The sequence below is a fragment of the Panthera uncia genome, chromosome D1 (genome assembly GCF_023721935.1).
Source record: "Panthera uncia isolate 11264 chromosome D1, Puncia_PCG_1.0, whole genome shotgun sequence".
Classification (NCBI taxonomy): Eukaryota; Metazoa; Chordata; class Mammalia; order Carnivora; family Felidae; genus Panthera; species Panthera uncia.
Genome location: NC_064808.1, coordinates 106,570,957 through 106,643,045, shown reverse-complemented (window position 1 = coordinate 106,643,045; position 72,089 = coordinate 106,570,957). Strand labels below are relative to the sequence as shown.

General features: G+C 40.1%; 2 protein-coding genes and 1 non-coding gene across 3 annotated transcripts; 2 read left to right on the top strand and 1 right to left on the bottom strand.

Moving 5' to 3' along the window:
* Positions 1-20,494: 20,494 nt before the first annotated feature.
* LOC125915529 (guanylate cyclase soluble subunit alpha-2-like) lies at positions 20,495-53,968 on the bottom strand. The gene is made up of 2 exons (XM_049621459.1): positions 53,825-53,968; positions 20,495-21,313 (listed from the first exon to the last, which is right to left on the bottom strand). The coding sequence occupies exon 2, from the start codon at positions 21,225-21,227 to the stop codon at positions 20,757-20,759; it is 471 nt and encodes a 156-aa protein (XP_049477416.1). The 5' UTR covers positions 21,228-21,313; positions 53,825-53,968; the 3' UTR covers positions 20,495-20,756.
* LOC125917810 (small Cajal body-specific RNA 7) lies at positions 29,289-29,405 on the top strand. Its single transcript, XR_007456302.1, has one exon. It is a non-coding gene; the product is annotated as a small Cajal body-specific RNA 7 (non-coding RNA).
* On the top strand, positions 44,016-44,795 carry LOC125915524 (RNA-binding protein Musashi homolog 2-like). Its single transcript, XM_049621444.1, is given in 1 exon segment — positions 44,016-44,795. A coding segment is annotated over 1 exon segment (780 nt).
* Positions 53,969-72,089: the final 18,121 nt, after the last annotated feature.

The window sequence follows — 72,089 nt, the reverse complement described above, 5'->3', positions numbered from 1 at the left end:
ACACAAGTTAATGGTTACTGTCTGATTGTTTTCTTCATGTTCACATGTGTAAGATCTTGTTTTCCTCATGTTCACCACGTGGATAATATCTTGTGAGCTCAAAAAATACAGAGATGAATCCCTTGTTCAGGGCTCTCATGTCCTCCTGGACATTAGCCTCTCTCATATTCAATTCTGCATCCACTCTCTTGCTGGACAAGGAAGAACTCCAGACTCAGTCTGTGACAAACAACATCACAGATTAGTCTGTCTTGACAAGAAATACAGTTCTAGATGTCTCCTACAAAGGGACAGAGTTTGGAGATCAATTCTGTTTATGTGCTGGTCTCTGGCACTCAAATCAGATTTGGACTCCTCTGAGACTCCATGAAAAACATAGACACTGTCTTAAAGGAAAAGAACAAACCAAGACAATCATGTGATTCAAACATAAATACTTCGATTCTTTTCAGAAAAACACAATGTGGTGAACTCTACTCATTCTCTCACAAAACAGGGGAACACTATTAAACATGAGCAAGGGCTCTAGTTCATATATTTTTTTAAGTACGACAGAATAAAATCAACCTAATAAGAAATCAGAGTCTTTAATCACCAATATATTAGAAAATGAAAACTGTGATTTTCTAATAACTAAAAAGCCTCAAGAAAACTTACTAAAGACCCATATCCTAAAGAATTATTTACTATTTCAGGATTTCCTAGAGGTTCAATTTTTATACTAAAAGGCATAAATAAATACTTTCTTATACAGTGCTCCTGTAAGCTGAAAATGTTGTAAAGGTAGCTTTTCCTATGTTTTACTATTCATAATAGAAAATAGCTCATACGGGGGCACCTGGGTGGCTCAGTCAGTTAAGTGTCCGACTTTGGCTCAGGTCATGATCTCACAGTTCGTGGGTTCAAGCCCCGCATTGGGCTCTATGCTGACAGCTCAGAGCCTGGATCCTGCTTCAGATTCTGTGTCTCCCTCTCTCTCTGTTCCTCCCCCACTCATGCTCTGTCTCTCTCTCCCCTTTGAAAACAAATAAAAACATTAAAAAAAAAAGAAAATAGCTCATACAAATCAAATTTTCATTGCATTTTGAGGAGTAGAAACTGGCTGCTAAACTTGGAGCCCAAATATAGGGGGTATTTCAAAGATACTTTAGTGAGTTGAAATTTGAAGGACACCGTAGACTACATTATAAAAGAGAAGGATTGTTGGCATGCGTGGATGGATTAGTCAGTTAAGCATCTGACTCTTGATTTCGTCTTGGGTTATGATCTCAAGGTCCCTGAGTTTGAGCCCTTCATCAGGGTCTGTGCCGACAGCAGAGGCTGCTTGGGATTTTCTCCCTTTGCCCCCCACCCCCAACTTGCATACTTTCTCTCTCTCTCTCTCTCCCTCAAAATAAATAAACTTAAAAAAAATTTTTAAAAATAAAAGAAAAAGAATTGATAACTAGAATTATAGCTTTTACAAAAATGTCTATTTCACAAATTCATCAGTTGTTCAGGAGTGCAAATAAAATGGTATCAAAGCTTATCTTCATAAGAGCACAGAATGTCTGTAAGATATATACTACTCTGGCTAAGTGAAATAAGTCAGACTGAGAAAGATACTGTACGATTCCACTCATATGTGGAATCTAAAGAAACAAAACAACTAAATCAACAAACATAAAGCAGAAACAGATATGTAAACCCTGAGAACAAACTGCCTGTTCCCAGAGGGGAGGGGAGTAGGCAACACAGGTGGAGGGCATGGGTTAAAGCAGTGTTCCAGTCAGATGGTAGCTGCACCTGTGGTGAGCTGGTGGCATGTTCCAACTCATCATGTCATCATGCTGTGCATTGAAACTAACATAGTATCATGTGTCAACCGTATTCAAAATAATTAGAGAAAAAAAAAAAAACTTAGCAGAGTGCCACCCGTCAAATGGTAAGTGCAACAAATGTCAGCTGGTGTTACTGACAGACAAAAAGAAAAATATAGGTACTACTCTTATTCCATAAAATAGCATTTTAAAAACAATGTGGTATTATTTACCTCTGAAGATTTTTGGGTTCCCTCTCTGAATCTTTGATAAAATATCTCTAAGAGGTTATCATTTAATATATTTTTGAATTCCCAAGTATTATGTAGCTGATTATCTCAAATGGCACCTCACTCCACTGTAAATGTATCTAATGATTGAAAGGTTCCTCTTAATCCTAAACCAAATCTACTCCCTTATAATCTACAGCTCTATCCCGGCTTTGCCTTCTGAAATAAAGTGGCATAAATAGTATCTTCTATTTGATAACTATTCAAATACTTGAAGGCAGTTTCCACATCTTTCTTATGAATATTTTCATGCAAGGGACTTAATATCTTTCAATAGTCCAGGTACTATTTTGAGTGCTTTGCATGAATGAATGAATATATATTCATTCTGTAAGTGACAGAGACAGTGTAAACTTGGAAAGTTCTGCTGTAGAGATGACATTCTTCATCACACACAATACTGCCTCTCAACACCCCTTCTGTGCTTGCTCAAGGAGGATGCCCAACAAGACACATATAGAGCTAATTGTTTCAATCAGTATCAGAATCATTATGTATTATCCTAAAATCCACTTGAAAAAATAAAGAAGATATAGTTTAAAGAATGGCTTACAAGTTGCCTCCATAGTCAAGAAGTCAGTCATGATCAGTGTTCTGGAACTCAATTATAACAACTCTCAGAATCCTTGAAGGATAAAGATGTAATGTGAATAAAGAAGAAAAGAAAATCTAGTATACTGTGTTTTCATGCCTCTGAAATCTTCAGGAAGGCAGGACCACTTAAGCTGCCTTCCCACCACGCAGGTAACATAGTTAATGGCAGGCTCTGTGGCCCTCTTTTGATGACTACAGGGTGAAGCTTGCCAAGACAACTGATGTGTGTTCTCTTAGGAGACACATCCTGTGGTAGTCATAACAACACTGACATGTCAATAGTGTTTGTCTAACGATCTTGGAGTATTCAATTGACTTCCAGATTCAGTTGCTGCTCAGAGGAAAAAAAAGGATGTGTAAAGGTACATACTGGCCTTGTGGTTCAACTGCAATTTCTGGGTTCCCACACAAGCACATAAAAATATATATATACCCAGAGATACACCTGTGATTTCAACCAATGTTATTTATAAAAAAGGATGAAGTTAAGTAGAAGAGTAGGAGATATTGAAATACGCAAATAGTGTTGACTGATAAAGAGTAGACTTTTATTTGTGCAGAACAGAAGTTCCTGGGCAGAAGTTTCTCTGTAACTATTTTTTACAGAAGAATAAATGAAAGATCACAGAAGACAATTACATGAGAACTAACAGGGATAGAGTTAGTAGATGTGCTAAAGTATGTTAGACTGTTACTGAGTAACCAAAAAATGACACACAAAAGAGTAACTGCACTAATGACTATCTGAAAAAAAAACTATAAAGACTAAATTGGTCTTGTTACTCTTTTATCAGAGAAACAATTTTAAAATCAAATTATCTAAAACTATATAAAAAAGAGATCTATAGGAAAAAGTAAAAATAAGTATATCAAAATTTTATCAGTATTATTTCAAAGTACTAACAATAAAAATAGATTTTTTTCATGATCTGCATTTTGTACAAAGTATAAATTATTTCATAATAAAAAACTTAATAAAAAGATTCCAGCAACAGACTGAAATAATGTGATCAAAAATCTTCAGTAGCCAAAAAAATATGTAGTTTTATTCATTAAAAAAAGAGAGAGAGAAACAAAGAAAGAAAGAAAGACAGAAAGTAAGAAATTAAACTGGATGCCCTACTCTTTTTTTTAAATATATGAATTTCAAATTGGTTTCCGTACAACACCCAGTGCTCATCCCAAAAGGTGCCCTCCTCAATACCCATCACCCACCCTCCCCTCCCTCCCACCCCCCATCAGCCCTCAGTTATTGCCCCACTATTTATAGCAGCATTATCAACAATAGTAAAACTATGGAGAACCCAACTGTCCATCAACTGATGAATGGATAAAGAAGATATGGTATATGTATACCTATGTAAGTATATGTGCATGTGTGTGCGCGTGTGTGTGTGTAACTGAATATTACTCATCCATAAAAGAGAATAAATATTGCCATTTCCAACAACATGGATGAAGCCAGAGTATTATGGTAGTGAAATAAGTCAGTCAGAGAAAAAACAAATCCTATATGATTTCACTCATATGTGGAATTTAAGAAACAACAAAAAATGAGCATTCAGGAAAAAAAAGAGAGACAAACCAAGAAACATACTCTTAACTATAGAGAACAAAGTGATGTTTAGCATAGGGGAGGTGGGTGGGGGAAGGGTAAAATAGGTGATGAGGATAAAGGAGAGCCCTTGTCATGATAAGCACCAGGTGATGCATGGAAATGTTAAATCACTATATTGTATATTTAAAGCTAATATTATACTGTTTGTTAACTGGAATTTAAATTAAAACTTAAAAAAAATAGAGAGTATATAGTACAGTGGAATATAGTTTTGTTTCCTTTTCCTAACTCCTTTAAAAAACATATAGTTGTAATTATTATATGTAATTATTATCTTATACATAATAGTCACAATTATTACATATAACTAGGTTTATAACACATACTACACCACAAAAGGTAGTGGGAGAGAAGGAATGGAACTATCTAAGAACAGAACTGTCTACCAACACCAGGGCAGTATTAATTTGAAAGAGCTTGTAACAAGCTAAATTATGCATTGTAATCTCTAGAGCATCCACTAATAAAATAATTTTAAAATATATTTGTAAAATCAATAAGGAATTTAAGTATCATGATAAAATATTCATTTAATACAAAATAATTCTTTCTGAAATAGGAACATAGGAACAAAGAAACATGAGACACATCGAAAACAAAACAGTACATGTAATTCCAAACAAGTCAACAATTACATTAAATGTGAATATACTACAATCCAGTCAAAAGACAGAGATTATGAGGGTGTATTAAAAAAGTGAAAGTCAACTTTATTTGAAATAAACACCCTTCAAGTTCAAAGACAAACACAGGTTGAAAGTGAAAAGATTTTACATATATATATATATACCATGTAAACAATATCTAGTCATCAAACATTCAAAGAAAAAAATAGTAACAATCCTACACAAAGTCTTTCAGAAAATGAATAAAAACAAACACTTCCCAACTCATTCTCTGAGGCCAAAGACATTGCAAAAAAAAATTTTTTTTAAAGAAATGAAAAATTCTACAGACCAATCTCTCTCATCTACTAAGATGCAAAAATCCTTAACAAAACATCAGCAAACCAAATTTAGCAACATATAAAAACGTTTATAACATATACATGACCAAGTGGGATTTATCTCAAGATTTTGAGTTCAACATCTGGAAATCATTAGTATCTCATATTAAGAGAAAGGCAAAACCACATGATCATCTCAATAGATAAGGAAAATAGACTAGACACAACCTAACACCTATTCATGATAAAAAGTCTCAACAAACTAGGAATAGAAAGCAATTTTCTCTGTCTTATTAAGAACATAAATAACCTACAGTTAACATCACACATATGGCAAAAGACTGAATGCTTTACTTTTTAATTTCAGAAAAAGGCAAGGATATCCACTATCACCACTTCTATTCAACACTGTACTGAAGATTCTAGCCAGGGCAAAGGTTAGGAGAGAGAGAGAGAAGGAGGGAGGGGGAGATATAGGGAGGGAGATAGACAAAGAAAGACAAATTAAAAAGCAAGAAGGACAACTATCTTAACTCTCAGACTACATGACCTCCTATGTAAAAAATCCTAAAGCACCCCCCATTGCATTTTTTCTATTGTGTAATAGTAAACTATTCGAATATGAGTTTAGTAAGACCATAGGACTCACGATCAATATACAAAAATAATTTGTATTTATATATAAAAATACCATTTAAAAACATTGTCTTTGTCATATCAAGAAACAAGCAACAAAAAAGCAAAAAAGTGCAAGACGTGTCCACAGAAAATTATAAAACCTTTGTTGACAAAGGTTAAAAAAGATCTATATTAACTGAGAGAGATAACTTCATGGAATGGAAGACTCAGTATTTTAAGACAGCTCTTCTTTCTAAATAAACCTACAAATTTGGTGAAATCCCTATAAAAATACTAGAAGCTATTTTAGAAATTGACAAGGGTATCCTAAACTTTATGTGGAAATACAAAGGACCAAGAATAGCCAACACAACTTTGAAAAAGAGCAAACTTGGAAGACTTAAAATACCCAATTGCAAAACTTATTTTGATCCAGTAATCAAGACACTGTGTTATCACTATACAGTTAGGTATTTTTAAAAAATGAAAAAGAACAGAAAGGCAAGAAAAAATGTACAATCAATTGATTTTTGACAAAGTTGCAAAGGCAATTCAATGGTGAAAAGATAGTTTTCTCAAAAACTGAGCTAAGACAACTGGAAATCTACGTGCAAAAAAATAAAAAATAAAAACAAAAACTTGGGCCCCATGGCATACACAAAATATACCTCAAAATGAATCACAAATCTAAATGTAAGAGTTAAAACCATAAAACATCTAGAAGAAAACAAAGGAGGAAATCTGTGGCCTTGAGTTATATAAAGATTTGTGAGATATCATACCAAAAGCAAGCTTCCTAAAAGAAAATAATGATACCATCACAGTATCTTTGTGTTTCAAAATACAGTAATTTTTGAAGTCTTTATCCAGAATGTATGTTTAAAAAAAAATTCAGTAGGAAGACAAACAACAGATATAGGCAAAACATCTGATTAGACATTTAACCAAAGAAATTATACCAATGGCTAATAAGCACAAGAGAAGATGCTTAACATCATCAATCATTGGGGAAATGTGAACTAAAACCCAAGATACTACTTTACATCCACCAGGATAGTCATGATCAAAAAGAATGCCAATACCTGGTGTTGGTGAGAACGTGAAGAAGCGTGAAGCCTCATATGTTGCTCAAATGTGAAACAGCATAGCCTCTTTGTTCAACAGCATGGCAATTCTCTAAAAAGTTAAATGTATACTTAGTATATGACACAGTAATTCCTCTGCTAGGAATCTATCAAGGACAACTGGAAATATATCCAACACAATCACTTATACACAGATGTTCATTGCAACATTATTCACAACAGTCAAAATCTGAAAACAATCCAGTGTCTATCAGCTGGTAAATGTGTAAAAACAAAACAAAACAAAACAGAAAAACCACAGTATATATATGCAATGGAACATTGTACTAAAAGTGAACAAATTACTCATACACACAAGAACATGGATGAACCTCAAAACCATTATGCTAGACCAAAAAAGACTACATATTTGTATGATTACATTTTTAAGAAAGATCTAGAAAAGACAAATCTATACAGACGTAAGTAGGCCAGTGGTTGCCTGGGGTCAGGAGTAGGAGCAAGGATTGACCACAAATGGGCACAGGAAACTTTGGTTGGGGGGTGGGCAGTAAAGTATTCTAAAACTACTGCTGTGATAGTTTCACACTGAATACTTGTGAAAAATGTTAATATGAATTAAATGCATCATTAAAACTGAGGAGGTAAGCAATGAATTCCAAACATCTCTTCAGCTTTTAATTTAACTGAGACTGAAAGCTACCAGCTAAAACAAAAGGACCAATTAAAGAAAGATTCTGAACAATTTGTAACTCAAAGGGCCAGTCCCGCCTCCCCTCCAAGAATGTGTCACTCTAGCAGTCAATGGTATCTGATCTATGGTAGGAGACACCTCCTTTGTTAGTTCAGGTGCACTCTTTCCTGCTAACAAAAATAAAAATGTGGTAATGTTACAGAACCAGACTGGAACACTGGTGGAAAAACCAAGCGGCACTCAGAGATCTTCGTGGATTGGAAATTTATTTAACACCGGTGGGCTCAGAGGAGACTGTTTTCCCAAAGATATGAGCCCTGAATGCAAGGGGGGAGGGTAATTTATATTTGTCAGCTTCCATATCTGTGGGGGTTTTCGTGCACGCAGCAAACACAGGAAGAACACGGAGGAGGGGTCTCTAAGCTAGAGACCAGAGTTTGTTTTATGCCCATTGGCCATCTTTGGCGTACTCTAGTCACTTCTCCAACATTCCCCCCTTTGATGCCTTAAAAAAAACTTTTAGTAGGCATCACCTTTCAGTTTTACAGGTTGGTACTCTCAGAAGGTTAAGATATGTGCTGTAGTTTGGTGAGCAACAGTGTTTTCATTAAAATGTACCACGGCATTCAGTATACAGGGGCTGATGGATACAAGTAAAATTATGGAGAAGAGGGGCCCCTCTAGGGAAGGAAGCCAGGATGTCAAATCTGTGAGATCCCATCCTTTCCATTGATTGATATTTTCCTGTTGTCTATGTTGACTTCTTTCTTTGACTTCCTTAACCTTAGTTGTAATTATTCCTGATTGGTTTATGAAATAGACCTCTCCCAGAAAGATGAAAGTTCCTCCTTCTTCTGAAGTGAGGAGATTGAGGGATCCCCTATTTTGGAGGGTCACTGCCACCAGAGAGTTTATTTGGCTTTGTAAGGTTACCAGAGAATCTTCTACCTGTTCCATGTCTTCATTTATCTCTCTCTCTCTTTTTTTTTTTTTAACATTTATTTATTATTGAGAGACAGAGAGACAAAGAGCATGAGCAGGGGAGGGGTAGAGAGAGGGGGAGACACAGAATCCGAAGTAGGCTTCAGGCTCTGAGCTGTCAGCACAGAGCCCGATGCGAGGCTCGAACTCACAAACTGGGAGATCATGACCTGAGCCGAAGTCAGTCACTTAACCAACTGAGCCACCCAGGCACCCCTCAGAATAATATATCTGAGTCCAGTTGGCCTGTAAGCATTGGTAGGCCAAATTAGAACAAAGATAGAACATCCCAGGGGTTGAGCATAGGGTTGTATTCCTCTTTAAGGTTATATTTCTTCCACATAGAGAGGTACCATTCATACCTTCAGGGACTGTACCAATTAGATTGTCAGCATTTGAGAGATGGACCCCAGTGGCCAGGGGTCCAATTAAGACAGAGGTATTGGTTTTGAGATTTTCAGGAACTTCTCAGGTCAAAGGGATAGGAGTGGCTAAGTAAGCCCTCCAGCTGTGGGGCGAGCACATCCAGCAGGTTTGGGTGTGATTATCTATTTTATGGAAGACTTGTAGAGTAGTGTTGGCCCACTGTAGTAGTGTTGGTAAGCATATCTGATTGAGGGCTGAAAGGTTCAAACCCTGGTAGACTGCCGGGGAAGTGGTCACCTTTATGGCTTGTATTACCCTATGCTGGGTATCCTTTATAGCCTTCTGAAGGGCCCTGTCTTGTACCCCTTCTCCGTCTGAGATCCCCCATTGAGGAAGGTAAGTGTAGCAAGCTCACTTCCCTCTCTGGAGACCCTTGTTATGACATGGGTTCCTGACATTTTGGGTTATTTCTATGGTCCAATACTTAGTCCTTGGGGCACCAGGTGACTGACAGAGAGTGTGTGTTTTTCCCTTGTAGCAATCTTTGTGGAGGGAGGTGAAGGCACTGAATACCCCTGACTCGCTAATTGTCATATAACAATCCTGGGGGCAAAGTGGATAAGTGGTAATTGTGAGGGTGAGAGAGGTTATCATAATATGCAGGCAATACTTAATAATCCTCCCATCCAGAGGAGGTATGTGAGACCCACCAAGCATGTTTTGTCCCATGTCCAGCTTGTTGGTGCCGTCTCTATCAGCCCAACAGTAAGAAGATCAGGGCTATGACACCAGTGAGGGGCAAGGGCTGGCAGAGCTGCATCCAAACCCCTGGGCTAGGTTCGCATGTTGATTCCTCAGGCTTCTGCTGTGTGCAGGCCAGATAGCTTCTGAGGTGTGGTTAGAGCAGGGGTGTAGGTCTCAGGGGCCTGTTTCCCTTTTGAGGGTCAGTTTAAGTGGGTTGACTGGAGCTGGATCACTTCACCAAGTTGTTGGTTCTTCTGAGCTGACCTTCTTAACTCTGGAGTGATGGACCCATGGGTTGATACCTGAAACTTTAAGGGTTGTAGGAGTTGTTAGAATAACAGTATGAGGCCCAGTCCACTGTGGTTTAAGAGGTTCCCTCTTCCAATCTTTGACCGACACAGAGTCTCCTGGCTGAAAGGGGTGAAAGGGAGTCCCTAAGGAAATTGGGCCCTCTCTATGGTGTATCTCTGTAACTTGTTTAGGACTGCCCCCAAAGTCTGGAGATGTTCTCTTATTCCCTTGTCTCCAATCTGGTGTAGGTTTCCTGGGAGTTTTCCTAAAAATGAGGGGAGGGGTCACCCATATAATAACTCAAAAGGGGAGAATCCTAGTGCCTAGGCATGCATCGGGCATGCAGGAGGGCCAGTGGTAGTAAATCTGGCCATGGGAAATTAGTCTCTTGGTGGAACTTAGTCAGGGTTTCCTTGAGGGTGCGATTCATCCACTCTATTTTCCCTGAGCTCTGGGGTCAGTAAGCAGTGTGCAGTTTTCAGGTAATGTTGAAGGACTTTGTCAGGGTTTGTATGTCTGCCACAAATGCAGGTCAATTATCATTGTGTATGGTTAAGGGTAGACCAAAATGAGGCACAATCTCCCATAGAAGAGATCTGGCCACCTTGCAACTTTGTTCCACTCTGCTAGGGAATGCTTTGACCCATCCTAAATATGTGCAGATTATTACAAAAAAGTACCTAGGGGCACCTGGGTGGCGCAGTCGGTTAAGCGTCCGACTTCAGCCAGGTCACGATCTCGCGGTCCGTGAGTTCGAGCCCCGCGTCAGGCTCTGGGCTGATGGCTCAGAGCCTGGAGCCTGTTTCCGATTCTGTGTCTCCCTCTCTCTCTGACCCTCCCCCGTTCATGCTCTGTCTCTCTCTGTCCCAAAAATAAATAAAAAACGTTGAAAAAAAAATTAAAAAAAAAAAAGTATCTAAACCCTTTATTTGGTTGTAGGTTGGTAAAGTCGACCTCTAAGTCTTCAAAAGGGGTGGCTCCCATCCTTTGTGTGTGAGGGAGGGGCTGTAGGGCAGACTAAGCATTGTTTTTGGCACAGGTTACACATTGTTCACTGACAGGTTGCCATAATGCCAGCAGCTGGCTGATATAGTAGTACTTTTTGAGGAGGGCCTCTAGCTCAGTTTTCCCTAGGTGTGTGAGTTGGTGATATTCCTTCACTAGGTGTTTTCCCATAGATGACAGGACAAAGATGTGTCCATTTGGCATGACCCCAGAATTTGGCTGAGGAGAGTATATGGGTTTGGAACCACTGAGTGTAAGGAAACAGTCACTTTGTTAATGGCCCTCAAATCCTGTACTGGTCAGTATCCTCCTCCTCACTTCTTGACTGGCAAGAGCGGGGTATTCCAAGCTGATTGGCACTCAGTTAGAATACCTGCTTCTCTGAGCTTGGTTAGGTGCTCTTGTATACCCATTCTAGCCTGAAGTGGAAGGGGGTACTGCCTTTGTCTCTGAGGTTGGGCTCCAGGGATCAGGTCAACAATGATGGGGGCCCAACTCCAAGCTAGTCCAGATGGGTTATCTTCAGCCCATACAGAGGGGAATGTAAGCCTGAATTCTGAGGGGCCACAGGGTAGGGCCTGGGCACAGAATAGTCTCTATTCTTCTTCCCTTGGCAGGCTAATCACCAAGACCAGGGTTTCCTTCTGCCTTGGGTTTAATTGGAGGCTAGTGTGTTCAGTGGGTTCAAAAGTTATCTGGGCCCCAAGTTTGGAGAGCAGATTCTGGCCCAGGAGAGGAATCGGGCAGTCAGATAAGTAGAGGAAATCATGCCGGACCTTGTGATCCCCAAGTTCACATTGACGAGCTTGACAGAAGGGCTGTTGCATTGCCCATGTCCAAGTAGCCCCAAGTATGGTTGCTGTCTTTTGGCTGTAGGGCACCACTGGGGAACTAACAATGGAGTATTCAGCCCCAGTGTCAACCATGAAAATTATTGTTTGGCCCCCTACCTTCATTTTGTCTGTGGGCTCATGCGGGCCAAGAGAGAAAGAGCCCAGTCACCCTCAGTCCGATTCTATCCAGGCCAGACCAACAAAGTTCTCGCCTCGAGGATCCTCCCGATATTGGCTGGGTTTTGAGGTCCCTTCGAATTCAGACATTCATTCTTCCAGTGTCCTTTCTCTTTGCAGTATGCATATTGCTAAGGGGGCTCTGGGCTTCCCCCCTTTTAGTGGTTGGGGTCTTCCCATCTTTGCCATCTGTTTCTTTTAGTGCTGCTGTGAGAAGGGTGGCCTTATTTTTTACTCTTCTCTCCACTTCTCTTTTGGCTGCAAATTCTGTGTTCATGAAAACTATTGGCAACCTCTATCAGCTGAGTGATATTCATCCTGGCAAAGCACTCCAACTTCTGGAGTTTTCTTCTGATATCTGGGGTAGCCTGTACCACAAAAGAGGTATTTACCATTTATTGACTTTCTGGTGCCTCAGGGTCAAACGGGGTGTATACAAGGTATGCTTCACATAATCTTTCATAGTAGTCTCCAGGAGACTCCCCAGGGTGCTAGGTGACTGATGATATTTTAGTCATGTTCATGGGCTTTTTGGCTCCAGCTCAGATTCCCTGAAAGAGGGTTTCCTGGTATCATCAGATGTGGGCTTGTCCTTCTTCTGTGGTGAAATCCCATGTTAGGCATTCTTCAGGTGCAGCAGCTTGAGCCCAGACAGCAGGGTCATTAATCCCCAGAGGTGCGTGATCTTCTAGGTACTGTTCGTGTTTCTCTCATTCTTCTTCTTTCTTCTGTATTAAACAGAGTATGGAGTAACTGTTGACAATCTTCCCAAGTTGGTTGGTGGGTCTGGAAGAGGGACTCCATCAAGTTGACTATTGCTTGTGGCTTTTCAGAGTATGGTGGAGCGTTATGTTTTCAATTGAGGAGGTCAGTTGTACAGAAAGGTTGATAATACATCATGGAACGACTGGGCTGGACTGTTCCATCCTCATTATGTCTTTCAGGCTCTCTCATCTCCCTTACAGGCATTTGGAGAGCGTTAGATCTGGGTCTGGGGCGCAGTCTGGCTGCTGGCCCTGGTGGGGGAGGGTTCTCTGGGTCTGAGAGGGGTGGGGAGATGGGCGGTGGCAACTGCTGCAGCAGTGGCTGTGGTGGCAGCAGAGAGACAGATGGGGGAGGAGTTTCAATCTCAGGGGCAGTGGGGAGGGAGCTTGAACAGTCATAAGGAGGCAGAAAGACAATATCTTCCTCCATGTCTCCTTTAAATATTAGAGGAGCAGTGCATCATTTCTTTGGCTTCCTGTGTGAGCCTCCAGATGAAGGGCAAAAACCTTTGCCTGGCTCTGTTTGCTAAGGATGAATCACACCCAAGGCAGGGGATTTTGGGCAATTTCAAGCCAGGAGTTGATGTATGGAAATTTATCAGGGTGGCCTGGGTTCTCAGTGACTATTAGCCAAACCCACTGCAGTATTTGAGCATCTAATGCCCCTTTTGGGGGCCATCCTACATTGAATATGGGCCATTCTAGTTCACAAAAGGTCCTTAACTTCCTGGGTGTCATTTTCACCCCATAATCACCTGAAAATCCCTTTTTAAAATATTTGAGCATGACATCTAAAATCATAGGTTTACTCTGTTTTGATCCCATTATTAATTTCTTTCTCATGTTCAGTGTCACAAGGACAGACAAAGGGAGGGTATCCCCTTGGATGAGAGGACCAATCAGATACTCCACTGGTCGCGTTTCTGAGGGAAACTTGAGGTGAGGTTTGGCTGTTGTGGACTCAGCTTTGTGACTTGCAATCAGAGTCTGATCCGATACTGCCCTAGACCTTATATGCTCACCATGACACAGGAGAGCCCATTCAGACTCTGTAGACTTTTGGGGACCTTAAGAATGCCTGCCTGTGAAGCCACTAACTCGAACTCGACTGGCAAGGCTGGCTGAGCTGTACATTCACATGCAGACACACACCAGAGTCTATTACATTCCCTCCTGCAAAATTTTCTACCTGTGAGACTATTAAGGCTTCTGGGGATTGATTAGGTCCCCCTTCCACCCTTTTGGGTAGGCCTGACTATTTTGAGGTCCCGGCCTTACCGGTTCTGACATCGGGTCCAGGTCCTCACCTTCCAGGTCTCTTTGAGTCTGGTGGGAACAATGGAGCAGGGCTGGCCTGAGGTGAATGAGTAGGAGACTGCCGAAATTCAGGCAGGACGGGTCTTCTCCCTTGTGATCCCTTGCTCCGTCACTGCCTCGCCATTCTTCCAAACCAGTGGCAACAATGGGCCAGTGTGGTTGGGTTTCCCAGTCAGGGAACCAAATATGTTACGGAACCAGGCTGGAACACTGGCAGAAAAACCAGGCAGCACTCAAAAATCTTGGTCAGTCGGAGATTTATTTAACACTGGTGGGCTCAGAGGAGACTGTTTTTCCAAAGATCTGAGCCCCAAATGCAAGTGGGGAGGATAATTTATAGCTGTCAGCTTCCATATCTGTGGGGATTTTTGCGCATGCAGCAAACAAAGGAAGAAGAACACAGAGGAGGGGTCTCTAAGCTAGAGACCAGAGTTTGTTTGAGCCCCATTGGCCATCTTGGGCATACTTTATTCACCTATCCAACAGTAAAATGGGCACTTGAGGTATGGAGGTCACTATAGCGAATATATACTTCACCATGTAACAAATACCTTGTCCTCTTTACAGAATACAGTAACTATACAGTAGCATGGCACTATGCAGGCATTTTAACATTACAGGCATTTAAAGATTGAAAGAACCAGAATGAGCCTCAGCAATACCAGTGTCAGAATCCAAATTTGTCCAACCTACTTTAAAAGGCAGTTTATGGGCAGGAAGCAGTTCCAGAGAAAAGACAAACAAACAAACAAACAAACAAAAAACCCACAAAAATTGAAGATCTCATTTATAACTACAAGAGCAAAGCAAACTCCAGATAGTTGTGACTCAAAGACATAGTTACATCTATGTTGTATAATGCTAATAGAGAAAGACCTAATGTCATTTCTTCCATCATTAAAATTATCGTCCAATATTTGAAATTCTCTAACAGAATGTGTCAGTCTGAAGAGAGAAAAAAAAACCTCACATTTTCCCACACTAACCTGAAATGAAGTCAAGTGATGTATTCTTGGTAGGTGAAATTTGTCTTTCAACAATGTCATTACAGCATGGTAAGATTAATAAATATATTTTCAACTTTTCAATCATTGTGTCAGAAGAAAATGGGCACATGTCTAGGAAAGATAAAGAAGGCTGGAAGCTGATCTGATCACAGAAAATCAGAGGTTAATTCTGTATTCTTTTAAAATTATTTCCCAGAATTTGTTTTGTGACTTCTAATTAATAAGACAAATGTGAGGATATTTCTAGGGATTGAAAAAGAAATGCGTTACTGTTCATGCTTTTCCTCAGTTCCAACTCTGGGAACACAAGTGAAAATGCCATTTCTCTGTTGTAGGGATGATGTATTTCAAAACCTGGACTCCTTCCACAATATTATTAAAGTTCGTTGAAGCGTTGCTATTAGGAAAAAAAATGTCAAAAGAACTCATGTTATTTATTGTTTCTCAAATCCACTGTTATTTCAGGTTGTGCCTAAGCTAACCAATTGGTTTTATCTTGGAAGCCACTGGCACAGTAGAGCACTATAACGTGTGTACATAAAAGGTATTAGTAGACCCAGGTAGTAAAAACTTGATTCCAAACTCTAGTGACTCTGAAAAGGAGACTCGGGATTTTAAAACAAGAACAGTTTATAAAGAAAAAAGCAGATCCCCAAGTCATATTTTAGGGAGATGTCATACCAGCAGGTTTCATATTTCTTTAAAATTATTAAACCTACTGATGTCCAGTACCTTCTTTTCTAAGGCCATAAGTGAGGAGGAGAACAGATAGGAAGGAGGTTACAAGTGTGAAGAGCAAAAATAATAATCATGGCTTACACTGAAGCTGAAGACAGAAAAATTTTACATGGATTGTCATTTAATCCAAACAAAAAAGTGTTTGAGGTAGGCAGCCTAAGCTGTCAGAGAATTGCTTTAAGTCGGTCCTGATAAGAGGATGACTCTTCATGGTTGAAAAGTCAGATTCCCCTCTGCTTCTCTTTGAAATTGCCTGAATTCATTGAATCAAAGGGATGATAGCAACTTTCATGACCCATGGACTTCCTATAAATTTACACATGTTAAAGATGACTTAATAAGGAGTATAAATACTAATTATTCATCTGGGTTTCTTAATTTCCAGATGAATTAACCTGAGGCTCAGATTACAGGGATTTACTAAAATCACGGGTCTGAGACGCCTCTCGCCCAGGCTACCTCCACTTTCCCACACACTATCACCTTATAATGTGGAGAAGGAAGCCATGGGCCATTCGTCCAGTTTCTAACAGCCCTCTTTACACACATGGCCCCTCCATACAAAGAGGCTTTGGAATCTATGTGAATACATTAGATTCACAGGACTAGATGTAATGCCCCAAGCTGCACATTGCACCGCAACAAATTTCCTCTAAAACTCACCACAATGCCTCCAAAGACTGATGTGACAAACTTCCAAATTCTCCAAATAGTTAGATTTGAATGACCTAAAGATGCAAGTACAAATTAAGAGATTCATAATTCACCCTTAATTCCCAATGTTGAATCTGTTCTTTTTTAAATAATGAACTAATTCATTCATATTTAATGATATCTGACATCTGATATCTGATATCTGATATCTGACACCTGACATCTGATAAAGAAACGTGATGAAAAGAAGGTGAGCTTTAAGGAAAGATAAAAACACAGAAATGCCACATGGGCAGAGAAGAAAAGAGAGAGAGGAGACTATGTAAGGCATAGGCGATCACTTAGAAGATGCAGAGGGAGCCAAATAGAGGGACTCCAAGCTGGGTCAGTCCACCTGCAAGAGTCCCTCCTGACCTCTAAAGTCTGCTGAATTGAAGCCTGCCACTGATGACTGCATATGATGCCTCTCGGTGACATTCCCCCTTCTGGTCTCCATAACTCATTACTGCACAATCACGATGCAAGTTCTCTGGAACTAGGATGATGGCTTTCTGATCCATTAGTATTTCGCCAAACTGCACACAAACACATTCTGCCTCTAATCATATGGGTAAGCAATGGCTGACAACAGAAAGTGACAAAGATCCTGTTTAGCAGAAGCATTACAGTTCATTCTGCAAATGATTTACTGTCATTCAGTTACACAATTAGCTCTTGGTTTTCACTTCTTGGGTATTTGACTTTTTTTTTTTTGGATGGCCGGCATTAAGTGCACAGCCAAAACAGTGAAATTATCATGAAAGCCTTCACCTTTGGACCAAGGAATATCCTAAATTATTTAAAAACAGCACTTTCTTGAGGTGCCTGGGTGGCTCAGTCTGTTGAGTGTCTGACTTTGGCTCAGGTCATGATCTCATGGCTTGTGAGTTCAAGCCCCACGTCAGGCTCTGTGCTGACAGCTCAGAACCTGGAGGCTGCTTCGGATTCTGTGTCCCTCTCTCACTCTGCCCCTCCCAGGCTCACGCTCTCTCTCTCTCTCTCTCTTAAGAATAAATAAAACATTAAAAAATTAAAAAAATAAATAAAAATGAAAATCGCACTTTCTTATCAAAGCCCCATAAAAAATTAGAAACTTCAGACAACATGGAATTATTCATCAACAAGAAAGAACACCTATTATGGGGAAAATAGTGAGTAACAGGTCAAATTTATCAAGAGAATCCTAATTTTTAACCTTGGTTTTCTTCTTTCCATTTGTTAAGAAAATACAAATTTGGGATATGGAAACATAGTAACTCAAAAATGTTATTCACCTGGTTAAGACTCCATGCCATAAAGTTACTGACCACAGTTCCAAATGGGGCCAAAAGAACTTCCCAAATGTCCCCTTCTGGGAAACCCAGGTGAATAAGCAGAAATATAAGCCTAAGGATGAGAGGATTGCTGTCCTATTCTAAGTAAAAATCCTGCCTATTGCTTTATTTTTAAGCTGTCACTGCCATGTTTAAGTTATAATGGCATTTCATTCATAAGCACATTTTCCTATTATCGGAACTGGCAGGGGACCTTGACATGTGAATCATCATTTCATTATGTCTATTCCTCACACTGGTATGCAAATTAAACAGAAATACAAGCCAGATGAAATAGAGGGGGGAAATCTGAAGCAATAACTATAAATTGAATTAATTTTTCTAAAATCTACAAAATATATAAAGCAATTAACATTGGTAATAACATATTCTACTTCAGGCACATTTTCAAAAATATTAAGTTCAATTTTAAAGGCCAACACTGCTCACACCCTTCTAGCCAAGCACTTCACTTCTGTGAAACAGAACTGACAGTTTTAATATTCTCTAAATTAAAAGGACAGAATAATTCCAATTTTAAGTCAACTAAAAATATGGACAAAAACATACACTAAACAATTTCCCTCTTTTGCAAAGAGCTTCAAGAAAGGGTAGCAATCATTGAACATATAAATATATATAATATATATGTAAGAAATATTATTAAAACACCATGTGTAATCAAACAGAAATAATAACAATTCATTCAGACTAAAATATCCAAGCATGCCAAGTTGGATTTTTCAGGTTTATACTTAGATGCTTTCGAATCGCTGAATCTAAATGTTGACAACAACACTGGATCAGTTTTCTAAATCACGGGATCCAGTCATCCTGAATAAATGGGTATTGTTCCCTATCTCTCAAGTATTTTGTTTAAAATGTTTCCATTGAATTTCAAAATTATAAAAAGCAGTTCTAAAACAAATGCTGCAGAAGATCCTCAAAAATGTCTTTGGCTCTGCTTTCAGGGGGCTAGTCCCTTATTTATTTCTCATGGCAGGCACACCACAATACAAATACATGAGTACTCATTCACTAAGGTTTTTTTTAAATTTTTTTAATGTTTATTTATTTTTGAGAGACAGAGAGACAGAGTGCGAGTGGGGGAGTGGCAGAGAGGGAGGGAGACATAGAATCTGAAGCAGACTCCAGGCTCTGAGCTGTCAGCACAGAGCCCAACGCAGGGCTTGAACTCATGAACCGCGAGATCATGACCTGAGCTGAAGTCAGATGCTTAATTGACTTGAGTGACCCAGGCGCCCCTAATTCACTGAGTTTTTAATCATCTCTGTAACTCATCTTTCCTTTAGCCCACAGCAGCCTGTTCATTTCCAAAAGTCAACAGCTTTCCCTAAAATGCTTGTGAACAAGCTGAATCACCTAGAAGAACTTCACTTTACTTTAAAAAAGTTTTCTTTAACATTTATTTTTGAGAGACAGAGACAAAGCATGAGAGGGGAAGGGGCAGAGAGTGAGGGGGACACAGAATCTGAAGCAGGCTATAGGATCTGAGCTGTCAACACAGAGCCCCACATGGGGCTTGAACTGGGAGATCATGACCTGAGCCAAAGTTGGATGCTTAACCAACTGAGCCACCCAGGAGCCCCATACTTTTCTGGTCACAAAATACCAAAAAGCTCTACTGGAAGTTGATACACACAAAGGTCTACTGCAGAAGAGTATCATTTATATCATTTATTTTTGTATTTAAAATAATAATGACTAATTTTTCTTCACATTTCTACTTAAATGTTGACTTCCCCTAAAAAAAAAAAAAAAAAAGCTTTACCCATCTTTTCATTTGTTAATAACCAAGATTTTCCAAACAGGGATTCAAAGAAATTGATAATTCCTAGTGTTGACACTGTTCTCCAAGCAGTGAGCCTGTTCTAAAGGAATGAGTCCCTGTGTCAATGCTACAATCTATTAAGAAAAGCACTCGTGAGATAGCCACTTAATTTCCAACTCTTAGAAAATCCATTATTCTGCACACTGAGACAAAAATAGGATGCAACCAAGACGTTCCTAGATTATGACATTTAGAACAGAGCATACTCAAAGTGGAGCTAGCTTTCCACCCATAGTTATTTAAGGAGAAGGTGAGCAGGCCCCACACTGTTGGAATCCGCCTTTCCATTTCTCTCCTGTTTGCCTTCAATTGGTGGAAATATTCATGGCTTTACAGGATCAGGTTCTTGGTGAGTCCTATCATTTTTGTAATTACTGTGGCTGGTATTAGTAAGTGTCTTCCTTTTATATGCTGAAATAAACTAATGGAAGAGGCAGACCCTATGCAAAATGGCTGGGAATAAGGCCAAATCTTTTTCCATACATTCAGGGACCAGTAATTTTCTTTTTTATTTTTTTAAATTTTTTTTTCAACGTTTTTTATTTATTTTTGGGACAGAGAGAGACAGAGCATGAACGGGGGAGGGTCAGAGAGAGAGGGAGACACAGAATCGGAAACAGGCTCCAGGCTCCGAGCCATCAGCCCAGAGCCTGACGCGGGGCTCCAACTCATGGACCGCGAGATCGTGACCTGGCTGAAGTCGGACGCTTAACCGACTGCGCCACCCAGGCGCCCCTGGGACCAGTAATTTTCTAAACGGCCCTTTAAGTTCTGTAGCCTCAATAATTACAACTACCGCCGCATGTAATTTACAGAAATAATTATGCACTCTTCCAGTCCCCATCACCCATCTCAAGCCCATGGCCACTCACCTTCTCTTTATTTTCAGTGCCAGAAGCCTCAGGCTTGGTCCTGATCACAAACGGGGTGGACAGTCGCAACAGGACCCTCTCAAAGGCCGCACTGACCTTTGGAGAAACGATCTCGAAGCAGTCCTCAAACCTGAGCATTTTGTGGCTGTTGCACCACAGCTATTTCCGCAGGCCTTCCCCCAGCTGTAGGACGGACATGTGGATGTCAAACATCAAATTGGAAAAGAAAGGCCCTGCAGAAGGTACTGATGCTGATTCTGAGGTCCGCAGGGATTTGGGAGGCTCCCCGGGGAAGGTTCTTCCTGGTGTTAGTATTGTCACATTCTTTGATGAGGAAGGTAAGACAGCTACAATTGCCTGGGTTCTATCGGAGCACAGTTTCTCATTGGCCACCTGCTCCATGGCCACATCAAGCTGGTAGATCTTCTTTCCTGCAGCCTTGATCATGCCCAGCATCGCGAAGCCCACAACGTGGTGAGGACGGAAGTAGTGAAGCAGAAGGGCGCCCTCGGGGAGCTCCTTGCACAGGAACGATGGGGACTCCAGCGTGGCCTGTTTCCCAAAGGAAGTTCTGATGTGTTCCAACAGAGCATCAAAGCCATTACAAAAGTCCTGCAATGTGCCACCCATGGCTCAAAGGACTCTCTCATTCTCATCAAAGCATATATTAAAGAACTCCTCACCAAATCTTTCTTGAACTTCCTCAAACTTCAAACCTAGAGGTAAATGGGAAGCAAATGTTAGTCAAATGCAATAAAATAATTGAATTTATAGCTTTTTAAAAAATGCTCATCAAATGAGATAACTAGTGAGTGAAGCTAGAGAGATATTTCCCTCGGGCCCAGAAATTCTCAGAGAGATTAATTCATTTTGAATTAGAGAAGGAAAATTTCAGTTCACCTTCTTGGGGCTTCTAAGATGTTGATGAGCATAAGCTTCCTTTAACTTTATGGTTTTTTGTTTTTGTTTTTGTTTTTAAGTAGACTTTATTTTTTAGAGAAGTTTGAGACTCACAGCAAAAGTGAGCACAAAGTACAGATATTTTCCATAGAACACTCTTCCCACAAATACACAACCTCCCCCTTCACACACACACACACACACACACACACACACACACAATCAGTCATGCACTACAGTGGTACATCTGTTACAATCAATGAATGACAATGACACAACACCATCACTCAGAGTTGGTAGTTTACAGTAGGGTTCACTCTTGGTGTTGTATGTCCTTGGGCTTGGACAAATGTGTAAGGATACGTGTCCACCATTACAGCATCACACAGAGTAGTTTTGCTGCTCTAGAAATCCTCTGTGTTCTGCCTGTTCATGCCTCCTACCTTACCTCAGCCCCCTGTAGCACAAACTTTCTAAATGCTGCTAATTTAGCTGCCCAATTTTCTTTTCAATACCCTACTCCATTTGCTACAATTAGCACAAACAAGATCTTTTTCTTAATGGTTTCCCTCATAGGTAAAGAAACTTTCCAGAAGCAGCTATCAAGTTGTTTCTCTATCGGGCCCATCCACTATTACTATCTGACTTATCAAAATTCTTCTGTTAAGTGGGAAATGTCAACCAGAGAGGGAATTTTTGGTACTTGAGCAGAGAAAGGTATCGGATTATCTAGTGTCAACAGAAGGAATGAAGTTAGAATCCCGGGAGAGAGGGACAAAACAAGAAACTAAAATGGCAGAATGGTGGACTGATTTGCATTCTTTGACCCACAAAACTGAGAGTAACCAAGAGTCTGGAATCTCACCAGAAAGGGTTAAAAGTCTTTGTCTTCCTGGTCTACATTCACTCCCACTTGACATGGCAAAAGGAACTCTATCTTACAGTAATGGAGGTATAATAAAAAGTAAGTACATACACACACACATACACACAACACATTATGTAGAAACTAGAACCAGTCACACGTGATCTAGTTAGAGCCACCATTAAGGACGATCTGAGGGAAAATATGGAGGGAATTTACGGTCCATACAGGAAGGATACAACACCTGTGTATGAGCTGAGTGTGTACACTAAAGGAAACTTCTATACAGAGTCAGTCTGTTGCTTCTCCTTTGACTTTGGCCGAAATCAACACATGTAAGTTCATATATTCGTATTTTCTTGCCCCGTCTACTCCATCTCATAAGGAGGTCCTGAAGATAAGGCCTGACTGGGAAAGAAACAGAAGGCCACTCTGCTAGTGTCCTGTCCAAGGGCAGAGCCATCTGGGCTGTCTAGGGCTCGGTTTGCTATCTATTCCTACCTTTATTATTCCCTAAGCGTTCTCCCCATGCAGAAATCAGGGAACAAAGCAGAGTCAACACTACTATTTGAAAAACACAGCCAAAAGACATCAAATATTTTTTGAGACAGCACTAGAGAGTATAAATTTTTTGATAGCCAAGTGAAGAAGTCAGTTGGACAAAAAAAGTTCTTAAAATCAACGTGAAATGAAAAAAAAAGTAGAAAACCTAAGAGAAAAAGAGTCCTTTTATTAAGAAGAATTTCATATTAATTTTAGTTTCATAGGTTTGATATTTGAGTCAAGCTGACAAATTCACCTATCAAGATAAAAACATGAGCGCACATCTTACATGGTCATGGTACAAGATTGCCCTTCAACGTAGGCTGCAATCACGAACAGTAAGACCAGCTCAACTGATGATAATAGCATTTATCTGTCCAGTTCTCCAGTGTGGAAAAAAAAAGGTGGACGACACTCACTGCAATTTGGCTCCTGTCCCAATGGCTCCACTGAAACTACTTTTGCAATTGCTTAAAGCAATACATACTGTTTCATCCCTACCTTAGTTAACCTGGTTTGTTGTTTTTGTTTTAATTTGACTGTACTGATCATCTCATTCTCCTAAATCTCCCTTCTCTCGGCTTCTAAAAATATACCCTGTTGGTTTGATTACTGACTGTCTGAAGACTCCTTCCCTAAAATGTATTCCTAGACAAAATCCTTATATCAGCATCGATACATAACCAAAAAGTCCTAATACAAATTAAATGTATATCCCTTCAAAGACAGTGTTCTTGGTTGTTATTAAATTTTTCAATTACAAAATTCTAATTAAAACTAAATTCAAAATAAATAAAAATTCCTATAAGCTGATTATACTCCCTGAACTACAAAATTCCATGGGTCACTAAAACATCCCACGAATTGCTTCTATACTTTGAAGAGTTTTATCTTAAAAGGACAGAGAGTCTTTATGCAAAAAAAAGAAAAAAAGAATTTCTTTTAACTTGCTTTTTGTTTTATAACATTGAAAACACCCTCAGAGTTATTAAGAACAGAGATTAAACATAATAAATAAGTTTATGTTCTATTTTCATTGCCAGAATCCCAAAAAATAATCCAGAAAACAACTCACCAGGAGCACAAAATAAAAACTACTCTTTGAGTACAGCATTCTATCCGCTAGGAATCCCTGCTGTCTTACAAAGCACTTCTGTACTTAAGGGTAAAGAAGAGTTGTTAATTCTCAAGCAAAGACACCGAGGTCTGCCAGGGTGCTAGAGTGACTTATACCAATAAAGAAAAGCTAGAATATTTTGAATATTATGCCCAAATACTATACATGGTAATTCTATAAAATCACAGTACTCAGTTAACTAATAAAGATCTTTGGGGGGTGCCTGGGTAGCACAGCCAGTTAAGTGTCTGACTCCTGATTCTGGCTCAGGTCATCATCTCATGGTTTTTGGGTTCCAGCCCAGGACCAGGCTCTGTGCTGACATTACAGAGCCTGCTTGGGATTCTCTCTTTCTCTCATTCTCTCTATGACCCTCCCCCACTCAATCTCAATCTCTCTCTCAAAATAAACATTAAAAAAAAATTTTGTTCTCACAATTATTAAACTGTACAGTATCATAAAAGACAAGAAAGTTCTTCAAGTTGTAAACATGTAAACTTTGGGAAAGATCACTGTAACTTTTACAAATAGTTTCATTTTAAACCTCATCTCAAAATTCAGAAAGCACAGAGAAAGTAGTTCAGCTGAGACAAGTGGTACAGTTCTCACTTCCAATATCCCACTTATGAGGATGCAAATCCCCTACTTACAGCAAATCACATGAAACATAGAGACCATGCTCATGTGTTCATGTCAGAAGATGCTATGACAGTTTGACCTTTGGGTCTATAAGAATATGTTCCTCTAGAGGCAAAACTTAAAATAAATCTGCTTTCATTAACAAGTTAAAATTTTAAATTATTGTTGGGGCACCTGGGTGGCTCAATTGGTTAAGCGTCCAACTTCAGCTCAGGTCATGATCTCATGGTTTGTGAGTTCGAGCCGCACATCGGGTTCTATGCAGACAGCTCAGAGCCTGGAGCCTGCTTCAGATTCTGTATCTCCCTCTCTCTCTGCCCTTCCCCTTCTCACGCTCTGTCTCTCTCTGTCTCTCTCTCAAAAATGAATAAAACTTAAAAAAAATTAAGTTACTGTTAATTCACTTCTTTAGAAAAAGGGGTAGCCTAAATGTGACATCCTTTATCTCAAAATGTAATAACCTATCCATTGATGACATGAATCTTTGTCCTTCATTTGCTATCCATTTGACTTCACATCGTGCACCTCTTAAGGACAAAGACATGAGCTCATTTATGTCTGCACACCCATCACTAGTGTAATGACTGGAACATGGACACAAAGATTTCATTCATAGAAACTAAGCTTTCAGGGTGCCTGGGTGGCTCAGCCACTTAAGCATCCAAATCTTGATTTTGGCTCAGGTCATGATCTCACAGTTCCTAGGTTCGAGCCCCATATCGGGCTGCCAGCACAGAGTGTGCTTGGGTATCTCTCTCCTTCTGTCTCTCTGCCCCTTCCCCACTCATGTTCTCTCTCTCTCTCTCTCTCAAAATAGATAAAAACTTTAAAAAATCTAAGCTGCGGCACCTGGTTGGTCAGTCGTTTAAGCGTTCAACTTTAGCTCAGGTCATGATCTCACAGTATGTGAGTTTAAGCCTTGAATCGTGTTCTGTGCTGACAGCTCAGAACCTGGAGGCTGCTTGGGATTCTGTGTCTCCCTTTCTCTGCCCCTCCCCCACTCACATTCTGCCTCTCTCAAATGAATGAAAGCATTAAAAATAATAAATAAAAGTTTAAAAAATAAAACTAAGCTTTCATCTAAATATTTGTTTGGTAAATATAATAAAGCTTTTAAAGCTACACTTGTGCCAGGACACCTGGGTGGCTCCATCAGTTAAGTATCCAACTTCAGCTCGGGTCACCATCTCCTGGTTTGTGACTTTGAGGCCCACATTGGGGCTCTCTGCTCTCAACATGGAGCCTGCTTCAGATCCTCTCTCTCCCTCTCTCTCTCCCCCTCTCAAAAATAAACATATAAAAAATAAAATATTAAATAAAATTTTAAAAAGTACCTTTAAAACCAAAGTTGTGCCACATTTAAGGGTACCTAGACACCTAGACACATTCTTTTCTGATATGAGCCTCTACAGATAATTAAGTCACAGTGTGATTAGGCTGTGACAGAGGCAAATGGGAATACTTATGGACAATGGAGAAAACAATGTATGACTCTCTCCTCTACAGGTTTTCCTGTTTGCCTCCGTTAGAGCCTAACAGAGGCATGGGTTTGAGCCCCATGCCTGTGATAGTGTCTGAAGAACTTGAATAAAAGTGGGTGTTCAAAAACCCAACAAGGAAGGCACAGTCACACTGACAGATGGACAGTAATGGAATACAGATGAACCAGAGAAGTGGGAGAGCCCAGCATGGTCAGGGATGGGCAAACTGTAAGTGGATAGCATCTGGGGAATAGGAATGAGGGGGTGAGCTGTTAACTGATGGGCAACACAAAGGCTGGACTTTTGAGCACCAAGACCAGAGTCAAAGACACCAGCCAGAGATGCTATAATGTCTTTAAAAGCCTACATTGACTGAACTAGAGAGGTCCCAGTGAGAATAATGTTAAACAATGTGCCAAATATTTTCATAGATGACTTTACACTTTAAAAAATTTTTATCAAGTAGATATTTTTAATTGTCTTCGTTTTACAGGTGAAAAATGTTAAGACATTTGCCCAAGTTCCACAACTATACGTAGCAAACGTAGGTCTCAAGGTGAAGTCTGTCTGATACCACATCTTGTGAAATAAACACAGAGGAAAACATCTGTGCGAGGGAAGAAATGCACAGTCTTGCCCACTGTTATTTAATCAATGCCTAGCATTCTGCCTGTCATTTAGGAGATGCTTAATACGTATTAGCTGGATGGTCAATGAATTAATGTATCACTGAAGTCAACAGAAAGCAGTTATAAGGAACAGTCAACAGCTATCAAATGTCACAGTGAAGTCAAGTAAAAGAAAGACAGAAAACTGTAAAATGGATTGGTCAGCACTTTGGGGACCTTTGACAGCAATTTTAATGGAGGAGTGGGGCAGACTACTGGGTGTAAGGGATTAAGGAGTGTGTGACAAGTAAAGAAACAAAAAGTTTTCAGCTGGATTAATATTATTGGAGAGCTAAAATTACTTCCTTTATAAAACTGTAACAAATCTGACCACTATACTTGGAAAAGGAAATATTACCTTCATTGAGAACCAAGTAATTAGATAGAGGTAGCACCAAATACATAGCATTGTACATTTGGGGTCCTGGATCCTCTAGGGGAAGATGTATCAATAAAAGAGTACAATTAGTGTTTTTTAGATCCAGAGACCATCCTTGTCACCCAGGAAGGGCACAGGTCTCCACTAACACAGGAAAACACCAAAGCAGCAAGTGTATCCTTATGTGGACCAAATATCAACTGAGGAGGTGAATACGTACCAGCTACTCACTTCTGTGAGCTGCAGATGCCCCATAATTATCTTTTAATTATTTAGGCTCCATCAAATTCACATTTCAGTAATGTAACTCAAGCACAACTATATCTCAAGTCCATATTGTAAAGACATTCCAATATTTTAAGGAGATAATCATCCTCTTAGAGAAACCATTTTTTCAGCTTTCCTTCCTCCGCTATAAATGACATATAATATTGTATAACTTTAAGGTGTACAAAGTGTTCTTTTGATGCATTTATATATTGCAAAACAATTACTCTCATAGTGTTAGCTAACACTTTCAATATGCCACATAATTTTGTATATATATATTTATACATATATATATATGTATAAATATATATAATTTTTTTTCTTTTTGGTAGTGAGAACATTTAAAATCTACTCTCTGAACAACACCCAAGCATATAATACATAATTGTTAACAATGCTCACAAAGCTGTGCAATAGATCCCAAGAACATATTCATCTTCTAACTGGAAGTTTGTACCCTTTGACTAACATCTCCCCAATCCCCCACCTCCCAGACCCTGGGAATCGCCATTCTGTGAATTTGGCATTTTTTAGATTCCACATAGAAGTGACAGCATATAGTATTTGTCCAGAAACAATACTTTTATCAGGAAGACCCTAAGGTTTTTGTCAGCTAGTTTGAAAGCCAGATGACACTTTAATAAAAATATTATTCTAGTGTCTTGCCAATCTATAAAGAAATGACTGAAGTTGGTCTCAGCCTCCCAGGGGAGACTTACCGGTAAATACTATATGCATATGTCTAAATAATAACAAAGGAGAAAGGCTCAAAAGAAATGCCACTGGAAGTGGAAGGTATTATGCTGAGGGAAATAAATCAGTCAGAGAATGACAGATATCATAGTTTTTCACTCATATGTGGATCTTGAGAAATTGAACAGAAGACCATGGGGGAAGGGAAGGGGGAAAAATGGATACAAACAGAGAGGGAGGGAGGCAAACCACAAGAGACTATTAAATACAGAGAACAAACTAAGGGTGGATGGGGCGCAGGGGAGAGGGGGAAATGGGTGACGGGCATTGAGGAGGGCACTTGTTGGGAGGAACACTGGTGCTGTATGGAAGCCAAGTTGACAATAAATTATATTCATGAGAAAAAAAAAGAAATGCCATTGCCTGAATTGTAATTTTAAAGAAAACTGTTTTCAATCTGATCTATCAATGCGGTTTCATTTGAATCTCTGTTGGGGTGATATAAAACCTCTGTAGTTTCAGGATATTCTGGAGTTAAGTAAGTAACAGTATAGGTATAATAGTGAAAAGAAAGATCCTTATCAATCTTGGCCTTAATCTGTGAAGAGTTAAACAATGAGTTTCTACTATTTTAGAAGCAAATCATTCTCCTTTTACTGCATTTGTGGCATCTCTGCCCCTCTCCAAAAGGAACACAACTATGTCATATATTTACTTTTAAATATAAGTGAACCAAAATTAATTGTTTCAAATTTTATGATATAGTTAAAGAAAACAGAGTATACATTCAGATTTTTTTTTAAAAAAAAATAGGGTTTTAACATCTTTGAGCTAACAAAGAATTTGCTAACAACAGGGAACTCTCTAATATATTTAAGATTAATTACTGAATACCCAAAGGAGTAGGTATTATCAAAAGCATATTAAGTGCTTCAGGGACATTTGTGATGGTTAAGTTTAAAGTTTTTAAATTGGAGAATATGCTAAGATATACTTTAAAATATGCATAGGATATAAATTTTGATAGAAATATGGCATAATGGAGGTGAAGCCAGACTCTTTATAATCTGGGCCACATTTACAGTCTGCGATACATTTTTCACCAAGAAACCACATCTAAAAAGCAGAGCATCCTATGGAAATGATGAAATAGAGACTGGGTGTCGAATGTTGTATGATTGGAAATTTTTAATATGTAAATTAAGAGATTAATCTAAGTTTTAAAAAAAGAGCATCATAAAATTACACTCCAATATTATCAGTTGTTTCTCTTTCCTTTCAAACAGCAAAGCCTATCTGTGTGCCATTCTTGTAAAATACCAGATATTCCCTTGTATTATATATATTTGTCTGGATTCCTCTGTTGACTCTAAAACAGATTTAGTAGGACAATTAATGAAAAGTACAACCTCTAAAAACAGTGTGATCTAGAATGAGAAGAAAAAAAACAATGGAGGAAGAAATATAAACCAAAAGAACTTCCCCTAAATTGTAGAAAATCCTGAATCTTCAGATGTAAACAAGTTCCAGCCAGATTTGATAAGGGCATGCACACACACACTCTAATGTTCTCTCTCTCTCTCTCTCTCTCTCTCTCTCTCTCACACACACACACACACACACACACACACACACACAAGCTCATTACAAAGAGGAGCTGGCCAAGCACCTACCTCAGCTCTATACCCAAAAACCTGCATTTTTGCATTGCATAAATAGGGCAATGGTTCACAGGCTTTGGCATCTTCCCACAGAGAGCTTCTCTCATCATTTCTCATGCCTGTACTTCTCCCAATCTTTCACCTGGTGGCTAAGAAGGTTGGAGAGGGAATCACAGTGCAAATATGCATGGACTCTGGCTTCCGTTGATGACGACTGTCCCTGCTCAAATTGGAGGCCACTGTAGCGATGGCAGGAGAGTTTCATTTCCACAAGGACAGATCCTCAGAGGGCTTACTCGGAGCCATTAATCACTGCTAATGCCTCTTTGATTGCTACGCCTCTACAATTGTTCAGCTGTGTGAGTCACCCTCCTGAACTGCTGCAACCCAGTCTTGGGAGCTACGTGTCTGACCAATTTGTACAGAAATTATTAGGTTTTGGAATGAAAGTTGTGTTATAGTAAAGAAATAAAATTGAGGAGAATCTGAAAATTTTTTACCACTTTCCAAATGATATAGGTAAAAGTTAGCCAAAGGCTAAACCTATGAGTTTCCTTAGCCAAATATCAGACTTTAAGTGTGACAGAAATTATCACATCATACGTCCATGATGTGGCTATTACAGTAGCATATGGCAGCCTATAGAGCATGCATGAAGAAGCAATCCTAGTACTTTTGTACTTCTGGAGGACAATAGCATGGAACTATGTATGTGTTTATTTACAAAATAATTTGTAGCTACACTGTTTCACACAAGATCAGTGACATGAAGTCATTAGATGCCCTGGAACTGCACTAACCCGTCTAACCTCCATCAAAATACAGTAGTCCTCAGGGTGCCTGGGTAGCTCAGTCAATTGAGCATCCAACTATTGATTTCAGCTCAAGTCATGATCTCATGGTTCGTGGGTTTGAGCCCTGCATCAGGCTCTGCACTGACAGTGTGGAGCCTGCTTGGGATTCTCTCTCTCCCTCTCTCTGTTCCTCCCCAGCTTGTGCTCTGTCTCAAAATAAATAAATATAGTACATACTAAAAAAATATAGTATTCCTTATAAATAGTCATCCTTCGTCTACTTCTACACCACCCATGATGAGGAACTCCTGAAGCATGCTCTCCTGATAATATCTCTAGTGATCACATAATTCCTTCCTTCTTCCACAGAGAAACAATCTATTCCTATCACTTTATTATATTCTATTATACCCTCTGTTCTCCCCACAAAAATCTGTTAAACTGCCTGAAAATAGCTCACAGGCTCTCCTTTGTCTTCTCATCTTGTTTTCAAAGAACTAATTCAAAATCCATTAAAGGCAGCTCAAAAGAATGATCTTAAATGGATGTGAAAGGCAAGAGTACATGAGAAAAAAGATACAGAACAGGTGTGATTTCGAAGGACACTGTAAGTTACCAGGAGGAAGGGAACAATAAAGCAGCAGAGATAAAAGAGGTCTATTTCAGATAAGAGGAGCTGACGTGAGATGCTTTGACTCCAGGTTTCAGCCCTGTGTGTATATGTGCTCTAACGTGGAAAAATAGATGTCTGTATTTACTCATCCTCACTAGAGTATAGACTTCAAACTGTTTTTCAGTGTCCTATTTATTTGCCCTGACCCCATCCACACTTTTCACACTCCGTTCCCTTTAGATCATACATATGGAAGATGCTAGGCCAGGTAGGGAAGCAAGTGAGGACTATGGAAAAACAGTACCGATGGCACACGCATGGACTGAATGAATATCCTCTATGTCTTCTCCATCATGGGTAAGGCCACTGTATGAACAGATGAACAGAGACTGTTCATGTGTGTTACCATTTCCACAGGAACCTGACAGGAACTCTGAGCTATATTTGTCACACCACATCTGGACATATTCCACAAATAGAACACAAGGGCAAGCCTCAGACACACAAGAATTAACAAAAATGGCCAGCTTTTTAAATCAGGAGGGGATACCATCTACATTTGAGCTCCTCTGTTATTGTAAAGGAACCAGTAATCTCTTTGGATTCACGGTTTCTTTGGGGAAAGGGTTATGCCCTTATTATTTCTTTTGCTTTTGTGACATAGCTGTGTTCATTTTTTTCTCTGTCCCCTTCCAGTTTTTGTGCATACCCATACACATATTTTACAAAGCTGGATTCACAGTGGACACAAAAACACTTGGTTTTTGCCTATTTTTCTTTTTGTGTAATTGTTTCTCTCTAGCAGAGGCGGGGGTATTTGTAGCTGTCAGTGCTCAGCAGAGTCTTGCTCTAGAAATTGCCTTGAGCTAAATAAGGCTGCCTGACCCAACGTCCCTTCCCCAGGGCAACCTGTATCCAAAGACATGAGCTGTAATGCAAAGATGAGTCTTCCTGGTCTCCATGGAGGGCAACTGTGAAAAGCTGAGCAGAGTCCTTTCCTGTGACAGCACGTGAACCCTGGCCCCTCTCCTTTCTTCACATCCTCACAAGGAAGTAGTCTGGTGAAACTATAAAGCTGTAAACACATGCTACCTAACTTCCAGAAAAAGGGATGATTGGAGGGTGGAGCTGCGAGCCACAAAGCGTTATTCTCAGGACTTGATATCTACAGGGGTTTGCCTGGTGTGTCATCGGTCCTAACTAAGGGTTCCTGAGCACAAATCTTCATCTGAGTCTGTTTCCTGGGGAAATCAGGCTATCACAACATCATAAACATTCTCCCATGCCACAGTGTCATCTTGCCACACTGTTCTCATTGCAACAGCTGCTTAATATCCTTGGAAGCAGATCATATATTAATTGACCATTTCCTCACAGTAAGACGGTTGGTTGTTGCCAATATTTTGTCATTGTAAAGAGCATTCAATAAACGCCATCGAGCCATTATTTAAAGTTTCTTCTTCTTGTTTTGAATTATTTCTTCACAATAATCTAAGGTGTGGGCTATTACCAAGAGGATGGAAAGGTTTCAGATTACTGATACTAAAGCCTTATAAGTTGTAATATGGCACACCTAAGTTTAATAGGAAGATACACTAAGGAATCGGGGCAGATTATGTTCTACATTATAGTGTCTTTGACCCAAGGCTCCGAACAGAATGCTTCAGAAGCCCAAAGAGAAAAAGGTAACAGAATGCTCTATAACGAACTTATATAGCATTCCATTACACTTGGCTGAGTAAATCAGAGCCTACACAAGGTACCCAGTGTACAATAAATATTTGTTCAGTACATGTGTGAATGAATAAATGAATATTTAGGTTGCTTTAAATTTTAACTGAAACATGAGGGGGCTCATTAATATAGAAATGTAGATAATGCAGAAAATATGGACTGGATACTAATAAGTCCGTGGCTTTAAGTTCTTAAATTATTCCCATTCCAAAGCAAAAGTGGTGGTGGTGGTAACAGGGAGAGCCCACATGGGTATGTGTTAGATCCCCTTTTATGCACAACTTAGCAGAGGGAACAACGAGGAGAATTTAAGGAGGAATAAAATAATTGCTAATAAAAGCACTTTGTCAACCAAAAACCAGTAAGCCAAGTTTGTCATTATCACAATAGGACACATACAACAAATTCATGCAAAAGAATGCCAAAGACTGGATTTTAGTGAAAACCCCCATCTTTAAATTCAGGGCAGATGAGGAATGAAGACAGTAAGCTGAGCACAATCTACCTCTGAGATGCACTGGCAGATCCTGGAGACATAACCTAAGAATCATCTCCTGTTCTTGTCTCTTAAAATGTCCCAACAAGAATCGTTTCTCAAATTAGTCTGACCTCATCAGTACCTTGTGAGCATGCCCTACTATCCAACTCATGTCCTATCACTCAGACCCTCACTGGGGTTATCACAAGAGAGCATAGGAGGACAAAGAAGGGGACACTCTACCTGTTTTTGAGGGGATAGAAGAAAAACAATGGGACATAGAAGGTGCAAAAGGAAGAAAACAGACCAAAGGCTTAATTTCTTCCTATAGATAGCTTAATAGGTCAGTTTAGGGGCCACTTGACCCAAAGGAGATATAAAACAAAAATGTCTGTATTCAGAGCTCTTCATTTTCCTATAAACGTTTATCCCTGCCCTATTACTCCTTAACTCCTAAAGAAAACTAAAGGTTCTATGAGAAATCTTTGTTAATATTTGAAAGCAAACAAAAAAGCATTATCCAAAGGTCAACCAAATCTAGTACTTGACAGGAAGAAGATATTACAGAGCTGTAAGATCTTGAACTTTCAGTCAACAAAAGATGCCTGGGAATTCAAGCTTGTGCAGCCACTCTGGAAAACAGTATGGAGGTTCCTCAAAAAACTAAAAATAGAACTACCCTACGACCCAGTAATTGCACTACTAGGCATTTATCTATGGGATACAGGTGTGCTGTTTTGAAGGGACACATGCACCCCCATGTTTATAGCAGCACTATCCACAATAGCCAAAGTATGGAAAGAGCCCAAATGTCCATCGATGGATCAATGGATAAAGAAGATGTTGTGTATATATATATATATATATATATATATATATATATATATATATACGATAGAGTATTACTCGGTAATCAAAAAGCTTGAAATCTTGCCATTTGCAACTACATGGATGGAACTGGACCATATTATGCTATGTGAAATTACTCAGTCAGAGAAAGACAAAAATCATATGATTTCACTCATATGAGGACTTTAAGAGACAAAACAGATGAACACAAGGGAAGGGAAACAAACATAATATAAAACCAGGGAAGGGGACAAAACAGAAGAGACTCGTAAATATGTAGAACAAACTGAGGCTTACTGGAGGGGTTGTGGGAGGGGGGATGGGCTAAATGGGTAAGGGGCATTAAGGAATCTACTCTTGAAATCACTGTTTCACTATATGCTAACTAATTTGGATGTAAATTAAAAAAAAACCATTCTTTCCAAAGCACTTATTTAGTGTGGTGTAGAGAAAGTCATAAATGAAAGAAAAAACAAAAACAAAAACAAAAAAACAAACAAACCAAAAAAACCCCCTGGCTTTTCTCTCCTCAGTCCATTCCCAGGACTTGCCAGAATATTGATTGCTATTTCCTTTCTAGCTTCCAGAAGGATGTCAATGGTCAACAGAGTTTGCTTTTTCTATCCCAGTGACAATGAAATGGTTGGCCTGGTGCCCTAGAAGGCAAAGAGATATACTGTTTTTTGTTTTTTGACCATGGCCACCTTGTTGCAAGTGCAAACCTTGCAAGGTGGGCGATCTTCTTTTAAAACAGTGAGCCAATAAACTACAATTCTGTTGCCAGGAGAACTGAGCCAACAGTGAAACTTACTAACATCCCTGTTTGACTTATGAGAATGATCCAAATACATAGATAAATAAGACAAGAATGAAACCAAGAGCAGGCAAGCCTGTTTGTGGTAAGATATACTCTATCCCCCAAATCCCTATTTTTCTTGCATACTAAAGTGGAAGCAGCCATACTGGTTTGTGAATACCGCTGTTACTTAAATTTCTGCCTCCCATCAGTAACTAGATTCAGCCCATCATTTAATTAAAAATTGTGCCCCCTAAGGATCAAGATTGTCAAGTATGTCACAGCATGAAAATGCATGTGTGGACGTCAGATTGGAAGGGGGTGGTTAAGAATACGTAGGGAGACATGAAATGACATTTATCTGCCTTGTATGTTGGCTTCTGATCCTATACAAGTTTGAAATTTGAGTATAATTCACTTAAATCCCATTATTTCTATACAACAATTAGGGCTTTAAAGAATTACACAGAGATGCATTTAAAATGGATATGGTTCTTAGGGTACCTGGGTGGCTCAGTCGATTAAGCATCTGACTTCAGCTCAGGTCATGGTCTCACAGTTCGTGAGTTTGAGCCCCGTGCCAGGCTCTGAGCTGTCAGCACAACTTTGTCAGCCTGCTTTGGATTCTGTGTCTCCCTCTCTCTCCCCCTCCCCCACTCATACTCTGTTTCTGTCTCTCTGTCTCTAAAATAAAATAAACTTTAAAAAATGGATATAGTTCTTGAAAAGTATTCCATCTGTCCAACAAGAAAGAAAATGAGTATCAAGAATGTGCCAGATGCTCTGACCCACTATGAATTGCAACAAGTGAGCCGTGGTCATTTTAACTATGTGTGGTAATTGTCACAGGGGTTTTAATCACCTTTAAATAGTTCACTCTAAACTATTAGCTCAGTTTAAACACTAAACAGCTACTTAGCATGATGTCCTGCTTAAGGTGAAGATTCTGTTTAACTAACTGTACATGCTGCTGTAGACAGAGGCAGAAAGCACCTAAACACAGAAACACTTTAATAGCACATTGCAATAGTATCTAATCACTGATGACAGATTGTGAAAAGTCATTTACCGTGGGTATTTATTTGTTATGTTTTTTCAATGTTTATTTTTGAGACTGAGACAGAGTACGAGTGGGCAAGGGGCAGAGAGAGAGGGAGACACAGTATCTGAAGCAGGCTCCAGGCTCTGAGCTGTCAGCACAGAGCCCAATGTGGGGCTTGAACCTATGAACCGAACTATAACATCATGACCTGACCTGAAGTTGGTCACTTAACCAACTGAGCCACCCAGGCACCCTTCCTATCACTAGAGGCATGAATCACCTGCTCTGAGACCAGTTCCCTGCAGTATTAGATAAATGGAGTGGGATTATGTTCAGACACTATTCTAATTTCATCTTCAAGGTCCTTAGCACTGCAACAGATTAATAAGCAAGACCACAGAACCGGAGGAAATACACCTCATAGATGGGCTCTACTCTGGACACTCATTACATGTATAAAATTTGGTGCTTTCATGAGTGACGTTGGGGGAAAAACACACTTAAATATAAAAATAGACTACAAGCTCTTATTCATGTGTTTTAGTTTAGGTTTGGATTTTTTTCTTAATTGGGGCTACCACCAAGTAGAAATACAAAGTCCTTTTGGGCTTACCTATCTCAATTATCATTTTATTCAACAGCTTTTACAACTATTTGATTTTGATATAATTTCAAACTTAGAGGATAGTAGCAAATAGTACCAAAGTAGGAATAGTAGGAATAGTACCAAATAGTACCAATAGTACCAAAAACTCCCATTTTCTTTTATAAAGATTCATCAATTTGTTAGAAATTTATCCCTTCTGTTTTATTCTCATTCTCTCTCTCTCTGTCACACACACACACACACACAGACACACACACACACACACACACACACACACACACAATTTGAGAATTAAGTGGCAAAGGTCCTTCCCTAAATACATCAGTGCATATTTCCTACGAACAAGGATGTTCCCTTACAAAACCACAGTACAGTTTTGAAGATGAGGAAATTTAACTTTGGCACAATATTATCTAATCCACACTCCATATTCCAATTCCGTTTATTGGCCCAGTAATGTTCTTCATGGCTCCTTCCTAGCACAGGATCCAATACAGGATTATTCACTGCATTTGTCTTGTATCTTTAGCTTTCCTTCCTCTGGAACAGTTCCTCAGCCTTTGTCTTTCAAACAATACTTCTTTCAAACAATACCTACCCTTCCAGGCCCCCTGCCTTATTGGTGTGGTTACAAAGGACTAATATAGCACCTAACCACTAGATACCCACAGTCAAGGTGGAGAGAAAGACCTGGAGACGATTCGGAAGCACACCATGAAATGTGCTGTAATAGAAGGATAAGCAGATTCCTCCCATCTTTATCAGTTCAAAACCCTTGTTCTCTAGACCCTTATTTGTTTTCTATCTTCATAAGAAAATACATTTATAGCCAGAATCATCATTAGCCAAAGTTATTTGTAAAATGTCTTTTAGTTCAAGGAGTTGGCCAAAGTTATGTATGTATGTACGTATGTATGTATGTATGTATGTATATGTGTGTGTATGCATAAGAGGGTACTATATGTATATAATACAGTATGTAAATATGTGTACATATATATGTGTATATATGTATGTATGTATACATGTATGTATGTATATGAGGGTACTATATGTATATAATACAGTATGCATATATGTGTGTGTATATATATATATATACACATATACACACATACAGTAGTTTATGGCAATACATGCACACACAAACACACACACACACACACACACACACACACACACCAAGTTGCCTTTTCTTTCCTTTCCTTATCTTTTCTTTACTAAGAAAGAAACAGAGATGGTTCTTTTAAACAGGAGATGTGCTAAAATTGGTATTTTTAGAAACAAAAAAATGTGACCTGGTAAAAAGAACCATGTCTCTTTATAGTTAGAAAAGCTATATTCAGGGGAAGAGCCAAGATGGCGGAACAGCATGGAAGTTTTTTGTGTGTCTCCTGTCCATGAAATACAGCCAGACCAACACTAAACCATCCTACACAACTAGAAAACTGATTGGAGGATTAACACAACAATCTGCACAACCTGAACCACAGAATTCAGCAGGTACATGGTGCGGAGAAATGAACTTGGGGAGTGAGAAGCTGCAAAAGGTAGGGAATCACTTTTGTGGACAGAGAGAGGATGGAAACTGGGGAAGGGGGGAGAATACAGGAAAAGTACCCCTCCCCAAAAGTAGCTGGAGAGAAAGTGGAAAATTGGAAACAGTCGCAGGGACTAAACTAAACAGGGAGAAAGGAGAAAGGAGAGTGTTTAAATTCCATTAAGACTGTAAACAAGGGGAGCACAAAGGCTGCAGCTCTGCACCTCGATACGTGGCAGTGCTGTAGTGGGAAGGGCAAATCCCCAGGAACAGAGTGGGGTCCAGGAGGTTCTTGGGCCACATGGGGAAAAGCGGTTCCACTGCTGGAAGAACATTTGGTAGAGACGGTTGAAGCCACCTGGTCCCAACAGACCCCAGAAGGTGGCCACATTCGCTGGTGCTGGGGCAAGGTCATTAAGGGTAAAGCCTGATGCCAGATGTGTGTTGTGATTTTCCGTCATCCCTGAAACACTGCTGCTACACTATCTCCCAAACATTTTCTGGGGCCAGGTGGCAGCTGGACGCAGTCTTGGGGCACAGGCAACAATAGGGTTCAGCGGGCGTTTCTGGGTGTTGCCGATATTTGGCCACTACTTATTCGGCCATTGCTCAGTGAGACCCTCCCACAGAGGGCTGGAATGGGTCAAAGATGCAGTCCTTCAGAAATAAGGGGCCAGAGAAAACAGCTGCATCTGAGACAAAACTTGGGAGAGAGGTACTGCCTGGGGTCTGGTACAGAGAGTGAAAAAGCAGGGAGTGGGCAAAAGCTGAAGACAGAGGATGCGTGCACAACTGCTGATCCTGGAGAACAGACTGGGTAGCTGGGTAGCGCCATTTTCACTGCTTCTGCGCATGCCCACCTACGAGCTCCACAACAATCCACCTCAGTAGGCTAGCAACACCATCTAGCAGAGAACTGAGCCATTACACTGAGCCCTGCCCAACTGGGCCAACCTTGCTCTTCAAGAAACAAGTCTCACCGCTAGCTTAATTTATGGACTATAAAGACTTACATAGACTGACTTTTAGGAGAAAATGAAGCAATTTCAGTCCTACTTCAATCTGTTAGCAGGTTCATCTATTCAATTTTATTTCTTTTTCCTTTTTCTCTTTTACAATCCTTTACTTTTTCTTGAATAGAGAAAGAGAAATAATTCATTTTTACTTTCAATTTTTATTAAAAGTATCTTTCTTTAATTTTTATTATATTTTTTACTTTTGTGTAAATTTTTTCAAATTCTACTTTACTTCCATAATTTTATTTTAGTCTAATTCAGTGTATTCACCTTTTAAAAATTTTAAACAATTTCCTTTTTTTTTTCTTTCTTTTTCTTTTTTTCTCTTTTTCAATTCTTTTCTTTTTCTTGAATGGACAAAGAGGAATACTTCATTTTTATTTTCAATTTCTATTAAAATATTCTTATTTAATTTTCATTACTATATTTTTTGCTTTTATGTAAATTTTTTTCTAATTCTATTTTATTTCCATAATTTTATTTTAGTCTAATACAGTGTATTTTTTCAAATTTTCATGATTTCTTTTTTCCTTTTTTTATCTTTTTCCTCTTTTTATTTTCTCTTCTTTTTTCTTAAACAGAAAATGAAAAATTTTACATTTATTTTTAATTTTTAATAAAAATATTTTTCTTTAGTTTTTTTTCTACTATATTCTTTACTTCTGTGTATATTTTTTCAAATTCTAGTGTACCTCCATCATCTTATTTTAGTCCACTTCAGTGTATTTATTTTTTCAAATTCTCAAAAAATTTCCTTTTTTTTTCTTTTTCCACCCCTTTTTTTAATCTAATCTGTCAAACCACTTTCAACACACGGACCAAAACACACCTAGGATCTTGCATCATTTATTCAATTTGTGTGTGTGTGTGTGTTAAATTTTTTTAATTTTAATATTTTTTAATTTATTTTTTAAATTTTAATGTTTCTACCTCATTACTTCCTTTTCTCCCTTCAAAATAACAAAATGAAGGAATTTCCCCAAAAGAAATAACACGAAGAAACGACAGCCAGGGATTTAACCAACACACATACAAGCAAGATGTCTGAACCAGAATTTAGAATCACGATAATAAGAATACTAGCTGGAGTCAAAAATAGATTAGAGTCCCTTTCTGCAGAGATAAAAGAAGTAAAAAATAGCAAGAATGATATTAAAAATGCTAAAACTGGGCTGCAATCACGGATGGATGCCGTGGTGGTAAGGATGAATGAGTCAGAACAGAGAATCAATGATATAGAGGGCAAACTTATAGAGAATAATGAAGCAGAAAAAAAGAGGGAGAATAAGGCAAAAAAGCATGATTTAAGAATGAGAGAAATCAGTGAGTCATTAAAAAGGAACATCAGAATCATCGGGGTCCCAGAAGAGGAAGAGAGAGAGATAGGGGTAGAAGGGTTCTGTGAGCAAATCATAGCAGAAAACTTTGCTAACCTGGGGAAAGACACAGACATCAAAATCCAGGAATCACAGAGGACCACATTAGATTCAACAAAAACTGACCATCAACAAGGCATATCATAGTCAAATTCACAAAATACTCAGACAAGGAGAGAATCATGAAAGCAGCAAGGGAAAAACAGTCCCTAACCTACAAGGAAAGACAGATTAGGTTTGCAGCAGAACTATCCACAGAAACTTGGCAGGCCAGAAAGGAGGGGCAGAATATATTCAGTGTGCTGAATCAGAAAAATATGCAGTCAAGAATTCTTTATCCAGCAAGGATGTCATTCAAAACAGAAGGAGAGATAAAAAGTTTCCCAAACAAAAATTAAAGGATTTTGTGGCCAGTAAACCAGTCCTACAAGAAATTTTAAGGGGGACTCTGTGAGGGAAGAGAAGACTAAAAAAAATTATATATATATATATATATATATATATATATATATATATATATATTAAAAGCAATAAAGATTAGAAAAGACCAGAGAATACCACCAGAAACTCCAACTCTACAAGCGTCATAATGGCAATAAATTCATATCTTTCAGTGCTCACCCTAAACATCAATGGACTCAATGCTCCAATCAAAAGACATAGGGTAAAAGAATGGATAAGAAAACAAGATCCATCTATATGCTGTTTACAAGAGACCCACTTTAGACCTAAAGACACCTTCCGATTGAAAATAAGGGGATGGAGAACCATCTATCATGCTAATGGTCAACAAAAGAAAGCTGGAGGAGCCATACTTATATCAGACAATCTAGACTTTAAAATAAAGACTGTATCAAGAGATGCAGAAGGGCATTATATCATAATCAAGGGGTCTATCCACCAAGAAGACCTAACAATTGTAAACATTCATGTTCCAAATGTGATAGCACCCAAATATATAAATCAATTAATCACAAACATAAAGAAACTCATCGATAGTAATACCATCATAGTAGGAGACTTCAACACCCCACTTACAGCAATGGACAGATCATCTAATCAAAAAATCAACAAGAAAACAATGGCTTTGAATGACACACTGGACCAGATGGACTTAACAGATATATTCAGAACATTTCATCCTAAAGCAGCAGAATATACATTCTTCTCCAGTGCACATGGAACGTTCTCCAGAATAGACCATATACCGAGACACAAATCAGCCCTAAGTAAGTACAGAAAGATTGAGATCATACCATGCATATTTTCAGATCACAACGCTATGAAGCTCGAAATCAACCACAAGAAAAAATTTGGAAAGGTAACAAATACTTGGAGACTGAAGAACATCCTACTAAGGAATGAATGGGCTAACCAAGCAGTTAAAGAGGAAACTAAAAAGTGTACAGAAGTCAATGAAAATGATAACACCACAACTCAAAACTTCTGGGATGCAGCAAAGGCAGTCTTAAGAGGAAAGTATATAGCAATCCACGCCTTCCTAAAGAAGGAAGAAAGATCTCACATACATAACCTAACCATACACCTTAAAGACTTGGAAAAAGAACAGCAAATTAAACACAAAACCAGCAGAAGACAGGAAATAATAAAGATTAGAGCAGAAATTAATGCTCTCAAAACCAAAAAAACAAACAAAACAAAACAAAACAAAAAAACAAAAAAAACCCACCAGTAGAACAGATCAATGAAACCATAAGGTGGTTCTTTGAAAGAATTAACAAAATTGATAAACCAATAGCCAGTTTGATCAAGAAGAAAAAGGAAAGGACCCAAATAAAATCACGAATGAAAGAGGCAAAATCACAACCAACACAACAGAAATAAAAACAATAATATGAGAATATTATGAGCAATTATATGCCAATAAAATGGGTAATCTGGAAGAAATGGACAAATTCCTAGAAACATATACACTATCAAAACTGAAACCGGAAGAAATAGAAAATTTGAACAGACCCATAATCAGTAAGGAAATTGAGTTAGTAATCAAAAATCTGCCAAAAACCAAGAGTCCAGGGCCAGATGGCTTTCCAGGGGCATTCTACCAAACATTTAAGGAAGACTTAACACCTATTCTCTTGAAACTGTTCCAAAAACTAGAAATGGAAGGAAAACTTCCAAACTCTTTCTATGAAGCCAACATTACTTTGATTCCAAAACCAGACAGGGATGCCACAAAAAAGGAAAACTATAGACCAATTTCCCTGATGAACATGGATGCAAAAATTCTCAACAAGATTAGTAGCCAACCGGATCCAACAATACATTAAAAAAATTATTCACCACACCCAAGTGGGATTTATATCTGGGATGCAGGGCTGGTTCAATATCCACAAAATAATTAACGTGATTCATCACATCAATAAAAGAAAGGACAAAAACCATATGATCCTCTCAATAGATGCAGAGAAAGAAATTTTGTATTTGTCAAAATACAGCATCCGTTCTTGATTAAAAACCCTCAAGAAAGTAGGGTTAGAAGGAGCACACCTGGAGATCATAAAAGCCTTATATGAACGACCCAACGCTAATATCATCCTCGATGGTGAAAAACTGAGAGCTTTCCCCCTAAGATTAGGAACAAGACAGGGATGTCCACTCTCACCACTGTTATTCAACATAGTATTGGAAGTCTTAGCCTCTGCAATCAGACAACACAAAGAAATAAAAGGCATCCAAATCGGCCAGGAGGAGGCAAACTTTCACTCTTCGCAGATGACATGATACTCTATATGGAAAACCCAAAAGATTCCACCAAAAAACTGCGAGAATTGGTTCATGAATTCAGCAGTTTCAGGATATAAAAGCAATGCACAGAAATCGGTTGCAGTCCTATTCACCAACAATGAAGCAACAGAAAGAGAAATCAAGGAATTGATCCCATTTACAGTTGCACCAAAAAGCATAAAATATCTAGGAATAAATCTAACCAAAGAGGTGAAAAATCTATACACTGAAAACTGTATAAAGCTTATGAAAGAAATTGAAGAAGACACACAAAAAAAATGGAAAAATATTCCATGCTCCTGGATAGGAAGAACAAATATTGTTAAAGTGTTGATACTACCCAGATGGGGGTGAGGAGGAGGAGGGGGAGAGGTGGGGATGGGGGCGGGTATGTGGAGCAGCCAGGCTGAGCTCAGCGGAGCCCACGTGTGTGGCTTCCTGTGCTCCACCACTGGCTGAGAGATTGGGAGGTGCCCGGGGAAAGGAGGAGGAGGAGGGGGAGGAGGGAGCCGGAGATCTCGGGCTGGTAGCCAGCTGCGGCTCTGCTCCGATCCCTGTGGGGCTCAGTTTTTTGGGGGTGGGGGGTGGGGGGTGGGGGGTGGCTCAACTATGGAGGCAAATGGGAGCCAAGGCAGCTCCGGCAGTGCCCACAACTCCCAGCACGACCCCGGTGACATGTTTATCGATTGACTGAGCTGGCAGACGTCACCAGATAGCCTTAGAGACTATTTTAGCAAATTTGGAGAAATTAGAGAACGTATGGTCATGAGAGATCCCACTAGGAAATGCTCCAGAGTCTTCGGTTTCGTCACGTTCGCAGACCCAGCAAGTGTAGATGAAGTATTAAGTCAGCCCCACCATGAGTTCGATTCCAAGATGATTGACCCCAAAGTTGCATTTCCTCGTGGGGCACAACCCAAGATGGTCACAAGAACAAAGAAGATATTCGTAGGCAGATTATCTGCGAACATGGTGGTGGAGGATGTAAAACAGTACTTTGAGCAGTTTGGCAAGATGGAGGATGCAATGCTGATGTTTGATAAGATGACCAAAAGGCTCAGAGGGTTTGGCTTTGTTACGTTTGAGAATGAAGATGTAGAAAAAGTCTGTGGGATTCATTTCCATGAAATCAATAATAAAATGGTGGAATGTAAGAAAGCTCAGCCTAGGGAAGTTATGTTCCCACTGGGGACAAGAGGCCAGGCCCGGGGACTGCCTTACACCATGGACGCATTCATGCTTGGCATGGGAATGCTAGGCTACCCCAACTTTGTGACTATCTATGGCCGTGGCTACCCTGTATTTGCTCCTAGCTATGACTATCAGTTCCCAGACTATTTGCCGATTTCACAAGATTCACATAAATTTCACATAATTTTTATCAACTAGATCTTAAGAGAGGCATAACAAAGTGGGGTTTGCTACCATTACTAGATAGAGGACACAGTCCCGGTCGGGGCCAGCCCCGCCACTGTCCATGCCTGCTGAGAGTGTCCTAGCTGCCCATTTGAACCAATGTTCTTTTACTCTTTTTTAATTCTCAGAAAAGACTCATGTCCTCATTGCTTCAGTCAGTTTAAAAAGAAAATTTTTTTTCTTGTGCAGTCTCCTGGCATTTTGCTTCTTGTACCCAGCGTGAACATTCTTCCTACCTACCCCAACCTCCCACCCTCACCTGGAATGTAACAGGACCAGAGGGAAACTTCTTACAAACTTTGTAGAGCCTCCTCAGGTGAGTCCAGGAAACAGGCATAAAATTACTTTGAATATTGACCAAATAAGCTTCTTGGGGCATTCCTTGGGGTGGGCTTTTAGTGCTGATGGCTCACGGGGGTTGAGGATATGTGACTTGGAGCACCTATGTCCTGTAGTGGACATTACCAAAAGTGAACACACACACACACACACACACACACACACACACACACACCCTGTTCCTGTAAATACTAATTGAACTGAATCTGGAAGAAAAACTGTATCTCAAAAACCAGCATTATCTGGTTGTTTTTGTCTTTGGGGGCCAGTCTATCAGTGGCTATTGCCAATAACTTATGTACATCTGTCTTTGAGAAGGGACAGCGGAGTCACCTGGGCACTGCTGTGTCTCAGGCACTGTGGGCACAGATCCATGTCAGGCCCCTCCTTCCCCAGAACCCCCATTCTCACCTCCCTGCCCACCCTGGCCTTAAATTCCCTGTTGGCATCATGGCCCCTTGGCCCACTGACATAGGAGGGGACAGAACACAGAGGGTCTCTTCTGATCTGATTGGCACCCCTGATGGTCACCTCCCCAGAAGGGCTTGCTTTTCCCATGATTCTGATCCCCTCCATTTCTGCACTTGAAATAAAATACCCCCACTCTCTTAGATTGAAGTACAGCACAGCAGGACCTTCAAGAGTCGTCCCTTTGTTTATGCGCATAGTTTGTGAGAAATGACCGACTTGTTTCCACTGGATATTTTTTTATGTGAGCAGATCCATCTGTTTGAATGTCACTGTCCTTGAGAACCAACCTGTGTAGTTTTGCTCATCTCATTAAAGATGCTTGATGTAATAATTGGTTAGCCTCCTTTGATTTTCCTGCAGGCTTTTTCATGAGTGCTATTTTTTTTAAACATATCTGTATGACTCCCCCTCCCCCACCCTGTATTTTGTTTTGCTATGAATTGCTTTGCTTTGGTGAACTTGTCCTAGTATTCTTGCCTTGCAGACGTTACAGCCATTGTGAATTTTCTTCATCTCTGTAAATAGTTTATCTGTGCTTCTCCCTAATGATGTTTTATTTTTCTCCCCCTTTAAGCAACTGAGGTAGAAAAATAGTTTATCACAGAAAAAAAAATGTTGGTACTATCCAAAGCAATCTACATATTCAATGCAATCCCTATCAAAGTAACACCAGCATTCTTCATAGAGCTAGAACAAATAATCATAAAATTTGTATGGAACCAGAAAAGACCTGGAAGAGCCAAAGCAATCTTGAAAAACAAAACCAAAGCAGGAGGCATCACAATCCCAGACATCAAGCTATACTGCAAAGCTGTAATCACCAAGATAGTATGGTACTGGCATAAGAACAGACACTCAGATCAATGGAACAGAATAGTGAACCCCAAATTGAACCAAAAACGTATGGCCAACTAATCTTTGACAAAGCAGGAAAGAATATGCAATGGAATAAAGACAGTTTCTTCAGCAAGTGGTGCTGGGAAAAGTGGATAGCAACATGCAGAAGAATGAACCTGACCACTTTCTTACAACATACACAAAAATAAACTCAAAGTGGATGAAAGACCTCAATGTAAGACAGGAAGCCATCAAAATTCTGGAGGAGAAAGCAGGCAAAAATCTCTTTGACCTTGGCCGCAGCAACTTCTTACTCAACACATCTCTGGAGGCAAGGGAAACAAATGCAAAAATGAACTACTGGGACCTCATCAAAATAAAAGTCTACAACACAGCGAAGGAAACAATCAGCAAAACCAAAAGGCAACTGACAGAATGGGAGATGATATTTGCAAATGACATATCAGATAAAGGGTTAGTATCCAAAATCTAGAAAGAACTTATCAAACTCAACACCCAAATAACAAATAATCCAGTGAAGAAATGGGCAGAAGACATGAAAAGACACTTCTCCAAGGAAGACATCCAGATGGCCAAACGACACATGAAAAAATGCTCCACATCACTCATCATCAGGGAAATACAAATCAAAACCACACTCAGATACCACCTCACACCTGTCAGAATGGCTAACACTAACAACTCAGGCAAAAACATATGTTGGCAAGGATGTGGAGAAATGGGATCTCTTTGGCATTGTTGATGGGAATGGAAGCTGGTGCAGCCACTCTGGAAGACAGTATGGAGGTTCCTCAAAAAACTAAAAATAGAACTACCCTATGACCCAGCAGTTGCACTACTAGGGATTTATCCACAGGATAGAGGTGTGCTGTTTCGAAGGGACATATGCACCCCCCCATGTTTACAGCAGCACTATTAACAATAGCCAAAGTATGGAAAGAGCCCAAATGTCCATCGATGGATGAATGGATAAAGAAGATGTGGTATATATACACAATGGAGTAGTACTCAGAAATCAAAAAGCACGAAATCTTGCCATTTTCAACTAAGTGGATGGAACTGGAGGGTATTATGCTAAGTAAAATTAGTCAGAGAAAGACAAAAATCATATGGTTTCACTCATATGAAGACTTTAAGAGACAAAACAGATGAACATAAGGAAAGGGAAACAAAAATAATATAAAACCAGGGAGGGGGACAAAACAGAAGAGACTCATAAATATGGAGGAAAAACAGGGTTACTGGAGGGGTTGTGGGAGGGGGGATGGGCTAAATGGGTAAGAGGCACTAAGGAATCTACTCCTGAAATCATTGTTGCACTATATGCTAACTAATTCGGGTGTAAATTTTACAAAATAAAAAAAATAAAAAAAAAAAGAAATCTCTGCCTTGTCAGCACTGTCATGGTAATCCACTTTGGTGAGTTACAGACCAGGGGGAGTCATGAAGCACAAACGTGAGGAGAGAGGCTGGGGGTGGCACTCTGGACATTAGTATGTTATTACCACTTTAAAAATGAGAAAACTGAGGCCCATTTTTGTTACATAATGTGCCCTAAAGCATTCAAAGGCAGAATCAGACTTTAAATCTAGGAAACCTGGTATGTGGTAGGTCTCCTCCCAAAGCATTTTCTCAGTCCTCTGCTCAGAGACCAGGAGGAACACAACATAATGGCAACAATGACATCAGAGGGAGAAAGTCATCATAAAGCAGACTTTCCTCAATCTGGGGTGCCTTTCAATTCTGACGGCGATCCCGGCCTGTCCCCTACTTACCCCTTCTGGTTCTGATTGTTCCTTCCACCACACTGTCCAAGAAGTGAGTCCAGCCCCTAGAAGCTGGAGTTACAGAAAGACTAATACAAAGATGTACACTCAGTGCCCCTTTTCCTCATATTGAGGGAAGAAGATTGTGCTGTATGGACAGGTGAGTGTGCTTGTGCAGAGTTTATATAAAAAATTTTAAAAATAAGAAACTTACGACAAAGTAAGACTGACACACAGTGGTAGAACATTAAGCATAAAGGAGAAACTAAGCAAATAAATCAGTAAAATTTATGCTATGCAGGAAAGGCTCTTGGATACTACAACTGTAATCAACCTTGGAGATTATTTCTACCCCTCATTTTAAGCCCCCTTCCAAGCATAATCTACTCTTTTATCCACTAGACACATACTTCTATGTATATACCTCCAGGGAGCAACTTTTTCATTTATTCACACTTCCCAATGACCCCCCAAAAACATGTTAGTCCCTCCTATGTACCAAGAAATTACAGAGGCATGGGATTACAGAAAAGAAAGTAATTTAGATAAATAAACAAGATAACATCGGCTATTATAAGTTCTATGAAAAGGAATACCAGAGAGGAATAGAATACAAAATATATGGGTTGGAGATGTAAGGGGGGGATGGATGGAGGGCTTCTCTAGATTGGGCGGCCATGGCATGTTTTTCTGAAGATAACGATGTTTAAAAAGAGACCTGAACATTAAAAAAGAAAAAAAAAAAAGTAATCCACGCACCCATCTGGGGACAGGCCATTTCAGGAAAGTGGGATGGTATGCGCAAAGGTCCTGAGGCTAAGCAGGAGTTGAGAAGCCCACAGACGCCTGGCAGGGAGGGCGGGGAGTGACAAGGGGGAGTGGAAGAAGATGGAATCAGAGAGGTAAGCAGAGCCCAGATCACAGGCAAAGTTCAGATTTTACTCTATCACAGGAAGCCATTAAATGGTGTAAAGCAAGGATTTCACAGTTTAATAGCTGGCCCAGCAGCGTCAGCATATTATCTGGAAACTCATTAGAAATGCTCCAAGAGTGCATGGGACACATGGGGTCAGAGTCCTGCAGGTGAGGTCCAGCTCTCTGTGTTTTAACAAGCCCACAGGTGATTCTGATGCACGTTAACAAGTGAGAACCATTGGGCTGAAATGAGAAGGGGACATAATCTAATCTGATTAGTTACCTTGCTGTGGTGGACACAACGTTGAGGCACAAGACTAAGTGTCCAGGCCAGAAGCCACCATGGCAACAGTGGGGATGCAGAAGCTTTTCCACATGGCATGAATAACTTGAGCCCTCCTTTCTGCAGCCTGAACAGTCTCTGAATAACTGCGTGAACCAGAGAATGAACAAGCTGAGGACTAGAACAAATGTTTAAAGATAAAGTTCCTGGGGCACAGAGAGGCTGTCTCCCCGACAGAGGCTCGCGAGCTCCTCCCTTCCGTCCTCCATCTGTGTGAGCCTTTCAACAGCTGCTCCCTGCATTCATGTCTCCATCTCAGAGACTAAAAAAGCCTCAGAGAGTTTCTGTGAACTACTTGTAAGAATTCATCAAGGACCAGCAGGCAGTCCTGAAGTTCTGATAAATAAAGCAGGTCCAAGGGCAGTTTTATTTTTTTTTAATTTTTTTAAAATCTTTTTTGTTTTTATTCCAATCGTGAAAGTCTCACAAGCTTCTTGCAAAAACTTTAGAAAATACAGTACAAATAATTTATACCTTAATACTATATTATTTTCATTTTAACCTGTTCTTGTGCTCACAAGTTTGTTGTTGCTGGTTCCAATTATTACTTTTCAGTTATGTATTTTAATTTTAGACATTACCTGATCCACAGATTAAAAGACTTGGAAATCTCAAAGTTCTCACTTCCGCTCTGATAACTTCCTTATTTTTGGAAACAGAACATACGTGATTTATGGCTATCACTTGTTGCACACTTTTTCTTACAGAAGTTCTAGATTTAAGCGGAGTCACTAATAATCTTCTGGATAAAGGTTTCTGCCACTCTGAGTTCTCTGTAAGAACTCATTACATAATTTGTTGAATTATTTCAACAATTAAATTTCAACATGTAGTTTGTTTTTTTCCTTAACAGAAGTTAGTTGGTGATGTACTGCTCAAGTTCTCTCCTATTTGAGAAGGCCTGCTTAGCGCTTCTATCCATAAAACAGTATTTGGTTAGCTATGATACTCTTTTTTTTTTTCCAATATATGAAATTTATTGTTAAATTGGTTTCCATACAACACCCAGTGCTCATCCCAAAAGGTGCCCTCCTCAATACCCATCCCCCACCCTCCTCTCCCTCCCACCCCCCATCAACCCTCAGTTTGTTGTCAGTTTTTAAGAGTCTCTTATGCTTTGGCTCTCTCCCACTCTAACCTCTTTTTTTTTTTTTTTTCCTTCCCCTCCCCCATGGGTTTCTGTTAAGTTTCTCAGGATCCACATAAGAGTGAAAACATATGGTATCTGTCTTTCTCTGTATGGCTTATTTCACTTAGCATCACACTCTCCAGTTCCATCCAAGGGCAGTTTTAAAGGACAAGAAAGGGAGGCTGGGAGGCTAGTGATTAGAGGGGACTTAAGAAATTCACACAGAAGGGCTGGGACCCTTCTGGACAAGGATGGAGCTAGAAAGTTATGCTAAGTGAAATCAGTCAGAGAAAGACAGATACTATATCATGTCACTCATATGTGGGATTTAAGAAACTAAACAAATGAGCAAAAGGAAAAACAAAAGAGACAAACCAAGAAATAGACTCTTGACTACAGAGAATACACTGACACACTGGTGGTCCCCCAAAGGGAGGTGGGTGGGGGATGAATGAAACAGGTGAAGGGTGCACTTGTGATGAGCACAGGGTGATATATGGAAGTGAAGAATAAGCATATTCTACACCTGAAGCTAACATAACACTGTATGTTAACTGCACTGCAATTACAATTTTGAAAAAAAGAAACCCCAGGAGGGCTAGCTTATTATTCGTCCCGGGCTTACCATTCATCCGGATTCATCCTCCCAACTCAAGGCTCCTTAAAGCTGAATTACTTCAAGACAAACCTTGGGCAAAGCCCTATTTCAGAGATTTGGAAAACCATCGCTCTCCCAACCTCACCCTCTGCCGGAAACATGTAAACTAATACTCAGCAATTTTTACCAATTGCCTGACATCCTTTTAACTGGAAGAAACACACTCCTTTTCAGTTAGAGATAAAAAGCCTTTAATTGTGTCTTTGAAAGAAGTACAACAGGCAGGTGTGAATACTGAATTCAAATGTTAGTCATAATAGATGCTCTCCTTTTTCACTATTAAAGAGAAATAGGAAGAAAGAGAGATGGGTGGGGACACTGGGGCCAAGAGAAGAGGGAAGACAAAGTCAAGAAAGGCCAATGTCACAATACTGCCACCAACATCTCCTTTCTTTTCGCGTGCCCACAAATAAAGGCAGTGGGCACTGGTACTTCCAAGTCCTCAGAAGGCAGCCCCCACTCAGGTGAAAATGTGTTACCGGGTCTCTTTGGAGACAACTGGACATCAGGATGCCTCTTTATCAGAGACACATGCACGGTTTTCCTTACACTGTCTCTAAGAAACAGAACTACCAAAGACTATTTGGAAACCAAGAATAACCACAGGCTATGTCTACATGGACAGAGGGAACAAGAGAGGTGAGGCAGTGGTTGAGAGAAAAGAGAACTCCCTCTTACTAATGGAAAAAAGAATTTTCTCCTGATTATGGTAACATAGTCTAGGTAACCACTCTGATCACAGTTACAAGATTCCCTCTCCAATGTGCCCTGAAGACGTAAGTTCAGTTCACAAATGAGCATTTCATCAGTTACCATTTCATTTCAAAAGAGGGCATTTGCAATTCCACGAAATGATTTGTCTTTGGTTACTGGTATTTTCTTTAAAATATTAAAAACAGGGGCTCCTTGGTGGCTTGGTCGGTTAGGTGACTGACTTTGGCTCAGGTCATCATCTCACGGTTCATGGGTTTGAGGCTGCATCAGGCTCTGTGCTGACTGCTCAGAGTCTGGAGCCTGCTTTGGGTTCTATGTCTCCCTCTCTGTCTGCCCCTCCCCTGCTCACTCACTCTCTCTCTCTCTCTCTCTCCCTCAAAAATTAAAAAAAAATTTTTTTAAATACAATTCAAAAAATAATAATGACACTAAACACAAGAGCAAACAGGTTGTAGTGCTCACCACATACAAGGAACTGTGCCAAGTATATTGACTAATTTGATCCAAATACCACACTTTGGAAGCAGCAAATCCAATGAGAGTGATTAAGTTTTATTTTAGAATATGTGGGGAGAGATTAATTTGACATCATTTGCCTCCATTAGGGTAAACCATTTAAAGTCACTAATGGCCTCAAACCAAAAGCCATTTCACGAGTTTAAATAATATGTTTCTCCTAGTACCACACTTTTGAGTACTCATGTGACAAGGTTTCAAAGCAATTCCCTCTGAAATGACAATTAACATAATTATCCAGCACTTAAAACATATGGCATTGTACTAGGTACGAGATTATGTTTCCACTAAATCTTCTTTTCTTCTGTTTTGGTTTAAAAAAATAATCACAGTGCATCCTACTAGCCACAAATATAGTCTCGATCCCCAGGGCAATGACTATTGGCCCCAAATGTTAAATGATGCTTGATGACCTTTCAAAAGGTACTAGGATTTGAATGTTAGCTCCTCAAAAGTGCTCACAATCTTATACAAATAAATGATGGCAGCTCAGAGACAACATTAACTATGTGAATTATAAATATGCACTGTCTTTCATGTCAATGAGTTTAACTCCTCCGTTTTAAGCTAGACTGCATCAGAAGGTGAATTTAGCCTTCTGCATTTCCAACTGCTTTCTGCCATAGGCAGTTGTAAGTAAACCATACACTTATCTGGAGCTTTCTATTTACAGAATACTCCCACTGAAATTATCTCATTTATTCATAGCATCTAATCTTCAATTAGCTGTTACCATCGTCATCCTCCCTTATAAAACAGATTAAAGTAACTTTAAACTTCTATGCGCTGGTGAGGCCTTGAGTTCCTGTTCCTTGATTTTGTCTTCTTATATTACCCCGTATCCAAATGATGTCAAGGAAAGAAAGATTAAAGAACAATGTGGAATGTGGAACTCTAAACCAATACCTCTCCCTGAACTCTATTAGGCTTATAATGACTCGGAGTCGACTTTCCTAAAGGATTCTAAAATCCCATTTAAAGCCTCTCAGGTTGGTACCATTAAACCTGACTGTATTACGAAGGCACAATTAGGAGATTCAGTGGAGGAGAAGATGGAAAGAACACAAGAAGAAGAAAAGTTAAAAAGGAAAGACAATACCAAAAGGGAATTTCATTTAAAAGGATTAAACAAAAATAAACCAAAGGACATCAGTCCAGGGGTCCCAAGGAGTGGCCCCACAGCCACTGTAAAGAAGACTGACTTGGGTGGCAGGAAAGTGCATGCCCAACAGCTATGTTTGAGTAATTATCTTTAATTTTCTCCAAATAATGACCAAAGTCTGTTTTACTTACCCAATAACTTGGTGCTCATAATACTGCAGTGTCCTCTGGAGAGTCTGCTGTATCGTCTGAGGCTGGAGAAGAAGAAGAAAAATAAAAATATATTATCAGCAAATCAGTGCCTTTCCCCTTCTGAGCATCAGAGGCAGATATGGGGCTTCTGATTTATCTCCTACAAGTTTTCACTTTAAAATATTAACCCATTATGCATTTTGCCATATATTTTCTCCACAGGAAGTAATATGAGGTACTCAGCAATTACCCCAAATTTCCCAGCATTTCAAGGGTGATAGGATTTCCTAGCCATATTTTTTCCAATTCTTTTGCACAAGCCCTTAGGTTCATTACAATACTCAATATTTATTGTGGTTGTCTACAACAAACCGAGGCCTTGAGGGCAGTGGAGGGGAGGTGGACTCAAGAAACAAGGGCCATGCCCAGATCAAGCCTCACCTCCTCAAGGACTTGAGAGTTTTCAAGCAAGGATGCTGAGGCCTCCAAGAGGGGCCACAGGTGCTCTGGGCAACAAAATGGGGTCTGCAGCAAATACATAACTAGTTCCCAGCTGAATTGTATAATCCTTGCCTTTCTGGGAGAGCTGAAGATAGTTTCTTACTCCCAGGTCAACAAATTTTTCTTAGACTTATTTAGGCAACAGAGCCTGGGCTTCAGGTTTCTGACCCAGGTAGCCACGAAGATCCCTGAACATAGACTTTATTAAGAAATTGGGGTAAGAACCAAATAAGAAATTAATTTTTGGAGGAATCAGCCTCCAAGTGTGCAAGGAAATGGGTACAGGGCAAATGCCTTCAACAGCTGTTTTTCATTTACACCGGGTGAAGAAGATGAACAGGAGGCCTCATGCTGGCATGGATGTTTCTTCTCTTCAGCACAGAATCAAAGCACAGTAGATAGAATGTGCCCAAGCAAGAAAAATCACTCCTGAATCGAGAAGCAATGGAGCTGTTGAGAAATCTAAAGAAGCAGAAGACACAAAAATCCCAGTGCACAAGAAAAGTGTGCTTTAAAAACTCAACCCACGGCCAAGCTAAACCAAGTCATTATCAGTCACTGGCCGGGTACCCCTGGGAGCTGGGCCTCTTGCACTGGCTGGGAAGCTTGTGAGCTAAGATAACTTTCTCTTTGGCAACATGCCCTAAAAGCAGTGACTATGCACACAGGGATTACCCTTCCAATAACCTCTGGTCACAAAACGTGGAACAGAACGCAGGAACTAGAGTGCCTAGGGCCAGTTAAGACCAGAATGACCTCATTTGTATAAAAGGACATTTTTTTCCCTGCACCAGGAATTTCCCAGTCATTAAAAAGCACATGTTTGTGAGAGGGGTTAAACCTTTTTTAAAAAAAAAATTTTTTTTAACGTTTATTTATTTTTGAGACAGAGAGAGACAGAGCATGAACGGGGGAGGGTCACAGAGAGAGGGAGACACAGAATCTGAAACAGGCTCCAGGCTCTGAGCTGTCAGCACAGAGCCCAACGCGGGGCTCAAACCCACCGACCGCGAGATCGTGACCTGAGCCGAAGTCAGACGCTTAACCGACCAAGCCACCCAGGCGCCCCGAGGAGTTAAGCCTTTTAAAGAGCTGACTTTTTTCTTTTGTGAAACCATTACTTTTTTTTTCCCCCCAGCAGGAGTTAAATTTATAGTTTCCAACTACATTAAAAGGGAAACGTTCTCTGGGAATATCCAACAGAGCTCCAATGCCAGAAAGCATTTATATACTTCCTGTCGCTTGCCAGAGCTGGTGGGCACATTCTCATGGTCTAAACTGCAAGCACAGAGGGTGATTGGAGACTATCTTCTCATCGTCAGCAAGTAAAGGATGACTTCAGCACAGAACATCTCATCACCATGGATTCACAGAGTCCTCTTCAGAGTTTGCCCGATTGCTCACCCAATGGCTCTTATCAGTGAGTGATATCTTCACGTAATCTTGGGGTCTCTCTTGACCTGAATAAAAAAGCCACGTGTGGGCCAAAGCCGTCCACGGGGGTGACTTCTGCCTTGAGAGTCATAGAGTCCATTCTTAGTCCACGTACGTCAGCAATGCTGGTCAGTATATTAATGGGAAAAACGGGGGCTTTGAAGATATGCAGACCTTCTCTCCTCCTCTAAGAATATACCTCCATACCTGTCCCTGACTCAAGAGGTCATCCAACTTTCTACAGGCCAAGATCCCATTCTTCTTACCTGTATCTGCTCCTTCCTTTCAGAAGGAATTTAGAAACACAATTTTAGAACAAAGGGTTTAATATCAAAGTGAGTTAAAAAATCCACTCACAAGCCACATGACCTTGGGCAGTTTACTTAAGCTCTCTAAGATTCCTCATGTGTACATTATTTTTATGGAGATTAATTGAAATAAAGCAAAGTCTTCAGTGCACAGTAGATACATAATAAATGATAGTTACAATGATACTCGGCTGTAAAACATGGCTTCTACCCTCAATAGTCTCATAATCTAGTGGAGGGGCACAAGATTTAAGTCACACCACCCAGCCCAAGAGTGTGATGTTTTGAGATCCTTACCACCTAAACATTCAATACAGCTCCTACTACTGTTAATCATAAGAGGGTGCTGATTCCAGTAGACAAAGGAAACAACAGAAAAATGGCAGTTTCATTTCTAATGAAAACTTCATATCAGTCCAGAGATGGTTATAGAAGCAGAATTCTGAAAATTAAGATTGAGGATAGTCCTAGAAAGCAGGCTTACAAGTGGGAAGGACACTGAAGCCCCATAGTTGAGATCAAGACCTGAGGCCTTAAGATTTACAAAGAATAAGAAACCATGAATCTCCTTCCTAGGACACAAAGAATGGGCAACAGGAGAACCAGTTGGCCTAATCATTTTATAGCCAAATGCTGAAGGATCGGAGAGACAAGGGTGGGGGAAAAGATGAAATCCAGTATTCCTATCATAAAAACAACAACAACAATAAAAGAGGTCTATGATTCTTCTGTGCTTACCCCAAGCTAAGATAGAGATAGGAGCCTCTCATTGTTCCTGTTCAACCCCAAGAAGCAATGGCTAAGAACATAGAGCTGGAGACACAAGGCAGCCATCTGGGTCCTGCACACAGATCATCTGGGGCAGACGGAAGGTACTCAATGGCTGCCATCACATGGCCACAAGATCTCCTTCATCTCCTGTCTCATGAAAAGCTTCACTCTGCTTGGCCAGCAGTACTGACCCCTGCACACTAAATGTTATGCTCACTTAAGGTCATGGGATCCAAACATTCAGCCATGAAACAGTCCCAACAGAGCCAGAGAAGTGGTCCCCGAGGAGTGGGAGGAAGCAGTTCCCAGAAGCTGGCCCTGCAGAGGCTGCAACGCAGTCCCTGCCATGGACATCTGCACCAGATGGGATCAAGGTAGGAGGCAGGGAAGCAAGACATGCGTGTGTGTGCCCATGAAACACACTCGTCATCATATAAAGCACATGCTCACCTCGATTTTACAGATCAAGAAGTTGAGGCTCAGATTGGTTCAGTAAAGAACCCAAGATCACAAAGGTAGGAAGTGAATAAGCCACTAAAAGCCAGGACTGGCTTCAAAGTGTACCCCTCTTTCTACGAGATGCCTTGAGGGTCACTCTCATCTTTAACATTCTGGGGTTTATATATTGTTTGCTAATATTGACAGCACTTCATCCTTCCAAAAACAAACAAAACTTCATAGCTAATTTTAGTTTTTTAATGTTTACTTATTTTTGAGAGAGAGAGAGACAGAGACAGACAGAGCATGAGTGGGGCAGGGGCAGAGAGAGGCATAAACAGAATAGGAAGCTGGTTCTAGGCTCTGAGCTGTCAGCACCGAGTCTGACAGGGGGCTCAAACTCACAAACCGTGAGACCACGACCTGAGCCGAAGTAGGACACTTAACCACCTGAGCCACCCAGGTGACCTTGATAATTTTAAAACAAGCTTCTCATTTCTGCTTTATGGCACACACCCATAGGCTACAGAATTAATGGAAACCCTAGGCCGCCCTTTAAAGAAATGTCTGTAAATAGCCATGTCATTTTATTTACTTAAATATGAGGAAATTACATATCAATGTCAGCAATTAAATGATAGAGATATACACTTAATTACTAACTCTCTAGGCCAGTGGTTTTCTATTCTGTCTGTACATTAAAATCACCTTGGGGGGGGGCGCCTGGGTGGCTCAGTCGGTTAAGCGGCCGACTTCAGCTCAGGTCATGATCTCGCGGTCCGTGAGTTCGAGCCCCACGTCGGACTCTGTGCTGCCAGCTCGGAGCCTGGAGCCTGTTTCAGATTCTGTGTATCCCTCTCTCTGACCCTCCCCCATTCATGCTCTGTCTCTCTCTGTCTCAAAAATAAATAAACGTTAAAAAAAATAAATAAATAAAATCACCTTGGGGAACTCTAAAAATACCAATGCCTGAGTTCCACCTCCAAATTTTCCAACTCAAATGGTCTGGGAGATCCAGTTGCTTCTAATGTGCAGTCATGGGTTGCATACCTGTAGTTTAAGGTATAAACATGGTGATGAAGACCAATAACACTCTACAAACCTTATCTTAACTGAGTAAGTCCACATTAATGAGAACACATTCTTTATTCAAATATCAAGAGAAGTAAGCTTCTGAGAGGTGTTCATACATAACTGCCAAGTTTAACACAGTTCCATTTATTAACTGTCACTAATGACTTATACTTAATGTGAATTTCTTAGATAAACAAAGCGCTATATTGCTTGAGGCATACATAAAGGATGTTTAAAATTTCCATACAACTCATCCCAGGCACTTATGTCAGCAATGCTGGGACACATACATACAACATAACAGCTAGTATGACACTCCCTCTATGAGAGGCACTGCTGTAAGCTCCCTGCACACGAACTCCCTTGTTCGTCACATCAACAGCATGACGTAGACATGGGTGTTATTATTTTACAGACAAGAGAACTGAGACACACAAAATTGAAGCTGCCTATGTCACACAGGTAAAAAGAGGCAAAACCCGTACTGAAGAGTAGGTAATCTGCTCCAGAGTCCAGGCGCAAAGCCTCCAACCTACACTGCACATTACACTTAAGACTTTGGATCTGGTTGTACACTTTACAGTTCACGTTTTTTAACGCGTGCCGTGCCAGTGGATCTTCCACCGGTCACAGGGGCCTCCAGGGAAACAGTCAGGCTGGTGTTATTGTCACCATTTGACTGAAAAAGAACCAAAGTTAGAGATGTTACAAGTCCTCTTTTGCAAACAGAGCATCTCTCCCCTTAGAAAGTGTTTCCAGTAAGAATTTTTTTTTAACGTCAACACACAATTAAAGAATCACATGGATTCAAATTGTCTGCTTCTTGAGGACACATTTAAAAATCTTGACACCAAACCTGTATAGACAAAGAAAGACATAGGCAAAATCAGGAATAAAGTCTTGCCTTGGACACACGTTTCCACTCCTCCTCTCTCAACTCTTTGTCCTCCTCTGGCTCACCCCTTCCTTACACCCTGGGCATCTAATATCTTCATGCTGCATTCTGATAGGCTCAATCGCTACCATCATCATGTAAACTTCCTAAACAGGTCTCCAGTAATCATCATTGCATAATCTACTTCCTTTTCTCATCAAAATTTTAAATACCTTTAGTGCTCTTATCTCAGGTGGTGCTCAGAAGGAGTCATACCTCCATTTCCTCAAAAACTCGATCCCTGGTCCTAAGGTAGAGGAAGATAAAAAAGGAGCTTCCCTACATTATAAAATATGGTCTGACCAGTAATAGTGGAATTGTGGTAAATAGGCTTATCAGTGAGAGACAAACTGGGGGCAGAAACCACTTCTCATCTAAATCACACCACAGGGACCTCCATGTTCTCCACAAAATTATTTCACATAGTAGTACATGATATGCCAAATTCCATCATTTAACATGACCAAAATCATAACGTGAGATACCCTATCTTTACGGCTAAGCCTGTAGACACCAATGGATCAAGTGAGATGATTGGTGTTATTAATAAAACTAGTCAAAACAATAAGTCACTTCTGACAAACAGCTTAACTGCTTCTGAAAGATATGTGATTGCAGTAATCATCAATCTTGCTAAATATGCAGACAAAATATTCACTTTTCCAGCCTCTGACTAAAGTTATTACATATATCGCCCCAGAGAGAGAGAGAGAGAGAGAGAGAGAGAGAGAGAGAGAATAGTGGCAAATTATGTATAAAACATTGAGTCAAGACCTCTGTATTTCAAGCCCAGCTGTGCTACTGATTTTTTATAAAATTAGCCAACATCTCTTCACCAGGGAGAAGGAAACTTTGAGGAAAAAAATGCTTCCATTTTCCCATGTGAAAAACACTTGCAAGAAGTTCCTAGTTCTCAGGGTCATTTGAAGTAAAGCATTGTCAAGTTAACCACTTGAAAACAGAGGGTCAGATCACACTGAAAACTCAACCATCTCTCAGGAAGCTTGGCAGTACCTTCATCGGCTATGTGGTGGGAACCACCCTTTCATCAGCGACTTGGGGTGAGTCGCCTGTACCCCTCATCATTGTCCTGCACCCCTTCATCGGCGACATGGGAGTATACCACATGCCCCCTTCATCGGCGATGTGGGGGTGGGGGGGCTGCCTAATGCAACTGATTTCTGTGCATTGATTTTATATCCTGCAACTTTGCTGAATTCATGAATCAATTCTAGCAGTTTTTTGGTGGAATCTTTAGGGTTTTCCATATAGAATATCATGTCATCTGTGAGAAGTGAAAGTTTGACCTCCTGGCTGATTTGGATGCCTTTTATTTCTTTGTATTATCTGATTGCAGAGGCTAAGACTTCCAGTATTATGTTGAATAACAGTGGTGGGTGTGGATGGACATCCTGTCTTATTCCTGACCTTAGGGGGAAAGCTCTCAGTTTTTCCACATTGGGGATGATATTAATGTTGGGTCATTCATTTATGGCTTTTATGATCTCCAGGTGTGCTCCTTCTATCCCTACTTTCTTGAGGGTTTTTATCAAGAAAGGATGCTGTATTTTGTCAAATGCTTTCTCTGCATCTATTGAGAGGATCATATGGTTCTTGTCCTTTCTTTTATTGATGTGATGAATCACGTTAATTATTTTGCGGATATTGAACCAGCCCTGCATCCCAGGTATAAATCCCACTTGGTCGTGGTGAATAATTTTTTAATGTATTGTTGGAGCTGGTTGGCTAATATCTTGTTGAGGATTTTTGCATCCATGTTCATCAGGGAAATTGGTCTATAGTTCTCCTTTTTCTTGGGGTCTCTGTGTGGTTTTGGAATCAAGGTAATGCTGGCTTCATAGAAAGAGTGTGGAAGTTTCCTTCCATTTCTATTTTTTGGAACAGCGTCAAGAGAATAGGTGTTAACTCTTCCATAAATGTTTGGTAGAACTCCCCTGGAAAGCCATCTGGCCCTGGACTCTTGGTTTTTGGCAGATTTTTGATTACTAATTCAATTTCCTTACTGATTATGGGTCTGTTCAAATTTTCTATTTCTTCCTGTTTCAGTTTTGGTAGTGTATATATTTCTAGGAATTTGTCCATTTCTTCCAGATTGCCCATTTTATTGGCATATAATTGCTCACAATATTCTCTTATTATTGTTTTTATTTCTGCTGTGTTGGTTGTGATCTCTCCTCTTTCATTCTTGATTTTATTTATTTGGGTCCTTTCCTTTTTCTTTTTGATCAGACTGGCTAGTGGTCTATCAATTTTGTTAGTTCCTTCAAAGAACCAGCTTCTGGTTTCATTGATCTGTTCTACTGGTTTTTTTTGTTTTTGTTTGTTTGTTTGTTTGTTTTTTGTTTTGGTTTCAATGGCATTAATTTCTGCTCTAATCTTTATTATTTCCTGCCTTCTTCTGGTTTTGGGTTTTATTTGCTGTTCTTTTTCCAGCTCCTTAAGGTGTAAAGTTAGGCTGTGTATGTGAGATCTTTATTCTTTGTTTAGGAAGGCCTGGATTGCTATATACTTTCCTCTTATGACTGCCTTTGCTGCATCCCAGATGTTTTGGGTTGTGGTGTTATCATTTTCATTGACTTCCATTCATTCTTTAGTAGGATGTTTTTCAGTCTCCTAGTATTTGTTACCTTTCCAAATTTTTTCTTGTGGTTGATTTTGAGTTTCATAGCGTTGTAGTGTGAAAATATGCATGGTATGATCTTGATCTTTTTGTACTTACTTAGGGCTGATTTGTGTCCCAGTATATGGTCTATTCTGGAGAACGTTCCATGTGCACTGGAGAAGAATGTATATTCTGCTGCTTTAGGATGAATTGTTCTGAATATATCTGTTAAGTCCATCTGGTCCAGAGTGTCATTCAAAGCCATTGTTTTCTTGTTGATTTTTTGATTAGATGATCTGTCCATTGCTGTGAGTGGGGTGTTGAAGTCTCCTACTATGATGGTATTACTATCGATGAGTTTCTTTATGTTTATGATTAATTGATTTATATATTTGGGTGCTATCACATTTGGAACATGAATGTTTACAATTGTTAGGTCTTCTTGGTGGATAGACCCCTTGATTATGATATAATGCCCTTCTGCATCTCTTGATACAGTCTTTATTTTAAAGTCTAGATTGTCTGATATAAGTATGGCTACTCCAGCTTTCTTTTGTTGACCTTAGCATGATAGATGGTTCTCCATCCCCTTATTTTCAATCGGAAGGTGTCTTTAGGTCTAAAGTGGGTCTCTTGTAAACAGCATATAGACGGATCTTGTTTTCTTACCCATTTTGTTACCCTATATCTTTTGATTGGAGCATTGAGTCCATTGATGTTTAGAGTGAGTACTGAAAGATACGAATTTATTGCCATTATGATGCTTGTATGGTTGGAGTTTCTGGGGGTGTTCTCTGGTCTTTTCTAATCTTTGTTGCTTTTAGAATGTATGTATGTATGTATGTATGTATGTATTTCTCTATCTATATATATTTTTTAATCTTCTCTCCCCTCACAGAGTCCCCCTTAAAATTTCTTGCAGGGATGGCTTACTGGTCACAAACTCCTTTAATTTTTGTTTGGGAAACTTTTTATCTCTCCTTCTATTTTGAATGACATCCTTGCTGGATAAAGAATTCTTGGCTGCATATTTTTGTGATTCAGCACACCGAATATATCCCACCACTCCTTTCTGGCCTGCCAAGTTTCTGTGGATAGGTTTGCTGCAAACCTGATCTGTCTTCTCTTGTAGATTAGGGACTTTTTTTCCCTTGCTGCTTTCATGATTCTCTCCTTGTCTGAATATTTTGTGAATTTGACTATGATATGTCTTGTTGATGGTCAGTTTTTGTTGAATTTAATGGGGGTCCTCTGTGCTTCCTCGATTTTTATGTCTGTGTCTTTCCCCAGGTTAGGAAAGTTTTCTGCTATGATTTGCTCACAGAACCCTTTTACCCCTATCTCTCTCTCTTCCTCTTCTGGGACCCTGATGATTCTGATGTTTGTCCTTTTTAATGAGTCACTGATTTCTCTAATTCTTAAATGATGCTTTTTTGCCTTAATTTCCCTCTTTTATTCTGCTTCATTATTCTCTATAAGTTTTCCCTCTATATCACTGATTCTCTGTTCTGCCTCATCCATCCTTGCTGCCGCTGCATCCATCTGTGATTGCAGCTCAGTTATAGCATTTTTAATTTCATTCTTGCTATTTTTTACTTCTTTTATCTCTGCAGAAAGGGATTCTGATCTATTTTTGACTCTAGCTAGTATTCGTATTATTGTGATTCTAAATTCTGGTTCAGACATCTTGCTTGTATGTGTGTTGGTTAAATCCCTGGCTGTCATTTCTTTGTGTTCTTTTTTTTGGGGGGTGAATTCCTTCATTCATCATCATGAAGGGAGAAAAGGAAGTAACGAGGTAGAAAAATTGAAATTAAAAAAATTAAAATTAAAAAAATATTAAGATTAAAAAATTAAACACACACACACACACACACAAATTTAATAAATGACGTTAGATCCTAGGTGTGTTTTGGTGTGTGTGTTGAAGGTGGTTTGACAGATAAGAGAAAAAAAGTGGTGGAAAAAGAAAAAAAAAGTAGATTATTTGAGAATTTGAAAAAATGAATACACTGAAGTAGACTAAAATGAGATGATGGATGTAAACTAGAATTTGAAAAAATATACACAGAAGTAAAGAATATAGTAGAAAAAGCTAAAGAAAAATATTTTTATTAAAAATTAAAAATAAAAATGAATTTTTTCTTTTTCTATATTCAAGAAAAAGAAAAGAAATGAAAAAGAGAAAAAAGAAAAAAGAAAAAATGAGAAAAGGAAATCATTTGAAAATTTGAAAAACTGAATACACTGTATTAGATTAAAATAATATGGAAGTAAAATAGAATTTGAAAAAAATTATATAAAAGCGAAAAATATAGAAAAAAATTTAAAGAAAAATATTTTTAATGGAAATTGAAGGTAAAAATCAATTTTCTCTTTCTGCATTAAAGCAAAAGAAAAGAAACAACAAAGAGAAAAAAAGAAAAAGAGAAAAGAAGAAAAAAAGGAAATCGTATGAAAATTTGAAAACGTGAATACACTCAAGTAGACCAAAATAAAATGATGTAAGTAAAATAGAATTTGAAAAAATTTACACAAAAGTGAATAATATAGTAATAAAAAATAAAGAAAAATACTTTTAATAAAAATTGAAAATAAAAATGAATTTTTTCTCTATCTGTATTCCAGAAAAAGAAGAAAAAAAAAAAAGAAAGAAAACTGAATAGATGGACCTGCTAACAGATTGAAGTAGGACTGAAATTACTTTGTTTTCCCATAGAAGTCAGCCTACATAGCGCTTTATAGTCCATAAACTAAGCCGGCAGTGAGACTCGCGTTCTTGAAGAGCGAAGTTGGCCCAGTTGGGCAGAACTCAGTGTAACAGCTCTGCTCTCCACTAGATGGCGCTGCTAGCCTACTGGGGTGGATTGTTGCGGTGGTTGTAGGTGCGTATGCGCATGCGCAGGAGCGGTGAAAATGAGCCACCCAGCTACCCTGTCCTCCCGGATCAGCAATCGTGCACCTGTCCTCTGTCTTCAGCTTTCGTCCACTCCCCGCTTTTTCACTCTCCATGACCAGGCCCCAGGCAGTACCTCTCTCCCGAGTTTTGTCTCAGATGCGGCTATTTTCCCTGGCCCCCTACTTCTGAAGACTGCGGCGTGGACCTGTTCCGCCCCTCTGTGGAACAGCCTCATTGAACAATGGCCGAATAAGCTATGGCCGAATATGGCTGCACCCAGAAACGCTTGCTGGACCGTGCTGCTGCCAGTGCCCTGAGACTACGGCCAGGTGCCAGCCCGCCACAGAAAAAGTTCGGAAGATAATATAGCAACAGCATTTCAGGGATTATGGAAGATCACATCACATCACACATCTGAAACCAGGCTTCACCTGTAATGACCTTGTTCCAGCACCAGCGAATGTGGCTGTTTTCTGGGGTCTGCTGGGACCAGGTGGCTTCAACAGTCTCTACCAAATGTCCTTCCAGCAGTGGAACCGCTTTCACCGTGTGGCTCAAGATCCTTCCGGACCCCACTCTGTTCCTGGGGATTCACCCTTCCCACCAGACCACCAGCAGGTATCGAACTGCAGAGTTGCAGACTGCGTTCTCCTTGTTTGCAGTCTTAATGGAATTTAAACTCTCTCCTTTCTCCCTTTTTAGGTTAGTCCCTGCAGCTGTTTCCAACTTTCGACTTTCTCTCCAGCTGCTTTTGGGGAGGGGTGCTTTTCCTGTATTCTCCCCCCTTCCCCAGTCTCTGTCCTCTCTCTACTTGCAAAAGCACCTCCCTTCCTGCACCTTCTCGCTCCCCAAGTTCACTTCTCCGTGCCACATACCTGCTGAATTCTGTGGTTCAGGTTGTGCAGATTGTCGTGTTAATCCTCCAGTCGGTTTTCTGGGTGTGTAGGATGGTTTAGTGTTGGCCTGGCTGTATTTCATGGATGGGAGACACACAAAAAACTTCCATGCTGTTCCGCCATCTTGGCTCCACCCCTGTAATTTTTTTATTGGCTTAACTCTACATCTCCTGTTCATTAGTCTGCATCCGTGGCTTAACTGGTGCTGAATTCCTGACCAGACGTAACAATGTCCAAATAACACCGGGGAATTTGTCATCTGACTTGGCACCTCAGCCTCAGGTTATCGGTTCTGCCTGTGGCTCCTCTCCCTCATCTAAAGAGCTGCTACCATAACGTGAGCCTCACATCTTCATAGGATTGGGTCTAAAAGGCAGGAAATGTCTCGTTGTCATCCGTGAAGAGAACTTCCCAAAAGACCCCACAATGTTTCCCACAGCTTCTGTTGACTCAGATCAGACCCCTGACATTAACAGCCTCTGTGAGGAGTAGACCCATGGTAGGCAGCCTGACGAGGGTAGGGACATGGCATCGAGGGCGCCCGGCCACCTGCCATCACAGGTCCGCATCATGTGCACCCCTTCCCATGCTGGACATTGTGACCGTGTGCACTGTTTACTATGAACACTGATGCAGTGAGTGTCCTCATGACCACATGTTGAGGAACATGCTTATTCTCATCCTTAAGAGCATTTCTAGAAGTGGTTCACAAAGATTAAACAGTTCTAGAGCTTTGAGAAGAAAAGGTCATGCGGTTTCCACTTCCAGCTAGTGTTACATGTGCGACCATCCGTACGCCCTCTACCTATGTTCTTCCTGGTCAACTGTACATATTCTTCCCTTTTTTTTTAAATTTAATCTTTGCGAATATAAGTGAAAAATGATGTGTTGTTTTTAAATTTGTATCTCTTTTATTGCAGATGAGATTGATACATCGGTGTTGTTATTGGCTGTTTTTATTCCTTCTTCTGAACCACTTGTTAATCGTCTTTGCCTGTTTTCCTTCACTAAATTAGCACTTAAAGTGGTAGCATAATATATAAGATGCCAAGACCATCACATCGATGACATAATCTGTTACACAGCTGTAGTGCATATCTTGGGGAGTTAAAGTCTTATTATTGTGGGATATCAAGAAGTGAAAGGATTTTATTATTTTTGTTACTAAAATTAATAATTGTAAATTGCATAAAATTAGGTACTTTTCTTAGTAAACAACACAATTGGAGTGTTTTGTAATTTTTTATTTTATGAAGCATGCCAAAATACTCCAAGCAGAGTAAATAATGTGTTTTTAAATGATCAAGTAACATATAAAATAGGAAACCTTGTTGTCCCTTAGCATGAATGTAATAGTGATATGAAAACCTGTCATCTGTCTTGTCATGATAATAAAGCAAATAAAGTCAGTGAATTTTTATGAGCCAGGCACTGCGCTAGATTTCATGTTTTGTTTTTCTGTTTCTCAAAGTTACACATGGTTTAGAGTCTAAAGGATCTATAGGCTCATTTTTCTGAGTGAGAAATACCACCCCTTGACCTCATTCTTCCATTTCCTATCCCCCAGAGCAAGCTCTTTTTGTTATCCATTACCATATTTTCGAATAACATGCTTCTGTTTTACTTGATTTTGCAATCATGGGCATTCTTTTAATTTCTAGTTTCAAAAGCTTGTTCTGTTTCCAGTCCATTATATATTCCCTTCCTGCCTCCTCTTCCTAGCATAATCACATTGTGATTCAGTTCTTACATTGTTGACTGGTTCAGAACTTTTACATTATTAAGATGTAAAGCTGTGCCCGCGGAGCGATGGCTATTCTTGACCTAGACAGCAGTTTTCTTTCCTTGACAATTGACTTTGTTTGCATAGGTTTGTAGGCACTTCTTGCTAATGCTGCCCAAAACTCTATGAGATGCATGTTCACACATATCTGTGCTGTCCACTTCATCCATTTTCTGGAAGACACCGTGTCTGGAGCAGTCTGTTTTGTCCGGTCAGGACTTGTGCCTTCTGTAGCTGGTGCCCAGCTGGTGTTCCTGGAATCTCCTCTTACTGTCCCCCCAAGGCATCCCTTGCCTCTCCCTCTGTTAGACTCCCTGGTTTCCCATTTCCTCCACCTCTTGTTTTGTAGCATATGCTGGTGTAGGGGACATCGGAGATGTATTTTCTGAGACTTTATGTGAGAAAGGGGCAATCCCCTTATGCAGGTGGTGTAAGGGATTCAGCTGCTGCTTACACAGATTACTCCATTCCCTGCCACTGAAGCCCAGTGTTTGGTCCTGACGATTGTTAAATCCTGGGCTGGGCTGGACAACAGTGCTGTTGCTTCATAGCCTTGTTTTGCTGAGTCCAAAATCATTATTTGCATTACACCATATACTGCTCAAGACAGCGTCATTGGTTTCTATGAATAGAAGCTTATTCCCTGCATAGGAACTGACAGGTTGATTTGAAAAATGGATCGACATATGTATGTCTGCATATTCATATACCCATTGCAGTTTAGAGCTCAGGAATCAGATATATATATTTTTTCAATTAAATTTTAAACTATCCTTACAACTCAGTATCAAACTCAGAAACCCATAATATTTGGGTAACTCAGTAGGCCCTCACTGGCTGAACTATTGTCATCTGAACTTGATAACAAAATAGGTTTATACATGAATACATGGGTATATACATCCTTGCTCAAAAATATGCCTGAAACAAATTCCATCTGCTAGTATTCAATCAAAGGGAATATAAAGGGAGCTAGTTTCATTTTATGGGGCAAATAAATATGCTATCATAGTGTTTGTGAATTAGCAAAGTCTTTGGACATACGTCCAATTAAGATCAAGTGGCTTCTTTGTCTTAGAGTATCTCTATTAGAATAGCTATCTTCCTTTGCAAGCACCTCACAAGTATCAAGCTATTCAATCCTCATAATGTTATAGGGTAGGTTATAGTATCATCCCCATTTTACTGCTGGGGCAAGAAGGGTACTGTGGTATTGAACAACTTGTTAAAAATAATGCATCCATTGAATAGTGGACTCAATATTTCAAACCATATAGGCTAGATTCAGAGTCCGAACTCCACTCTGCAAAACTCATTGGTAGGCTGATGAAAGTTTTAACAGCAAGCCATCCTGGGGCAGGGATGATGTGGTCCAGGAGCCTTTATATTGGTAGCTTTTGCTGATTTTGTGAAATAATGCCACTTGTGTAACTCAGCTTCTAGGTTTAACTGCTATTTTGCCATATTAATTTCAAATTGCCCCTCCTGCATGCATATACAGGTGTAGCTGAAGACCTTCCACCCCTTTCACCCCTTTGCCTTCCCTCTCCAGTGATAACCTCTGTCACTTGTAATTTTATTCACGTAACTACTTAAGTATGCATCCATCGTGGATGTGTGGTGTCATGTACTTCTATCCTAGATTTTCCTATTGGGACTGAAACATCAGTTTGGGGTCTCTGTGTGTTATTTAAAGTGGCAAGGGTGTCGAATGAGGAGCTCACTGATCTCAGACTTCTCAAAGGAGATAATAGATACCATGAGGGGTAGGTGGTGCTAACAGTTACACCTGCACACCTTCTGGAGGCATTCATTTCATCTAAAGTTTGGGAAAGGCTCTTAGATAAAAGCAATACAGATCTAGTAAGAAGTGAACAAACTTTCCTACATTTTAAGACAGAAGGCAGAGGAGGGCTTCAGATGATTTTCCCTGCCTACAAGTATACAGTCACTGTTCTTCTAGGGTCTTTTTTTTTTTTTTTTTGTGGAAAAGTTGGAAAGGAACCAACATGACAAAGAAGGAAGAGAACATTTCTGGGACATGGAAGCAGAAGTCGAGCTTAATACTCAGTGTGCTGTCCCTCAGGAGAGTGCCCAACGTGCTGGGAGTGAGGCCAGTCTTGCGGCCTTGACCTGGAGCCCCTGGGCTCAGAACCTGGGTGATCCTGGCTGGCCCCCACCTTTTTCTGTTGATACTTTGCACCCTTCCTGTGTTCTTGTTAGTGTTGGAGGGGCAGGGAACATGTCCATCTGGCTACTCTTTCCCCCTCTGACTCCATTCTCCACCTGCTCAGGACACCAGAAGCATGTTCACTATAGACGCTATCTTAATCAGAATCCCTTTTCCTTGTTGGTGTTGGCAAGTGCGAGGAAGACTGGGTGGGAAGGGAACTCTGTCAGGGTGTTGATTCCCTGCTGGACAGTGGTTTGGAGATGAGGCAGTAGGCCTTCTGTGCACTTCCCTGTGGCTCCTCTTCCTTAGGAAACCAGTGACCCTCCTGATGAATCCTCAGGAGGTCAGTAGGAGCCTCATTATGTCACAATGCTCACCTCCCGTCAGATCCTGCTGTGGGCATTTTATCATCTCACATCCTGACAAGCGGAAAGTGAGTCTGATACAAGAAGTTCTGAGAAGGAGATCACATTCCCAGAACTTGTATCACCGTATCTTGTTTTAATTGTCCTATTTGATTGTTAGCTACTCTTATTGTTAGATTATTAGTTATTATTAGAAATGATTATTGTTCATTTCTCACCATGCTTAATTTATAAATCCAACTTTAGCATAGGTATGCTTGTATAGGAAAAAACATAGTATTAAATTATCAAATTAAATTGTTATTAAATTCATTAGTTATTAATAGAGATTATTATCTCTAATTTATCAATCAAACTTTACATATGCATGTATAGGAACAAACATGGTGTCTATAGTCTTTGTACTATCTGTGGTTTCAGGCACCCACCTGGGGACTCTGGACATATCCCCACGGATAATGGGAGGCTACTGTAGTCGTATTCTGCTTCATCACAGCTCCACACATGACCCTCGTCTCCAGATAAATCTTATGGGATCAGGAACCACTTTCCTTGCACTTTATTCTTAGTGGAAACATCTTGCCTTTGCTTAGCGCGGCCGCTTTGCCCTGTCTACCATCTCCTGGAGGTTCCCTTAGCCTTCCAGCGATCTTCACTCACTGCTTGAGCTCCTTGAAGTAGCGAGTTAATGCGGTTCTGGCTAAATTTTCAAATGACAGCCAGTTGTGCTGAAAATGAAATCTGACGTAGCTGGAGGACCTGTGGATTCTGCACCTCTTCCTACCTGTCCAGTGCCTGCTTCTTCCCACTCCCTTGGTCCAGACACGTTGTTCTTCCTGTAGCACTGCAAACATGTGCACGCTTGTGCCTCTGGGCATTTGCACCCACTGTACCCCCTTCCTGGCCTGTCTTTACCCCAGATCTCCTGGCTGATGGGTATTCAGATGGTAGCTCCTCAGAGAAACTCCCCAAGTATGCTTGGTAAAGTCTATCAAATCGTGGTAAGAGGGATTAATGCTACTGGAAATTACTGTGTATTGGCTTAGCTGCCAGTTTCCTTCCCGCTCAATGGTAAGTGTCAATGAGGGAAGGGGTTTTTTAACGCCTGTTTCTCTGGCACCTACTAGGTGCTCAACTAACATGTTTTCCATATAAATGCCTCTTTCATGGCTCTGATGACAAGCCTTGATGTTGTCTTTGACTTCTCCCTCTCTCATTCCACTTCAGGAATTCTCCTGAAGAAATCCTGTTGGCCATTCCTTCTAAGAGCATCAGAAATTCAATTCTTGCCACCCTGTCCAAGCCACCACTTTGTCTGAATTACTCAGTAGCCTAACTTGGCTCCTTCTGCTTTCTTTCTGCACTCCAGTCTCTAGCAAGCCCTGACCATGCTTGGGGCTGTGTTGTCCTCTGCTATGGGGCTGTCCTGTGCATCACAGGACCTGGGGCAGCAGCCCTAGCCTCATAGAAGCTGGTAGCATTTCTGGCCATTGTCAGATGTCCCACGGTGGGGGGTCCTATTGCCTTTGGCTAAGCAGCCCTCCCACCAGAGAGCCTATCAGAGCATTTGCTCAGGACTCTTCAGAGACTTACAGTAGCATCCTGAGCCTGCATCTGACTTTATTTTCACCCCCAATCACTCCTGTTTGCCCCTTGTTGGGTCACAAAGTCACAAGGTATCCCCTGGAACGTTCTTCTCTGGCTGACCCTCCACTCTCTGCTGTTACCTCTCTGGAGAGGCCTTCCTTAAGGTCCCATCTCCACTAGCTCCCCTTGTTCCATTGTGTGAAATCCATGAAAGTGGACTGTGACCGGTGCCTGATGAACCACACACCCAGGGCCAACCTCCCAGTCTCCCACTCCCCAAACTTCAGGCTTTGTGAGCCTGGCTTTTGCTCAGATGATCGTAAAGCATGCCTGGCACACTAACGAACAGGACCTGCCATCATCCTCGTCTGTCTGATCTCCACTCCATCTTTCCATTACCGACCCTTGCCTTCTCTGGCAAGACCAAATCAGTCTATTAAAATCTCACTGCTCTTGTTTCTCATGTAAATTATGATGCA

What these genes read in the sequence shown, in the direction of transcription:
- LOC125915529 (XM_049621459.1), bottom strand. Translation starts at nt 21,227, where the DNA reads ATGGGTGGCACATTGCAGGACTTTTGTAATGGCTTTGATGCTCTGTTG.